At 55.5% G+C, this 69,911-nt stretch overlaps 2 protein-coding genes across 2 annotated transcripts; both read left to right on the top strand.

Moving 5' to 3' along the window:
* Positions 1 to 23,538: 23,538 nt before the first annotated feature.
* On the top strand, positions 23,539 to 51,131 carry ATOH8 (atonal bHLH transcription factor 8). The gene is given in 4 exon segments (XM_037807258.1): positions 23,539 to 24,105; positions 24,107 to 24,578; positions 31,085 to 31,276; positions 50,173 to 51,131. Coding segments are annotated over 4 exon segments (900 nt in total). The 5' UTR covers positions 23,539 to 23,875; the 3' UTR covers positions 50,179 to 51,131.
* A 392-nt stretch (positions 51,132 to 51,523) lies between these two features.
* Positions 51,524 to 53,960, top strand: LOC119512523. Its single transcript, XM_037807257.1, has 2 exons — positions 51,524 to 51,800; positions 52,342 to 53,960. The coding sequence occupies exon 2, from the start codon at positions 52,430 to 52,432 to the stop codon at positions 53,339 to 53,341; it is 912 nt and encodes a 303-aa protein (XP_037663185.1). The 5' UTR covers positions 51,524 to 51,800; positions 52,342 to 52,429; the 3' UTR covers positions 53,342 to 53,960.
* Positions 53,961 to 69,911: the final 15,951 nt, after the last annotated feature.

The raw sequence follows: 69,911 nt of genomic DNA, 5'->3' as shown, positions 1-69,911 counted from the left end.
AGGGGAGAGAGATGGTGCAGGAAAAACTTTCCTTCCCTGAATGGATTCCCAGCTCTCCCTCAGGTTGGTGTGATGGGGGACAAGAGCCGACCCCTTCCTCTGACGATGCCTTACCCCCACCTTCCCAATCTGCCAAGCTCCGGGCTTCTGGGCCCCCTAGGGGCCGACTGGGGGCTGTGGGGGAGGGCGGCTGTCCCATTTGGCATCCCCAGCTGAGTAGGGGTCCCCGGGCCAGGCTCGGTGGGTTTCCCTCACCATCAGGTTCTGGTCTTGCAGTAATGATTTCTGGGGTACAGATGCTCTGACTGCACCACGATGGGGTGGGGAGAAGGGGAGGGGGACTAACTGGTAAAGAGAGGGTCTCATGGAAAAGGAGACAGCAGAGAGGGGCTGGGGATGACATGGGGGGGTCACCAAGATTCTTTTTGTTATTAATAACAGCAACACAGCTGCTGCCTCGGGTTTTTACTAGGAGCCAGGAACACGCTAAGTAATGTTTGCGCTTTAAGTTGTACAAAACCCACGTGAGGTGGGCTCCATATGACTAGAAGCCCCATTTTGCAGACGAGAACACTGAGGCTTAGAAAAGTGACCGTCCCTGTGAGTTAAATTGCAAAGCTGAGAGTTGAATAGCAGCCGAGACCCTGCTCCTGGCTGCTCCCGATGCTCCGTGGCAAAGAGACGGTCCCAGGCAGCCGGGAGGGAGGTGGGGACCTCGGGGAACCCCTCTGTCTCCAGGCTTGAGGCCCGGAAGTTTCCCACAGAGGGAGGCGGGGGTCCTCGGAGCCGGGGCGCAGGGGGCCACAAGGGGGCGGCAGAGGCCCGCCTGGCCGGGCCCCCTGTCCCCAGCTGACTGCAGGCTGAGGACAAAACCCAAACCAAGAATAGCAAGGGGCCGTGCTCCACGTGGGTCGCCTCTTCCCAGGGTTTCGAAAGCCCCTCACGTCATCCCTGTCATTTCACAATCCTGCTCACCGAGAGCTTTTTCCATCGTCATCGGGCAGGTCCTTTCTTGGCCAGGGAGGACAAGGGCTCCGGGGACGCTGGCCTGGGCGCTGGGGTCGCAGCTAGGTAAAAACCAACCAACCAACCAGGTCTTGCCTCTGTGGGAGACTGGAGCGAAAATAAATAACCCAGGCACACGGTGTGAAGTGCAATCGCCGATGTACACAGGAGATCCGGTGGTAGTGCCAAGTCAGAGAAAGGGGTGGAATTATAAGCTGTGGGATTTAGCTTGGGGAGGCCCAAGGGGGTGTCAGCCTGCAAGGGGCATCTTTCCTGGTGCTGAAGCAGAGACAGTCTGAGAATTCTGCTCTAGATGCCGAGCAAAGGGGTCCCAGGCTGGAAAACATTAGATGGCTAAGAGAATGTCAAATGTTCTAGACTCATAAAAGTTTGCCTTGGAAGTCCTCAAGCGGGGTGTGGCTGGGATAACTGAAGCAAGCTGAAGCTGGGCGCAGGGAGCTGGTGGGAAAGGCCGGGGGTGAGGAGGCTGTTATGGGGTCCTGCACTGAGGTGGGTGGGCCCCAGGACCCAGCAAAGCTGGTGGGGATGAGGGTCAGCCCTGCCCACCACCCCTGGGCTCGGCCCCAGCAGCCACCAGCCTTTTTCTCCCAGGGTAGCAGGAGAGTGGGGATAAAAACATGCTGCCTTCCCTTCCCGATGGCTGGTGGGATTCCAGGTGTCCTCTGAGCTCCCCCACTCCCCTCCAAAATGGGTCTGGCTGGGTGACTAAGGTAGCTCCTTGACAAGCCGGGACCCATGCTTGCCCGAGAATCTGCAAACTCTCAAGCTCTGCCCATCAGTGGAGGAGCAGAGGAGCTGGAGGGCACTGGCTCCCCAGATCAGCCCAGAAGCAAGGGGTTTGGAAGGCAGCCCCCTGCCACCCAGCGGCCCTCAGCCGCACCTGGTCTCAGGACACAGGTGGGCCATCCCGCGGACAGCGAGCTGGACGTGTCACATGGGACATCTGCTTTGCCAGTCTTTACTTTTTATTCCCTGATGACTTCCCTCTGGGTAGGCTTGTTCCCGGACAGCGGCTTTAGGCAGGCAGCCTCACACTTCCCCCTGGAGCTCAGCCCGGGCCGAAGGAGAGGGAAGGGCACCCAGGCCCTGCAGCTCGGCCTGCCGAGGCCCCGCCACAAGCAAAACATTTTTTCGACCTTCCCGTGTTTGTTCTTAAAAGTTCATGTGCCTTTCACCTTCTAATTTTGAGTGCATCCAGGAGAGTTTGCGCCTGCAAACAATGTTTTCAATGACTTAGCGTTCTGCATAAAGTGAGTTCAACGGTTGGTTTATTTTCTCAGTTCTAAGATGCCATCAATTGCAAGAAGCAGCATGGATTTATAGATATTTAATTTTGCAGGGGGTGGGGGGGATGGGGGGAGAGCAAGAAATGTGCCCATGTTAAGCAAGCACATCAATGCATTCAGAAGCTAGAAATGTAATATATAGAAAAAATGCACATTTTAGAATTCAAGGCGTTCTTGTTGATAAATTTCATCCTCCCCCCAAAAACTTAGAATAAAATTGGCTCTCCCGGAAGATGTGTCTGTCCTTGGCTTGGTGTCCCTGTCACAGGAGTGAGTTGCCCAGGGTGAGGTCACGGCTGCTGGGAGCTGGCCCCTGGGTCTCCTGGAGAGAATTTTTTTGTGGCCTTCCAGAATGCTCGGGGGTCGGTGTTCCAGTTAATTGAGCCATTCTGGCTAAGTGAGAAATTCTTCTAAAATATATTCTCGTCAACAAGCATTGAATGAATACCTATTGTGGACCCACTTTCTACCTTCTGTAACTGCCCACAGAACACAATGGATTCTTACTCTAACAACTGATGATTTTATGGAGCTCCTCACAGCCTTTGTCACTGAACCCAGTTTTCTAGAACTGGAAATTAGAGAAGTGGGTGATGGGGCTGAAGAATATATTCCACCGGTGTGTTGTATTTTCTTGCCAAGCACATCGTTGTGCCATCTCATTTGTTTCTTACAACAACAAAGTCACTATTATTACTGTAGATATTCTTATAGGCGCAAGGAGGAAACTGAGGCTCTGCCTGGTTTGCCTGGCCCCACAAGGCTGGTGAGTGGTTGCACTGACCTTCCACCAGGCTCCCGGGCACCCAGCCCTCAGCCTCCCTCCTCTCCGTGCACCCTCCCGGTATGGGCAACACCCAGGCAACTTTGGTGTTGTCTGTCTGTTCTAACAAAACCAGATCTCTGAGAGCCAACCCCCAAATAACTCCAAGACATTGAATCGAGGTACCTCCTTGGATTGGGGTTGTGGTTTGTGGGTCTTCGGTAAAGACCTGTTTAAATGCATTCGATCAATAACTATTTGTGGGAGCCCCAACTATGTGCTCAGTAAGGGACAAACAGGTCGCCGAGGTGGGCTCCGTGTCACCCTCCAGCAGGCCCAGGGCGTCTGTTTGTAATCCCCTGAGGGTGGCCCCGGTGGACATGTGTCTCTGGAGGACTAGGTGGTAGTCAGCCTGACCTAGAGGGCCCCTGGCCAGGAGGGGGGATGGACAGATAGGACGTGAGGCCATCTGCTAGTGGGGCAGTGGGAGGTTGACGTGGTGAAAGAGCTTTTGGGGGCTCAGGAAGGAATCAGTGAATGTGCTGCTGGGAAGAGGGGCAGGGGCCAGTGCAGGGGCCTGTGTCACTGAGGAGTGACATTCGAGCCGCCTTCTGAAGGATGGAAGGTATTTGCCGAGTGCACACGGGGCGGTGGGTGAGGGCATTACTGGCAGAGGGGACAGCACAAGCCAAGTTCAAGGGCTCGGGCATGCATGGCACTTTGAGGATGGTGTGGCAGTGTGGATGTGTGTCAGTGTGTGTGTGTGTGTGTGAGTGTGTGTGAGAAAGAGTGACTCCTCCTTGTGCTCATCTGTCTCTCCTTGGTCTCCTGGCTCAGCCCTGGGCCTGTGGGCCTCTCCCTGCTCCCTTCTGGGCTCAGAGTTTCAGCCCCCAGCTTTTCCTCTTCGTCAGCAGCTCCCCCCACAAAAGTGCCCTTGAATTTGTTCTGAAGCCTGCCCCAAGCTTGGCCCCCACAAGGACACCTGATCCCATCCCACGGCTGGCGGTGGGCGCGGTCCTGGGGCAGCTGCAGGGATGGCGTTGACTCCAGACGGAAAGTGTCTAGAGAATTCTGACACGACGTCACAGCACCAGGACATCACGTGGGCAAGGGATCGATCTGTGTGTGGCAGGGGTCGGGGGCTGGGTCAGATGGAGGAGCTCGGCTTGGTGGGTGGGGGGTCAGAACTGAGGGGTGATGAGGGGAGAGGCCGCCTGCCTGCCCCGATTGTTTCTGAGAGAAGCTCTGGAGCACACGGACCCCTTTCCTCCCTGCCCTTGGGCGGCCCTGGGCTCCCCCAGCTCACCTGGGTGCCCAGTCTCCCCTCCCAGGCCAGGCTTCTTGCTACCCACTCCTCATGGCCCTGCTAAGCCCCACTTAGCCAGGAGAAGAGCCGGGGCTGCCCCACGCACACACCAGGATGAAAGCCGAGCACCGGCACCAGCTGACAGAAGCGCCCAGAGCCCCGACCCAGGGGGTGACTTCCAGGCACCATCTGTTGCCTGTGGGGGCCGGGTGGGGATAAAGTCTGGTACCGGGGCTCAGGGGGCAGGGAGGGGAGGGGGCAGTCCCAAGGGGCCTGCAAGCTGGTTTCCTTGAGGTCATCCCGGTGACACCTCTTGCTGCCTCTTCTGCCCCCATTGCCCAATGTGGGCAAGTTTTGGACCTGGGGCTAAAGAGGAAAAAAAGTCAGAAGTGTTCAGCACCTACTCAAGCTGGCTTCAGCTGCTCCTGACATCTGAACACATTCAGGTTTTGGGGGAGCCAGAGGGCACAGCCAGATGGTCTCCAGCCCAGGCAAACATCCAGTTCTGGGCATCACAGTGTCCCCGTGGAACCAGGAGACGGGAGTCGGGTGCTGGGTGTCAGGTCGCGGGATGGGCTGACCGGGGTTGGTGGCCTGCCTGGCTCTGTGCCCCCTCCCTGGGAGCAGGCCGTCCTGGGAGCCTAGGGCTGGCCCCAGCAGGAGGCTCCTCTGGGTGGGAACAAATTCCCAACTGGGCAGGGCCCTTGGGACAGGAACACGGTCACAGAGACTGGGGGCAGGAAAGCCCTCGGCTGTCTGCTCCCATCACCTGCCACTTTGGGAGAGGCCAATGGGTTGGAGAGAAGAGAGAAGGGGAAAGTGAGGGGATTTGAGTCTTGGGAAGGAAAGGGGTACGAGGAAGAAGGAGGAGAGGGAAAAGGAAGGAGAGGAGAAGTGAGAGGAAATGTTGGGGTTGCAGGTAACAGAGACCCCCAAATATCAGCAGCGCAAACAAGATGGAAGTTTATACGGCTTATGTAACAGTCAGAGGTGGTGGTCCAGGGCTAGTGTGGGAAAGTCTAGCTCCTTCTCTTCTTTTGCTCCATCATTCCTGAGTGTCACCCCCATCCTCATGGCACAGAATGCACCTCCTCTATTTCCAGCAACAGGGTGGAGGAAGGGGTAGACGGAGGGTGTGCTCCTCGCTCCTCACCTCAGGGACCTGACATCTCCCTGGCCAGAATGTAGCCATCTAGCTGCAAGGGAGTCTGGGAAAAGTCATCTTTGTTCTGAGATCCCCACTTCTAGAATAAAAATCTATCACAATGAGAAAGGAGGAGACAATGGATGGGGGGGGACTCATGCCCCAGAGGAAGAGGAAAATAAAGAGGAAGGGAAGCCCTCAGAGGAGGAGGTGAGAGAATGGGAAGGAAAGGAGGGAAAAGCTCTTTGGAGCAGCTGGCCTCTGCGGCCGGACCTGACCTCACAGCACCCCAGGCACCCACTCCGGGGTGACCAGGTCTGGGGGTCTGTCACAGATGAATTCCTTGGGGACTGGGTGTCTTCCCCTTCCCCAGAGATTGATGAGTCTGCTACTGGGTGTAAGACCCGATGTGGGCTGTGGATACCTTGGTAAGAGTCTTTGAAACAGTTCTGCATCTGGTACAAGGACAGAAGATGAAGTGCAGTTCTATTTAGCTAAGAAAAGAGACTCCAGAGTATACCAGGTAATTGTGATGGTACAGTAAGGGCTGAATCAGATTCTTTCAGGATGTAAGGAAAGAACTGGCCCAGGTTTCTTCATGGTACATGAAAGTACATGAAACATGTGGGACTACCTCACAGAACAGTTGGGTCATTTTGGGCTGCAAGTAATAGAAGAGCCAACCCCAATGTTCAATGGAAGCATTTATTCTCTCCCAAAGCAAGACATCCAGAGGTGGGAAGTTCCAGCTCCATGATGCTGGGACTCTGATTTCTTTTTGGCTGCAGAAGGCAGTCAGACCTCTAAGCATTTTGTCCTCCTCCAATTGCTTTCCAAGGAAGGAAGCTTTCTCTCTCCAGTGGCATTATATCTGGGAGGAAAACCTTTCCCAGAATCTCTCCATCAGGCTTCACCTTGTCTTGGCCAGGACTGGGTCACATCTCTACCCCTAAGGGAATCGCTGGCCAGGGGGGATGGGATTGTCAGGTTGGTTTAGGCCAATCGGGCTTCATCACCTGAGATGTCTTCTCAGAGCATATTACCTTGGGATCCCTGAACAAAACCAAATTCTGTTTTCAAGATAAAGGGAGCAATGGCTATTGGTTTGGCCTAGGGCAGACATCAATAATCAATCAGCACTTTTTCTCAGACAGTCATTACCAGTCAAAGAAAGTTGGCACATGAGACACACGCCAGATGTCATCTCCATCCAAGACAATGGGAAGCCGTAAGTCAGGGCTCAGCGGTAGCTTTAGTGACCTGATCATCTTGTCATTGCCTCATGTGGTGGCTTTAAAATATGTCTGCAGTTTCTTTGGCACTTCTTCAAATGGTGGCAGCTAAACCTCTTCCCCTTCAGTGCAGGCTGGACTTGATGACTCAATTCTAATGGAGAGAAAGGGGCAGAAGTGAGGGTTTGTGTTTTGAGAATAGTCATGGAAGGCATTGTGACCCTCACTCTGGGGAAAGCCAGCCCCCATGCCATGAGAAGACCCCAACAGTCTACAAAGAGGACCATGGAGCGAGGAACCGAGGTCTTCCTCCAAAAGCCATGAGGGCGCCATCTTGGAAACAGATCTTCCAGCTGCAGTTGAGTCTTCAGATGACTACAGCCTCGGCTCGTGACCTTGTGGGAGACTCAGGCTGGAACCTCCAGCTGGACCCACAGTTGAGCTTGCAGACTTTTGTTGTGTTAGGCCACCAACTTTTGGGTTAATTTGTTATGCAGCCAAGGCTGGAACTAGGGTAAGGCAAGTGACATGCCTAGAGCACACAATTTAAGGAGGCGTGCACTCTCAGGGTTGTGCAATGTGGGGTCCTTGCTCACCTCACCCTCATCCCAACCCCATGTGCTGCAGCCATTTTCCTCTGCCCAACATTCTCCAACTTCCACTTGGGGAACCCTGCAGCTCTGAAGAACTGGCTCCAAGGCTTAGAGCAGGCAACTGAGCTAGTTGGCATATTCCATTTCCCTCTGCTCACAGGGATTGGATGAGCTGTGTCATGTGACCCAGCCTTGTCCAATCAGAGTCAATGCCGGGTCTTTTGCTAGGAAGGCTGGGACAGATGAGCTCCTTGTACTGACGCAAGCAAGGCTTGCTTGTGGGGTGCAGAGGGGACTCCCGGGAGCCATTTGAGGACCTCCAAAGGGAGCCAGTTCAGGGATAAAGCTGATGGCAGGATGGAAGGAAACTGGGTCCTTGGTGAGATCATCGGGCTGCTAGATTAATGTCTCACCTGAAGCCAGCCTCATCGCTGGGCTTTTCGGCACAGTGAACTAAGAAATTCCCTTAAAAAATTCAAACCTGTTTGAGTCTGGTTTTCTGTTACAGGCCAAGGAAAGCACAAATGTGACGTTAAACATGCAGAGGAGACCCGCAGATGCTGCCAAGGACCCAGCTGTTCTACTCTGCTAAAGAGGACGGCTCCAGATGTTCTGTTCAAGTGGGCCTGTTCCAGCCAGATGCTTAGTCTCCCGTGGAGGACTCATGCATGGAAGGTTAATGTGCCTCAGTGCTTTAATACATGCACCTCTGCACTCTCTGCCTTCCCCCCCACCTACGCCATTCCAGTGCCTACCCACTCACAGCCCCTTCAGGGTGGCCATGCTCCCCCCCACCCCCCAATAGGAGCCATGCTTTGTATCCTGTGATCCCACCCCCCCACACTTGTCTCCTTTCTCTATGGCTATATGGGCCAGGGGCCGGTGTCTACCCTAGAGAGCCAGTCTGGGGCTGGACCACAACTGATGTGCGGCCTGGCCCAAAGAGAGGAGCTGAGGGATGGAGTTCTCGTCTCTCGGGGTTAAGACTTTCTGAGACAGGAGACAGTTACCATCATAGCCACGAAGCAGAGACAGGGCCAGGGGAGTGTTAAGCAAGCAAAGATTATACGGGGAGCAGAAATGAGGAGGAGCTGAGAGCTACAAGGAAAGAAAAGCCATTCCAGAGTCTAAGGAAAGAATATGCTCAATGGTAGTGAGAAGAGGATGGAGTTGAATAAGAGAAAGAAGTGGACTCAACGAGAGAGGGAGCAAACCTCTGAGAAAGAAACAGAGGGCAAGTGGTCAGGAGAGGCTAAGTTCTGTTGTGGAAATAAGCAGCCCCCAAATTTCAGTGACTTAACCCAATGAGAATTTGTTCTTGACCCCACACAACCTATCCATCACAGTTCAGCAGGGGAGGATCTGCTCACTGGATGTTCTGGTTTGCTAATGCTGCCATTATGCAAAATACCAGAAATGGATTGACTTTTATAAAGGGGATTTATTTGGTTACAAATTTACATTCTGAAGGCCATGAAAATGTCTGAATTAAGGCATCAACATGAGTATACCTTCATTGAAAGAAGGTCAATGGCGTCCAGAAAACCTCTGTTAGCTGGGAAGGCACGTGGCTGGCGTCTGTTGATCCCAGGTTGTGTCCCAGCTCCTGTCTCAGCTCCTGTGCATTCTTCAAAATGTTGCTCTTGGGACATTTGTCCTCTCTTAGCTTCTCTGGGGCAAAGTGTCAGCAAAAGTCTGCTTTCAAAGGCCATTTCCAAAATGACTCTCCAAGCAACAGCAGTACTGAGCTCCTTCTGTCTGAGCTCTTACAGGGCTCCAGTAAACTAATCAAGACCCACGCTGAATGGGCGGGGCCATTCCTCCATGGATGCAATCTAATCAAAGGTATTACATCACATCTCCATGGAAACAGCCTAATCTAATGATTCTAACCTAATCAACACTAATATGTCTGCCCCCACAAGTTTGCCTTAAACAACGTGGCATTTTGGGGGACATAATACATCAAACCAGCACCCTGGAGCATGTGAAACATAGCCCGACAGAGGTTCCACCTTGACACTTGCTTCCTGCAGAGGCAGGAGAAGCAGAGTCAGCCCATTGCACATTGGCTTTTAAGGACTTCTGTCTAGAAATGACATGTGTCCCTGCTGCTTGCAACTCATTGGTGAAAGCAAGTCTCGTGCAAAGGTGGAGTCTTTGTGCAATCTTGCCATGTGCATAGAAGGATAAGAAACAGGAATATGTGTGACCGGCGTTGACAATTGCCCAAGGAGAGGAGCTGGTCCCTTGGGCTGCCTCAGAGCTCCTCAGGTCCTGATTGCATGAGGCCCTGCCACTCTGCCCTCCTGATTTATGCTCACACGGGGTCCCTGTCATCCTTTGCACCCCACACGGGCCTTGCAGTGCCCACTTTCCTCCACACACATGTGCTGGAGTTAGTATGTGAGAGGCTCCATTTTTGCAGCTTAAAACATCCCTCCAGGGATACTTATTTCCTTTGAAAGCTTGCTCCTTTCCCGACTGGGGACTCTCTTTCTCAAAAGACCTGACGACAGCACAGATCACCTTTGCGTCTCTGTTTTATGGCAATGTGGGGTCTTATAGGCCCTCCTGCCTTGGGAATTGTGATGGGTTGAGCCATGTACCCCAAAAAAACATGTTCTTGATCTTAATCCATTCCTGAGGGTGTGAACCCATTGTAAATAGGACCTTTTATGAAGTTATTTCCGTTAAGGTGTGGCCCACCTCAATCAGGATGGGGCTTAATCCTATTATTAGGGGTGTTATGGAGAAGGTCACAGGGAGAGAAGCCTTGGGAAGCGGCCAGAAGCCAGAAGCCAATGGAACCCAGAGGAGGAAAGGAGAAAATGCCGCCATGTGCATTGTCATGTGACGGAAAAGCAAGGAACCCCCAGGATTGCTGGCCAGTCAGAAGATATCGATGCTTGGAAGAAGTAAGACTTCTAACCTCTGAAACCATGAACCAATAAATTCCTGTTCCTAAGCCAACCCCACTGTGTGGTGCTTGTTTCAGTAGCCAGGAAATCATATAGGAATATCAGAGAAAGCTGCTGGAAACACTATTTGCACACATGAAACTGTGTAAATTCCCCTGGTGTTCTAGTTTGCTAATGCTTCCGGAATGCAAAACACCAGAGATGGATTGGCTTTTATAAAAGGGGGTTTATTTGGTTGCACAGATAGAGTCTTAAGGCCATAAAGTGTCCAAGGTAACACATCAGCAATCGGGTACCTTCACCGGAGGATGGCCAATGGTGTCCGGAAAACCTCTGTTAGCTGGGAAGGCATGTGGCTGGTGTCTGCTCCAAGTTCTGGTTTTAAAATGGCTTTCTCCCAGGATGTTCCTCTCTAGGCTTCAGCTTCTCTCCAAAATGTCAGTCTCAGCTGCTCTTGGGTGTTTGTCCTCTCTTAGCTTCTCCGGAGCAAACGTCTGCTTTCAAAGGCTGTCTCCAAAATGTCTCTATAAACTGCAGTTCCTCTCTCATTTCCTGTGCATTCTTCAAAGTGTCCCTCTTGGCTGTAGCAAGCTCGCTCCTTCTGTCTGAGCTTATATAGGGCTCTAGTAAACTAATCAAGGCCCATGCTGAATGGGGGGGGGGCACAACTCCATGGAAACTATCCAGAGTCATCACCCACATTTGGGTGGGGCGCATTTCCGTGGAAACAACCTAATCCAAACATTCCAACTTAATCCCCACTATTATGTATGCCCCCACAAGATTGCATCAAAGTTAATGGCATTTTGGGGGGCATAATACATCCAAACCAGCACACCTGGCAAGTAATGATAAAAAAAATCTATGAAGTTTTCAAGTGCCTACTGTTTGCCAAGCACTATGCTAAGAAATTTGCCTAAATTATCTAATTTAAGATACTTCCAGCCTCGCTTTGGAGGTGAAGAAATGAAGGCATAGTGTGGTAAACAGCTCCCTGATTTTGGTATCTGTCTCCCCCCAGGAGTGAGGGTGAGGAGAGCTTTGGGGCTTTGGGGCTTTGTGGCCAGCCCTTGAGGACTGAGGCTAATCTTTGGGGAGGGACGGGAGGAGGCTGCTTCAGGTGTGGACGGAACTTTTCTCTAAAGAGGAGACAGCTTGGGATCTGGGAAAAACATACTTATTGGGGCAGATGTCCTGGACCCAAACCCAAGTTCTTCTTGAAGATGGAGGAATCAAACTGAAGGAAAATAAGTCGCCTTTGACTGAGCATGTCTTGTGCCCAAATTATGGTCTCTAAGCACCTTTTCCTACTTGGAGAATTGGCTGTTTCCAGGTCCGGAACAGCAAATAAACCAAATGAGCCTGGAGTATCTTCTACGAGAAAATAAGAAAGCTACCAAACACCACTGGGGTCATGTGAAAAGGACGTGCATGCCAACTCAAAGGAGTTTCCACTGGACAAACTAGATAACGAGCATCAAAAACAAAACAAAAGTCCTGAAAGGAATTGAAATGTATCAATTATTTAAAAAATCTGTGAGTTCTAAATGATATTTAAAAAAAAAAAGATTTTTGACGGATGCTTAGAAAACCAACACATTATCCTGAGAATTGATAAAGGGACAGCATTTTTTTTTTAAAGGGATTTTGGGGACTCTCCATGATGTAGTAAATTCGAGAGTTAGTTGGAAGTTCCAAAACGCTCTTTCCAGCTTTCTCCAGCATTGAATTTCCACCATTAGAGACTCATTTCTTTGGATTAAGAAATGTGCTGAGTCAAAGCCAAAATACTCCTTGGGAAGGTCTGTTGGCTACTTTCCTCATAGCTTGTGGAAAGCCCTACAGTTCTTAGAGGTACAGCTGGAGAAGAGAGATTGGGAAAACCAATGAACTTGGCTGTAATTTGCCAACTTCCACATGCCCAAGAATCGACGATGCAGCTCCTTAATAACTCAATCAGATGGAGTCGATCCAGCAGGTCAAAAGCATGGCAGACACGTGCATTTTGTTACACACTCCAGGTAATTCGGACACACGTCTCCTCCTACCATCTCCTGGGAGATACTTGACCTGGGCTCCTGGGTCTTCCCAATTGACCATGTGACTCTCTGCCCCAGCAGCCCTTGGACATCACAGCTGGACACTTATGGCTACCTGCAAACTTCACCAGGCCCCTCACCCAGGGACCTCTTTGACAAACCAAATTCCTCCAGGATTCCTTGGATGAGGGAGCTGGCACCGTGGAGAAGTGGCCTAGCTGCTTGTGTCCCAGGATGAGCTTGAGCTGTCTGCCCTCTCCCTCTTTTGCCATATCCCAAGCCCACTCACTCCTGGCTCTGATGCCTGGCAACCCTTCTTGGGCTCTGCTGGGCCAGGGACCCTGCCTCTCAGCCAGACTCCACAGTGGCTCCTGTGCCAAGTTCCCTCTCCCCTCCCAGTGCCATCTCTCAGGACCTCTTGTCTCTGGGTGAGGGGTTGTGGCCCCCTGCTGATACACTCTAGATCTGTTAACCACCCTCTCTGTCCTTTTTTCCTGAGGACAGAGGAGCCCCCACCCTACCATCCTCTGGACCCCTCCCTGCTGAGCTGAGCACCTGCGCCGCATCCTTTTTGCAGCCATGCTCTCAGGTCAGCCTATCCCCAGGGACTGGGCGTCCTGTTCAGAGCTGACCTTTGGACATCTGTCCCCACCCGAGCAGCCCTTGAGCTCCCCTGCTTTGCCACCCAGCCTCCGCCTGACCCCACAGGCAGCCTGGGCGCCGGGCTCGGCTTTCCCCAGTTGGCCCGTCCCACCACCGCCTGAGCCTCAGTGATGACATCTTTCCACTGAGCAGCCCTTCTTCTGAGAAGACAAACACAGCGGTGCCCCACGGCACACACACACACACACACACACACACACACACACACACACACACACACACACACACACACACACACACACACACACACACACACACACACACACACACACCCTCTCCATCGCCCGACGCCTCTCCCGGCCAGCCGCGTTGGTTTCCCTTCTTCTGATTTCCTCTTGAGCACAAACACCGCTCCCGTCACTTGGACCACCCTCCCCTTTCGCATCGGTGGCCTCCTGCCCCCCTGTCCCCTCGGCCTCCCCCGGCAGCTGTGAATGGGAACAGTCGGGCTTTTAGCAGGAGGCAGCCGCCTGAATGAATCCATCACAGCCCCAGAGCCGGTGGGAGAGGAGGGGCTGCGAGTGCGTGTGTTTGCTTCTCGAAAACTCTTTGCACACCCCAGAGCTTATTTAGACTTTTTCCATGTGTCTTGGAGCAAACGCCTCCCCTCCCAACTCCCGCCACCCTGTCCCCCTCCTCTGAAAATTTATTTTATTTATTTATTTTTGTTCCGTGCGTTTTGTTTTCTGTTTTCTACAGGGAGTCTCAATCAGGGCCTCAGAAAAACAAGGCTGAGCTGCCAACTGGAAATGTTTGCTCTGGGGGCGAGTGTGGAGGCTGGCGTCAGGCAGGGCAAGATCCGTGCCAGCGGAATGTGATGTGGGGAGGAAGCTGCGGGTCACTCAATCGCTGGCAGCCTGCCCGGGAGCAACTGGATCCTTTCTGGGCTGTGTGTTTGTGTGTGTAGACTTTTCCCCCTCATGCAAACAGAGCCCTGGAGACGTGGAGACAGAAGCGTTAGGAAGAAACTACACACGCGGGTGGGAAAACCAGGGGAACTGTGCAACCAGGATCTGTGCAAATGCTTTATTCTGCACCCACTGAGGTCTCCGCCCTGCTCCAGGGGCCCCTGGGAGTGAGGGGGCTGTAGGCCACCCCTGTCCCCAGTGACCCAGGGGCTCTTTGGAGAAGCAAGTCTCTTGGTACAGAACCCAGGCAGGACAGGCAGGGTGGAAGTCTCCCAGGGCAGAAGGTGTGAATGGGCTGTGGCATGCAGGGAAGACTTCCTGGAGGAGGTGTGGCAGGGCCCGGGGCCCTGAAGCCTGTGTGCTTTTGGATTGAAAGATAAGGAGACAAGACTGAGGGAGGTACTGTTAGTGGCTGACACGTGCCAAACCCAGGGCTAGTTCCTTGAATCCTTCACAAGGACCCAATGAGGGGCTGTCTTCTTTCCATCCCCATGTTGCAACATCATAAGGACACAGAAGCCCAGCGAGGTTAGGGAACTCCGCCAAGCTCCCTGCTAGTTAGGCTGCCCCTTTCCAGAACCTGAACCCTCCCCACCACCACTGAGGGTCACTTTTGCACTTAGCCAACTGCCCTGGGGAAGAGGCCTTGTTTTGTGGGGTTTTTTTTTTCTCCCCTGAAAAGAAAACTATTAGATTCAAGGTGCGGATGGAGGGACCTAAGATGCCAGGGCAGACTCCCCAGGGGGCAGTGCGACAAGCACCCAGAGACAACCTGTGCATTTTCACACCACACCAGGCTCCCCTGCGGCCCAGCCCTCCTTGCTCACAGCCCCACAGTCCCCGCCCCCCTCCTCAACCTGCCATCTTCACACTGAGCTACTCTGAGCAGGGTGGATTTAACCAGAAGTTGGAGTCAGGAGAGCCGGAGCTGCCACCATGCCTGTCTGATGCCAAACAAATCCTTCTCCTTTGTGGGCCTCAGTTTCCCGAGGTCTAAAATGAGGAGTGGCCTGGAGGGCTTCTGAGCTGTCTCACCTGGAAGCAGTGGCTCTGAGATGGGGACAGGGATGGCAGGTGTCGCAGGGGGGGGGGAGGTCATGGTCAGAGCAGGTGGGAGCAGCTTAACCCAAGCTTGCTGGGAAGGCATCCAGATGGACAGTGACCCGTCTGTCTCAGTTTGCCTGAGCCGCTATGACAAACACCACCAACCGGTTTGGGCTTAAATACCAAGAATTTATTGGCTCATGGTTTCAGAGACCACAATTCTAAATAAAGCCATGCTGGCAAGACCAGGCTCTCTCCCAGGCCGGCAGCATTCCAGCTAGCCGTCAATCCTCGGGGTTCCTTGGCTTTTCTATCACACAGCGATGTCCTCTCCTTTCTCCCTGCCCTTCCCGTTTCCACTGACTTCTGGCTCCTTCCTCTGGCTTTCTTTTTAGAAGCCCTCCAGTAATCTGGATGAAGACCCAGGCTTGTTGAGTTGGGCCACATCTTAACTAAAACAACATCTTCAAGGGGTCCTCTTTACAAAGGGTCCACACACGGAGATGTGGCTTTGGATCAAGAACACATCCAAATGGAGGCACACAATTCAACCTCCCACAGCATCTGATTAGACAACTCCCTTGACCAACCAGGGATTTTATTGTCCCAAGCACAAACGGTTAGTCTCACCTGCAGATTCTTTTTGACGGAACTGACCACTGGAGTTAAACAGACACGGGCCTGGTCCGGTCAGACCACCTGTATTGGTCAAACCCACAGGTCCCATGAAATAGTTGGTTTCACTAACTCTTCCCAGGGACCAGGCACTGGTTGAGTTAACCATAGCTGGTAGTTGTTTTGGCTTCTTGGAGGCAGTCTATGGATCAGAGACAAGCAACCTGCCTGCCCTTCACCAACAGCAGCCAGCTGCCCAGAAAGGCTGGGAAAAAAACCCCAAACAGTGGGTTTGTGGACTCAGGCTCCCCCATCCATCAAATGGGGCATTGGCTTAGATGATGAGTGCAAACACCTGATGTGAGTTCTGCCCCTGCCGGTTCTCATCTGTGGCAGACATTACTAATCGATTGCCGTGCTCGCTCCCACAGAAACCCAGATGCAGCCTCAGAATCCTTTCCAACACAGGGCTCCAGGCAGCCCCTACCAATCAATTAGATTTGGCATGCGTGATGAAAAGCATTTGTCCTCTGGCCCTAGATGGTCTTCGAGCCTCCCTCCGGCTGCACCCAATCTAGGATTGCACATGATTCAGCGTCTGGAGTACTGGTGCAGGAGACCACCAGATCTGCAGCTGTCCCTGGGGCTGCCTGGGTCTGCGGAGCCACCTTTGAGCTGGGTCGTGGCTGAGCCGATGCCTTATTAATTTTCCTCGCTGCTAATAAATGTGCATGGCGTCAGCTCCACTCTGCCTCTTATGTTCTCCGGCTGCTGCCATCAGCCGGGGCTTTTTCAGAGAGCTGTAAAAATAGTTTTCTTGAGGAGCCTGCACAGAGGAAGCAGCCAAGCCTTTTTTGTTTCTTTTCTTTCTTTCTTTTTTTTTTTTTTTTTTCTTGAGGGAATGGGGGAGATGAGTAGGGAATACTTCACAGTGAAGGAATGTGCTCCTTGGGGGGAATTTAAAGTTGTTTTCTTTAAAAAGGCAGCAGCAGCAGCAGTTATCACACTCTGGTTTCACATCTGGCCCCAGAGCAGGTTCCTGCTCCCAGGGGGTCACAGGCTCACCCCAACTTTTGTTAGGAGAGCCTAACAAAAGTGGGTTTGAACCCATTGTCCCCCTACTCTGCCTCTGGAGCTCAGGAACTGAGGCTAAACCACATGCCATGTATGCTTTTAATTCTCATATGACCACAGAACCAAACAAATCCATAAATTAAATACAAACTAAACCCCAAAGGTGCTCACATTCGGCATTAACGAGTTTTATAGGATGGACAATATCGTTTTGTCCAAACACTCTGAGGGACGTGAAGGAGGAGCCCCAGCAGCTGATGTGGGTTCCCTGCATCCCCCAGGGGTCCTGGGGGCCAGGGCAGTGTCAGGGGGAGGGAAAAGGACCAGACTTGGGAGCGAGAAGGCCAGGAGTGCCAAGACCCTTCTGCTTCCCAGCTGGGGGCCCTGGCACCCTCCTGGGGTGCCTTTGCCCCACGCAGCCTGGCTCACGGTGGGTCCTCCTTGGGCAGTGCTCCTGGAGGCTGAAGACCCCTCACTTCTTAGCAGATCTTGGATGGCCTGGGGGAGAACTCTTGGGGGGCCTGAACCCCCATCACGTGCTGCTCCTACCTGCTCTTCCTCTCCGCCTCTAGTGTAGGACACAGGCCACCGACATCATGCACCAACCACTCCTACCGCGCAATCCAAGGTGAAACAGGTAGGGAGAAAAATCCGGGGTGGCGGTCTCAGCGAGGAGGTGACATAGTGAAGTCTTGCGGGAGGTGAGGGGGCAAGCCATGGGCATCTGTCGGGCAGGTGGTCTGCCTGGCCAAATCTTACCATCCTTCCAGCGTAGTACAAAATGCTGCTTCTTCCAGGGAGCCCCCCAGGGCTGCCCCACTCAGGATCCCTGCAGCTTCTCTTGCAGCGTGCCATCGCTTTGTGCTGCACCTTGCAGCTCCCAGCAGACCTGTATCATTATTATTCCTACTGGATGTGTAGCTCCTGGAGGTGGACGCTGAGTCTCTTCTCACTAGAACATCAGCTCCATGAGGGCAGGGGGTTTTGCTCCATTCACAGCTGCGTCCCCGGCCTCAGTAGGTGTTCTCCACAAATGCATATTGAATTGTTACAGGTAGACGAAAGGAGGGATGCGGGGGATGCGGTCTAGCTTCAGTTCCTGAGCTCCAGAGGCAGAAAACTCACCCATTGCTCTTTTTGCCCCAGCCCTATCGGGGGGCCTGGCTCAGCTCTGTAGCTGTCAAATGAATGAATGACTGTGGGTTTGAACCCATTGTCCCCCTACTCAATTTATCTATCAGGGGGACTCAAAGCCAGGAAAAAGACAGTGACTCCAACACAGCCACTGGTTCTCCTTTGCCACAGTCGCCTCTTTCCCTGGGTGTGCCTGTTTCTTTTGTCAAAGTAGCTGAGCAGGCCCTGGTCCAAACCGGGCAGGGGGCTTTTATTCATTCAACAGATATTTATTGAGTGACTACTGCATGCTCGGCTCTGTTCCTGAGGCTAGGATACGACAGGGAGTGAAGCAGACAAAAGTCCCTGCCCTCAAGGAGCTGCCATTTTAGTGGGGGGACAGATAATAAATAACCCATTGATGTATATATGGAGAGAATGTCAGATAATGGTGAGGGCTGTTGAGAAAAATAAAGCAGAGAAGAGGGAAAACCCTGGAGGGGAGGGGTCCGGACTTAGATAGGGTGCTTAGGCCTCAAGAAGATGCCAGACAAACGCCTGCAGGGGGAGGGCGTGAGGCAAGAGGCTACCTGGGGAAGGAGCTGTGCAGGCAAAGGGGAGAGGCCGTGCAAAGGCCCTGAGGCAGGAGCCTGCCTGATAGGTTCAAGGAGCAGCGAGGATCCCAGCATGGTGGGAGCAGGGTGAGTGGGTTTGGAGCGTGGACAAGATGAGGAAATTGGGGACCAGATGTTAACTCGGGCTCCAACTCTAATCCAGCTCTCCATTGCCTAACAAAGAATGTCGAAATGTGGCAGCTTAACCACAGCGATTCTTCCTGCTGGCCCAGGGGCTGACAGGGCTCAGCTGGGTGCTCCTGGCTCGGGTCCCCCCACGGGGCTGCAGTCAGAGAGCGGCTGGGGCTGGAGGCGTCCGGGTGCTTCGAGTGTGTTCTTCACCCACGTGTCGGGCACCACGGTGCTCTCCGTGCATCTTCTCTCTCCCGCAGAGGGAAATAGGACTTCCCACACGACCACCAGAGGCCCCAGCTGGCGGGAAGCGGAGCAGCCAGTCCCCACGGAGGCTGGCCCGGAACTGGCTGGGTGTCCGGTTGCTTCTGCAGTACTCCGTGGGGATGTGCACACCCCAGGGAGCCGAGGGAGAAGCTCCCCCTCTCCACGCCTTCACACAGGGAGGGAATCAGTGGCAACCGTCATTTGGGGCTAGTTGTAACATCTGAGGGGACCGGGAAGACGCTGGGGGGTTTCGAGCAAAGGGATGACACGCTGTGTCCTATGTCAGCTGGGTGGAGACCTAGCACCCATGCCTGCCTGTCATGCCAGGTTTCTCTTGTTGCTTGGGGCGGACCCCCCTCCTGGCTTTCCCTCTGCCATCCACACTTCCCTCGGTGACCACAAGAGCCAGGACCAAGCCCAGCCCGGCACCCCCCATCTGCAGGGGAGCCCGTTCTGTTAAGGGCAGAGAAGCATCCTAGCAGGTGACAGAGAGGGAGCTCGGAAGTCTCACCTCCCTCCTGCGGTACCCTCCGGCAGAGCTGCCTGCCGGGCTGTCACATCACTGTCTTCTGGACCCAAAGTCTTTGTGGTTAACAGTGGAAGCAATGGCAATGTGATGGGGAGGTGGTGGCAGGGACTTTGGGGGGCACCAGGTTGACTGTACTCTACTTGCACATCTCTGCTTGCTCCCCTGGGGGAGGTGGGTCCCATCTGGGGCTGCTGGGGAGCACAACTCTGGGGCACCACTCCCGGCACACCGTTCCCACCGCGAGAGGGTTCTCCCGGAGGTCTGATTTTTCTCTCTTCCTCCCATTCTCGCATGAGTGACACTCACCCACTGTGCAATAATCTAAATAGCTGTGAGTGGGGACTCCAAATTGGAGAGTGTAGAGTGTCGTGTAGTGTTTCCAAGGTTCCAGCCCATCCTGCCGAGAAGGTGGCAGTCACTGGGCACCTTTCTCACAGAGCTTTCCAGGAGTGTGTGTGGGCCCCAAGAAACTGCTGGGCAGGGAGGGTACCGGAGCCCAGAGGCCAAGACCTGGGGCCACATGCCCAAGGCTCCCCACAGCCCAAGGTGATGTCCAGCTCCTGGAAGGAGCCAGAAGGACCCTAGGCTGGTCCAAGGGAGGCCAGCAGCTCCAGCTGAGAAGTGGACTCTAAGGCTGGCAGGGATGGCCAGGCTGCCAAAGAGGCCAGTGTGTGGACCCTGCATGCCCTTGGGGGCTGCCTGCCCACGGGGTTCTGCTACTTAACCTCCCTGATGCCAGTTGCTGGGCTCTCAAGAGGCAGGGAAGCCACGCTTGGCTTGTGGGATCAGTCAGCCCATGTTCAAATACCACTTCTGCTATTTCTCTCTATTGGAAAGTTTTCTCTGCTAGGTACCTCAGTTTTCTTCTTTATGAAATGGGCTGACCTCCTTGGGTGGTTATAAGGATTTGGTGAGATAGAGCCCACAATCACCCCATGGACTGTGGGATTGATCACTGCCTGGCTTCCTGGCTTCTATTCCCAATGGTCGGAGCCCTAAGCTCTTGCTTTCCCTCCCCTTTCCAGCTTCATTCCTGCCCCCTGAGCCAGCCTTCTAGTGGCACCATTACACTAGCCCAGGTTAACTGCAAATGGTTGCTTCAGTGGGGGACGTTTTTAAGGGAGGGCATGGGTTTTCTGGGGGTGTCTGCGTTGTGTCCTCCCAAGGCAGGGAGCACGGTCAGTGGGAGACTTGAGAGCCTTTTTTCTTGCTAACTCTATGAACCTGTGACATGTGAACCAGTGGCTTTGCAGGGCCACCGCGCCTTACCCCTAATCAGCAAGAAATTTCTCATGGGGTGCTGGCAGTGTCCACCACCAGGGGGCGCTGCCTGGCTGGGCGCTCTCTCCCCGCTGCTCCGTTGGGCAGAGGGAAGGTTGGAATGGGGGGCTCCCCAGAGGCAGGTGTTACTCTGAGGCTTGGGGGCCCTGGGCAGCTAGCCTGAGCCTTGAAGGCAGGCCGAGAATAGCAACAGACAGGACCCTTGGCATCTGTTTGCTTTCTGTTCCCTCATACACCATGCCACCTTCTGGCTAGCGAGAAAATGCCCTGATAGAGAACTGGGGCCCAGGAAGGTTTGGGGATGCTCAAGGCCACACAGCTGGTAGTTGGCTTGTGGGCTGCCAAGCCCAGCACCCCAGCTTCTGACCAGAGCACGCCCGGGTACCTGGAGCCAGGTCTGAGTCCTGCTCGACCTCCACCCTGCTAACCACTGCTACCCCCTCCCCTACCTCCTCCCCCCTTCTCCTCTATTTGGGGGGAGCTAGTGTGGGGCTCAGGGTCGGTGTGGATGAAGCCCTGAATTCTCCACTAAGACACGTGGGTTTCCTGGGGCGCAGCCTGGCCTCTTTAGGGACGATTTTCAGCCCTGCCAGAGCCCCAACCAGCCATGGCGCTGCAGACTGCAACTGTACCCCAAGTCTGGGGATAGATCCTGGATCCCAGGATGCAAGGGGCCTGGTGGCTGAACCGAGCTGGGCTGCCTGAGACCACCACTTACTCTGCTTTAGGCACCACACAGCCTCAGTCAGTCCTTACGCCAGCCTCAGGGGGCACACTGTTATCATTCCCATTTTCCAGAGGAAGACACTGAGGCAAAGAGAGTACTTGGCAGTTCTGAGAAGGGACCCTGGCTTCTTTTCCCACGGATCTGCTAGATGTACCAGGGTTGGCAGGCTGGGGCCTCAGGTTTCCAGACCGAGGGATGTAAAGGGCATGGGAGCTGGCTGTGCTTCGGCGAAGGTTTTCTGGATTCTGACTCAGAGCCAGGCTCTTAGAGACAGAGCAGAAGGAAACGGTGGCCTTTCTGGAGCTCTCAGACCTGGGGTGGGTGTGTGGGTGTGGGTGTGTGTGTGTGGCGACTAGTCTGCAGTAGAGGATAAGTTGCGGCAATACTTGGGAGTGAGTACAGCGGTCGTGAGAGTGTCACGGGAGGCTGGAGCGGGTCACCGAAGAGCGAGTAAGTGCGCTCTGCAGAGACGAGGGAGATCTGGGCAAACAGCAAGAGAATGAGGGCTTTTTCTGTAGAAAGGGGTGCCTCCGGGAGCACATGTCTTAAGATGCTGCACCCCATCTTAGTGGAAAAAATTAGGCTCAGCATTTAGTATCATCATAAAATGGCATGCCCAGTGCGTGTGTGTGTATGTGTGTCTGTGCGTGAACGTGGGCATGTGTTTGTGTGTTCTAAGGCTTATGTCAAAGTTCTTTTACATCCCAGCTGTCCTGACTGGCCGGAAAGATTATCCCCACAGCTAGAAGAGAGAAAGAGCCCTGGCGGGCCGATATGTCTTACCCACGGTCATTTGGCTGCACGGTGGGAAACGCACGGCCCAGCCCAGGGCTCGTGGCCTCCACTCCCTGCTCCCGCTCATAAACCTTCTGCTCAGACCCGCTCCCCTCTCCCGGAAGCCCGCAGGCTGCAGACCACCAAGCCCAGGGTGTTCTGCCAGGGAGGAGAGATGGCTCCAGCTTGGGCAGGGGTGCCCAGCTCCTGCCTTTTCATAGGAAAACCCCCATGGGATCCAGCAGGTCTGGGGAGAGGGGGGCTGAAACCAGGAAACTGAACATCCCAGCGGCTGCAGAGGCATGAGCCGAGGCCAGGGTCACCGGCCTGTCTTCTCCTCCCAAACTCGCCTTCTGGGCTTTCAGCCACCACCTGCCTTGAGGGGGAACTGCCACAGGGAAAGGACAGTAGGGAGTGAAGCGCTGGGCAGGTCCCCAGAGGGCAGTGGTGGGGCGGTGCGCAGTTGGGGGGTGGGGCTCCGGGGAGGATGCGTGAGGCCTGCTAGTGTGACTTCTTTCCAGAATCCTGAGCAGGATGGTCCAGGGGTTAGGCTCTGCCCAGGGAGTGCAGAGGACTCAGTTGACTTCTGCTGCCTGCCAGTCACAGAGGACACTTGCAAAGTCCCCACTTGGTATCAGGCCACCGCCTGAATGTACAAATATATACTCATCTAATCTTCCCAAGGAGTTAGGATTCTCAGGGTACAGCGATTGCCCCCATCTCACGGATGGAGAAAGGGAGGCCCACAGAGGTCAAGCGACCTGCTCAAGGTCACTGGCTTTGTGAGTGGCAGCGCTGAGATTTGAACCCAGGAAATCTGCTCCTAGGGGCTCTTCCCCAACCGCCGTCGGCTTTCTGACCAGCACTCGGCCTTCTGACCTCCTAGGCGTCCCATGCTTTCATTCTGCTTTATTCCTGTGATTTCCGGCAGAAGCTTTCTGCACTTCTCATTTTATAGGTTGAGTAAACCCGGGTGTCGGGGTGAGGCGACTCTGGAGAGGCTCCCAAATGAGAGGCCAGGTCTGCCCGCACCTGAAGCTTCCGTCCCCTCTGCCTCTCCCCACTCGCTATGTGACTTGGGGAAAGCACATCCCCTTTCGGAGCCTCAGTTTCCCCGCCGCCGAAGTCCTCTCCTGCTCCTGGTTGCCGTGCAGTGGGGGTGAGGGTCGCCGGGCAACCCCGGAGCCCTCCCCTTCCCCAACAGCCTCCCCCAGGGGAAGTCGCCGCCCCAGCCTGCCCCCCACCCCCCATCTCGTTTGGCGAGGTGAGGTATGAGGGGTGGGCTGGAAGGCGGCGATCCCGGGCAGAGCCGCAGGGCCCAGAAGCCACGTGCTCGGGGCGGCTGTGCCGGGAGCAGAGCGTCCCCCGGGGGAGAGGAGGAGCGCCGCCGCCTGCGGGAGGGGGTGGGGAGGCAGGTTCGCGGCCCGGGCGATGGGCTGGGGGAGAGGTGGGGAGGCCGCGGACAAAGGAGGCGGCCGGCCGCCCAGCTGTTTTGAAAAACGCTTCCTGTTTCTTTAAAGGCGCTCGCGGCTCGGGGCGGCCGGGGCCGGGGAGGCGGCGGCGGGGGCTGCCCGGGCTCCGGGGCGGCGGCGCTGACTGATCTGGCGAAGCGGGCTTCTGTGTAAACTGAGGCTAAACAAACACAGATGGAGCGCAGCGGGCGTGCTCCAGAAATGCTGGCCGCGCCGCCGCGACTTCAGATGACACTCTGAGCGCGCCGGGAACGCACAGCCCGCCGGCTCCGCGGAGCCCGCGCGGCGCAGCTGGCCCCGGGCGAGGGGGAGGAAGGGGAGAGCGGGAGGCGCTGCGGTCCGGCCCCGCGCCATGAAGCACCTCCCGGTCCTCGAGGACGGGCCGTGGAAGACCGTGTGCGTGAAGGAGCTCCACGGCCTCAGGAAGCTCAAGCGCAGAAGCAAGGAGCCGGCGCGGCGCGCCAACGGCTCGCAAACTTTCCGCCTGGACTTGGAAGCGCCCGAGCCCGGCGGCGCCACTGCCGCCGCCACCCCCGGGCTGCGGGAACGGACCCCGCGGCTGCAGCCCGGCCCGGCCCCGGTTGCCAGCGCGCGGGGCGCCGGCCGTTGCCCCAGCGGGGGGCGCGGACCCAGCCGGGGCGCGCGGGGCCACTCGGGCGCCTGACGTCTTGGACACGCGGCCACGGGGCTTCGCCCTGGGCGCAGCGGCTCCGAGACTCCCCACGCCGCCGCCGCCGGTGGCGCCCCAGGACCAGGCCCCCGGGGCGTCCGAGTCGCAGCCTTTCCGGGAGCCCGGCCGGCGGCCCCGCGTCTTGCTGTGCGCGCCCCCCGCGCCCGCCGCGCGCCCCGGGGAAAGTGCCTACTCGTCCATTTCACACGTCATTTACAGTCACCCCCCGGATTCCGCCGCGTCGCCTAGGAAACGGCCCGGCGAAGCCCCCGCCGGCTCCCCCGAGATCAAAGCCCTGCAGCAGACCCGGAGGCTCCTGGCCAACGCCCGCGAGCGGACGCGCGTGCACACCATCAGCGCCGCCTTCGAGGCGCTCAGAAAGCAGGTACCCGCTCCCCGCCGCGCCCCCGCGCTGTGCCGGGGAAAGGTGGGCCGGGGAGGGGGCGGCCGAGGGACCTGGGGGGCGGGGAGGATGTGTGTGTGTGTGTGTGTATGTGTGTGCGCGCGCGCGCGCGGAGCCAGCGGTCCCCGGCCGGCCTGGGTCGGCCCATGGGCCCGGACGGGTTTGGGCATCCCGGAGGCAGAAACCTTTGCCACCACGTCCGGATGCTCTCAGAAAGTGGGGTGAGCGGTCCCCGCCCTGCCGAGCATCTGAGTTCAGCCCTCGTAGTTCACTTTGAGGGCCGCGAGATTTGTCTCCCCGCGTCCCTTGGGTGCGGTGGGAGAGGGGGTACCGGGGATTCTTTCTCCGGAGAAGGGGAGGAGGAACGACCCCATTCCCTCCGGGTATTTGGTCCGGTCGTGGTCTCCGCCGCCACCGGTCGGTCCCGGAGTTGCCAAAATGTAAGGGACTGTTTGGGTCTTGGGAGCCCGCCAGCGCTTCTTCAGCGCCCCCAGCTCCTATTGAGGAAGCCGCGTTCCCTCAGGCCTTCTGGGCTGTGCACCCCTCGCCCTGGCGTCCTTAAGAACTCGGCTAGAAGCCTGCCCCACTTCCCAGGGATTCTGCCCAGGGGACCCACTGGTTGGGGGCCTGGGTTCCCTCTGGGGATTCTTCAGAGCCTAGTTCTGGGGTGGATCAGGGGGTTTCTCAGTGTGGGGCTGGTGGACACTCACCAGAGTGTCCCTCTGTGGGAGTGGGGGGAGAATACTTGCCCCCCAGTTATCCTTGGTGTGGGTGGGCAGTGCCTTCAGAGTCAGAATGGAGATTTCTCAGAGGGAAGGGAGATTTAGGGCAGAGGTGGTAAGTGCTCCCACCCCCAGCCCCCCACGGTGTGGGGAAGGGGTTAGGGATGGGTGCGGTTGGTCTGAGGACTCAGTACTTTTTTTTGCATGTTTTTTGCATGCTGTGCAGCTGACTCGCTGTGTGATTCCGGGAGAGTTACTCCGCCTCTCTGGGCTATAGCCAGCAGCAAGGCAGTTCAGAAAACATAGCTGTCTTTTTAGACCACACTTTCCTCTTCCTCCTGGGTGTGTGTGTTGGGGGGTACTTGTGTCCATCCATGGGAAAGGGAAGGGAATTGAGCCCTCGGGGGACAAGAGGTCCCATGACTTTTGAACCCGTGGTAGAACATTAGGTCAGTGAGGCTGGGTGGCAGGGTCAGGCAGCTGTCACAGACCGGGCTGGGCCACTGCTGGCAGCCACGCCAGCGGGGACCCTGGGCAGTGGGCCCAGTGGTGTGGTCAGTCCCACCCTGGGGCAACGTCTCGGTGTCTGATGCACAGGCCGCCTGCGGGGCATCCTGCCACCTGCTGCCCAGGGTGGAAGGAGGACAGAAGGGCAAAGAGATGCCCCTCCACCTGCTCACCTTGCAGCTAGGGCAGCCATTCCCAGATTGGGGAGGCCATGTGCCCAGAGCCTCATGGCTGGAGAGGGCCAGCAGCTGGGCCTGTCCACCCTTCCAGCTGCCTCTTCCAGTTCCAAGGGAGAGAGAGAATATTCACTGTCCCGAAGGCTCCACTGCATCTCGCTCATCCAATGCTTTTATTTCTTTCAAAAATAACTTCCACCTTGTTTGATCCTAACAACCACCCTGTCGGGGTGGGACTGCCCCATTTTATGGAATGTAAAACTGAGGCCCTGGGAAGGAAGAAGACTTGTCTGAGGTTACTTGGTGGGTTAGGGAAGGTGACAGCCATTTCTGGAACATTCCTTGCAGGCCAAAGTTTTCCCACAGTGCCGTCCCACTCAGCATCCTGGGTCCCCCTAACCGGTGGACATTGGCGGACGATCTGAGATAATTTCATCTGGTCTCCTTCATATCCACTCTTCCAGTGGAGAAGTCCCGTCTGAAAGGGACAAGTCTGGTGTGTCCAAGCAAAAGGCAAACCTGAGTTCTCTCGGTGTATGTGTGCACACACGCAGCTGCACACCCATGGTGCCTCAGACGTGCTCGTGGCAGGCACCTGAGCACACATGCGGACATGTAGCCAACGTAGCCACAGGACACCTGCTCCTGCTGGTTCCCTCCTTGCCCAGTGGGCACCTGCCAGCCAGCTGGGAGGGAAGGAAATGAAGCCAGGGCCCCACTGGACACAAAGCCAGGGGCTGAGGCCACCCCCACCCGAGTACCCATCCCATGGTGAAAGCCTTGTGCCCCTGGAGGAGCCCTTTCTGTGTCTGGGCCCCAGTCTCCCCACCAGTAAAATGCACACATGCCCCTGCTCTTCCCCCAAGAGAGGTGACAGCTTTCCATCCAAAATGGGGGCTCAGCTGATGTGCCCCAGTGCTCAGTTCTGGGACATGGCTTGGGGCTGGGGCCTCGTTCCCCAAGCAGCTTCCTGGGATAGTCAACAGAGCTCTGGGCCCGGTGCAGAGCCGGGCTGTGCATAGTGCCTCGGCTGCATACTTTGTGGGTGGCCGGGTCGCTGTCCCTCTCGGAGCCACAGTTGCTAATGCTACAAAACGTGGATGATGCTTATCTTGTCCATGGATTCTTTGGAAAGAGCAGATGAAGAAAGGAAAGGGGCCGTGGGAGGAATGAAAGTTGCTTGAGCATCTGCCATGGGCTCAGGATGGGGCAAGGCTCTCCATAGATGGAGAAACAAGAACTTGGCACTGTGTATCAGGTGTTTACTTTGTGCCAAGTACAGTATGTGTATTTGTTCGCTTCATGAAATGGATACCGTTATCACACACACACACACACACACACACATTTTGCAGGTGGGGAAACTGAGGTTCCGGGAGCTTGTGTAAATGGGTCTTGTGGATTTTGCCCTGCAGAGCTCTTTGATGTGGCTTTCACGAGACCCCAGTGTGATCAGGGCTGTGTGCCCGCAGCCGGGTCCGGCCCCAGTGTGGGGCTGCTGGGGTTGCTGGGAAAGGCCTCCTGGCGGGACCCCCTGGGTCAGGTCCTCTGGCTCATGGGCCACGTGTCACGTGCAATGGAGGGATGGCAGCGTGGGCAGGCAGAGGCCTGAGGCGGGGGTGGTAAGGAGCCCCAGGCCCCCTTCCCTGCTTCCCTTGGAGTCTCCTCTTCCAGGGAGTCCTCACCCAGTGGGCTCAGTCTGGTGTCCCCAGCCCAGCACCTTCCTCCCTCTCAGACCCCATAGGGCATCAGGGGGCCACAGTGCCCCACCCGGAAGTCCGGGCGCCACAGGCTTGCTTGTGCTGGGGGCTCCATCCAGGTGGGCAACAGGAGCCACTGGGGGCAGCTGCTGGTGGAGCCGCGTGGCACCGGGTGACGTGTCTTCCCTGGGTCTCTTGTTTCTGCCTGGGGAGAGGTGGCCAGTCCTACCCCTCACCACCCTGTGAAGTCCCCCCTCTCCAGACCAGGGGACGGAACCTCAAAGATGGGAAGGCACCTGCCAAGGTTACACAGCTGGCCAGTGCCTGGAATTCAGACTGGTTCTTTCCTCTCCACCCCAGCCTCCCGGAGCCGGGCTCCTAGGCCCCCGGCTGCCTCCGAGCTGGGCTCTTGGGGGTGGGTGGGAGTACACCTGGGGTGGTGAGGGACCTGGAGGGTCGGGAATTGCCCAGGTGAGCTGAGGAGCCACCCTGGGGAAGGGAGGTGGCCCTGGTGGTGGGAGCCGGGAGAGCCCAGTGGCCATGGGCCTTCCTTGGGTGCCAGACGAGCTTCTGGCTCCAGCCAGGTCTTGACTGAGTGACCTGGGGCCTGGGATGTCACCTCTCTGTTTCTTCACCTGCAGATGGGGCGATAACCTTTATTCGGGGGCAGAGTCTACAGGCTAACAGTTACCACTGTGCCAGGTGGACAGGCACTCAGCAGATGGCTTTCTAGTTGCGAGACCAGAGCAGTGGGGCAAAGTGACAAATCTGGAACAAAATGATCCCAGAACTTGGCAGTGGGAGGCTCTATGTTGACCTTGGCCTTGCCCCCAGTGACGTGGGATCCCAATGTGCAGAGATCTCCCAAGATCCCGGCTTCCCGCTGGCTGGGAGGCCCAGCTGTTAGGGAGCCAATGGCTCAAACAACTGGGGGATTGAAGGGAACCCCCCAGCCTGGGCCCTGCAGAAGACAGTGCTGGGGGCTGGTGACTCAGAGCCATGCCCGGCCCCGGAACGCCAGCAGGCAGACACTCTCTCCCTGGGGGTGTGGAGGAGACGGGTGCTGGGCTGAACCCCCGATGTCTCCTCCACTGCCCCAGGACTTCTGGGAACCTTTGGGTCCTGCCGTCCTTGTTTATTTGTTCAGACTGATAACGCGGCATGGAGCAGAGCAGGGAGGAGGGCAGGGTTCCTTGTTCTGCTAGCTTTCCTTGGATGGGTTGGGAGCTGTGGCCAGGGCTGGGAGAGGGAGGTGGGAAGGGGGAATGCACGGGCGTTGCTTTCTTCTCTGTCACCGCCCTCCTCCTCTCTCCCTGGGCTCCCTGTCCCTGGGGAGGGTGACTCCTTGGCTGCTGGAGGACTTAAAAAGGCCCCCAGGGCTGGGGGTGAGAGGCCAGCTGTCCTGGCTCCAGCTACACTTCACCTGCGTCTTCACCTCCCCGGATCCCCTCTTTGGGGGCCTTCTGCAGCCCCGACTGTAACACTTACACTGACCTGTATTGAGCCTGACTCTGGGCAGTGCAGACATCCTCTGATTTAATCCTCACCACCCCGGAGGCCGGTCCATGTGTCAATACAGTGAGGAACCCGGGGCCTTGGAGCTGGGAAGGGCTAGAGGCGGAAGTTGAAGCCAGGTGACCAGCAGGAGGTCATGCTTCCGCTCTGCCATTTGGCCCCTCTTGTGGGGTGCTAAGTTTTCATCCTTAGAGAGAGGAAAGGTTTTTGGACCCGGTTCAGAACAATCTGGCATCCACTGGTGAGTATGGAGGGAGATCATTCATCCATCCATCCATCCATCCATCCATGAAGTCACTCATTCTCCCATTCATCAAACCCATCCAGGAACTGTTCTGGGCAGGCCTGTGCTGGGCACAGCTTACAGGGGGACTGACTGTTCATGGAGACCCAGTAGCCGGTGTTAGGGACTAATGGGTGCTGTTAGGGCACTGCTAAGGGCGGGCAGCCAGCCTGGCTTAGGGAGGGAGAGGGAGGTCCGGGAAGCTCCTGGACAAAGCGAGCTGGAAAGAGAGGTCAAAGTGGACGATGCGTTTGGGGTCCCCTGTGTGAGCTTTATCCGCATGCTTTGCATGGTGTGTCTCACGTCAGCACTGTTTCTAATTTGGGTTGGGTGATCCTTTGGGGGGGACCATCCTGTGCATTGCTGGATGTTTAGCAGCACCCCTGGCCTCCACCCACCAGATGCCAGCAGCCCCTCTCGCCACCCTTTCCTCCCGGTGGTGACCACCCAGGAATGTCTCCGGACGGGGCCACCTGCCCCCTGGGAGACTGAACTGCCCCTGGAGGAGACCCACTGGCCTGCAGCCATGTCTGGCACCCAGGGGCCTGAGCAGTAAACCTTCATGAAATCGGTGTGCCCTGCGCGTTGTGCTCTCCAGCGGTGTGGGATGGATACTGCTTGCAGATCTTAGGGAGTCAGAGGGAGAAGGTAATTGGGGGCCTTGGTTGGCTGGGTGAAGGGGACCCACTCAGCCATTTAGGGGGGTGATGAGCATCACAGTGGCAGTAGCTCAGTTTTGCTATAATGTTTCTGTGTTACAACACGGACCTCTGCTCTGGGCTCATTTTTGGCTCGTGCGGCACAAACGCTGGCGGACAACGTTAAAAAATCAGAGGCACCATCGTGTCACCCTGTACCAGTCCCTGTGCTGTTAGCGAGAGTCTAGTTGGGGCTGGGTTGCTGACAAACATGTCAGATCTGGTTGGGTCTGTAAGTATTTATCATGCACCAATATGTGTAGCACCCCAGGTGCAGAGAACACATAGAAAAGAAAAGAGAAAGACAAGGACGGGGGGAGGGAGGGAAGGAAGGTGGGAGAGAAGAGAAGGAAAGAAGGAGGCAAGAAAACCGACAGCTGAGCCCGGGAACTTTGCTTCCTGCGTGTCTGAGCCCCGTGATCGCCCCTGTTAGGACAGCATGATTTCATTCCCAAGTGTAAGTCCTCCGAGGGCGGGAATTGAATTATTGTTTCTTATTGGATCCCCAAGTGCCCAGCGAAACAAGTGCTGATGAATGAAAGCATGGAAATGCAGTCTCTACTTCTATAGAAAATGCTCCTCCGGGAGGGTAGAAATTCACCGAGCTCGGATACAGACTTGCTCACTGGCACACCAAAGGGAAATGCGGGTGCTTGCCCCAGAGTCTGCAAGTGGGTGGCAGTGTGTGTGTAAACAGCGGGTGCTGAGAGCAAATGATGCAAGCAGATCAAGGCCCCTGATCGCCTTCCCTGGCTGCGCCCCCGGCTCAGGGGTCCCCTCCCCAGCGGTGCGGGTGCGGGAGACACCATGAGCCGCCCCTGCCCTGCCTGGCCAGGGCGCCGGGGACCCCGCAGCCCCTCCTGATGCCTTCTCACCCCCCTCCCCAGGTGCCCTGCTACTCGTACGGGCAGAAGCTGTCCAAGCTGGCCATCCTGAGGATCGCCTGTAACTACATCCTGTCCCTGGCGCGGCTGGCGGACCTCGACTACAGCGCCGACCGCAGCAACCTCAGCTTCTCCGAGTGCGTGCAGCGCTGCACCCGCACCCTGCAGGCCGAGGGGCGTGCCAAGAAGCGCAAGGTAGGGCCGGCCCCTCGCGCAGCAGCCCCCGGCAGGAGAACGGGGAGGCAGCGATGGGACCCCCAGGATGCCAAAGGGGCCGGAGAGACCAGCCTCTTGGAGGTGTGCTGGGGGACCCCCAGCTTCGAGGCTCCTGGAATTGCATTATGGATGTGACCTTGTGCTGGTGCTTGGGCTGCTGGGTGACCTCAGACTGGTCACTCAGGGTCTCTGGGCCCGGGTTTGCTTATTCCCCAAATGAGGGGGAGGGTTTATTGCTGAAGCCACTTCTGGCCTTACGTGGTTTGCAGCCAAACTCCCCACCTGGCCCCTGACTGTTAGATGTCATGTCAGGAGGAGACCCCCTGGGCGAGTGACAGCCCACAAGGGCCCAGGGCCAGGTTTTGGGAATTCGACTCATCCTGAGGGTTTTCTGCGTGTCCGAGCAGGTGATACTCACACATTTGTTCATGGATTCTGGAGGGTTTTATCAAGCCCCCGACATATGCCCAGTGTCCTGGGCAGGGGTCCACGGATGACAAACAGAGGGTCCCAGTGGTCCTCAGACAGCTCATAGCATGGCTGGAGAGACCCTCCCGCAGGACATAAGGGTGGGGCAGCGTGACAGGGGGGTCCCGCAGGCCTGGGTCAGGGCACTGGGCCACCTGCCAGGGCCGGGGTGGGGACTGACCGTGCCTGCCCGGGGGAGTTTGAACGGGCATCTTGGGTAACTGGTGCCAGGGCCGGACCAGCAGGGCCACTGGGAGGCCACCAGGCAGGTGGAGCAGGACGACTGGCTTCCGAGAAAGCAGGAACAGCTGTTCAGAGCCGGGTGTGCTTGGGGAAGTACATGATGGTGACGGGGAAGGTGTGGGGCCCACCTGTGGTTCTGCAGATGGCAGGTGCCTGGCAGTGCTGAGACGTTTATCCCCAGCCTCGGGACCTCTGTTTACACGAGCCTGGAGGGAGAGGGATGGAGGGCGGGAGCTGGGCTACCTCGGTGAGGTGGACGGAGGCGGTGGGAGATGCCAGTTCCCCTGGGCATGCAGGGTGGTTTGCTGGGGGAAGCTGGCATGACTCTGGGTGTCCTCCAGCCATCCCTTCCTGGGCTCCCCAGCTTTCCCGGAGGCCCCTGGGGCGAGCTGGGGAGGCCTCCGTGGATTCCCGGGTCCTGCGTCACTACCAGCCACGCCGCAGCTGCCGTGGCCGCACGGTGCATTCCTGGGAGTGATTTAACGTGGACCGATCAGATGAGTGCGCGAGGGAGGATGCGCCCCTGGTGCTCTGGGGCAGCTTTCCTCTGGAAAGTGACGTGCACAAATTTAGGGATGATGGATGGCTCCATGCGGCTGTTTGTAAACTCGCAGTGAACTCCCTTCCCCTGCCTCCGCCGGCTGCGGAGTTGTGGACGGGCAGGGTGGACCTGGGCGCCACTTTCTGCATCTCAACCCCGTCCCTCTCCCCCCCTGCCCCCATGGAAGGCAGCAGGGCTGAAGCCCTCTCCTTTGCCCAGTTCCTTAACTGGAGCAGACGGTGTCCTGGGCTGGGGAGGGGCGTGGAGGCCTGGGGAACGAAGAGAGAAAGGGGAGTGGGGTGAAGGCACACAGCAGAGACAAGCTTTCCGCTGCCCCTAAGATCACTTCCAATTTTCTGCATCAGAAGATGTCTTAGAGGCCAGCGGGCAGGTTGTGGTGGAAAGTGTCACCTCCAGGTTCCAGCCACCAGCTGTGTCATCTTGCACCACTCTCGTAATCTCTCTGAGCCTCCCTCCATTTTCCCATCTGTACAATGGGCATGGCGGAAACACCTGTCTCCTGGGAATGGAACCCAGTGTCTGGCCTAAGAGACGTATGTCCCCAGTGCCCCTCTGTCGTCCTCCTTGCCTGGCCCACCATCAGGGTAATGAGTCCTAAATGCCAGCACTCGGACCTTGAGGCCTGGGGGACGTGGGGTCTCATCTGTCAGTGCCCCGTGTCCTTCGTGGATTCACGGACTCATACCACACCTGCAGTGATGTGTTGCCCCTGTCAAGAAGCTTGGGACATGCCAGCTGACACTGGGGACCCGAGGGTGTCAGTTGAGCCCTTCTCAGCCCTCATTTGCTCACTGACCCCCCCTTTCTGTCTGTGTGCCCCCCTCTGGCCCCTCGGACACCCCGAGTTAGTCTGGGGGATGTCCTGCTCTGCACATTGGAGGGGCTGGGCCCCAAAAGGGTGGGGACCTGGAGCCCCAGGGAGAGCGCTTCCCCACCCCACCCCCCTGGGGGCCCCTTGCCCTTCCCTTCTGCTTGGGAGCTTGAGGTGCCCCGCACGGGGGACACAGCTTTAGGCCTTGTAGTGGGAACCTCACCAGCTTTATTTTCCTCCTCTCGTGGCCTCCCTGCCTGGGACTCTGGGGATGCACCTCCATTTACCGAGATTCTATTTGGGGAGCCAAACCCCAGAAAAATTAGACGCACAAATAGGATCTCCTCGTTTACAGGGCCATGTCTATGAAAAGGCTTATGGAGCTGTAACGGTGAATCACACCTTCTTGTGCGTTTGTGGCAAGAAGTGACTGAGGACATTCCCTGCCCCTAGGGCTCGGCCTGGCCACCCCACAGCCTGGCACCCAGGCAGGGCCCTGGGGGAGCCTCGGAACTCAGGGCAGATGCTGGGGGGAAGAGCCCCTCCCAACGCAAGCCCCCGGCCATCAGGTGCCACCAGGACGCGGTGGGCGGGAGGGCTGGTTCTCGGGCAGCTCAGGGCCAGGGGTGGGAGGAGGGAGAGATCTAGAACCTTCCCTCCCCGAGGTCTGCTCTGCCCTTCCTGGGCCAAGAGGCCCCGCCCCGGGGGTCTCGGTTACCTGGTCTGGCACGGCCACCCCACTGATGTCCTGTTTGGAATGCCCCGGGAGGGGACACCTGGGCCCGGCTGGGCCTGGATGACATCGTGACTGGCAGCTTCTCGGCGGCACCCCATCCGCCTGACTTCAGGCACTTGGGGGTGGCTGGGGGTCCCTCGCCGTTCTCCCCTGCACGTGAGGTGGGCCCCTCAGGCCTGCTGGCTTCCCAGCCCCCTCCTCCCTCTGCCCCACCGCAGTGGTGGAAGCCAGTTCATCACCAGGGGCGTGGGGGAGGGGGATGGCGTCATGTCCCTCCTCCTGGCAGCTCGGGTGCGTTTGACGGGGGCTCTGGGGGCTCCGGGCTTGAGGCTGAAGGAGTAACTGATGTGTGTCTGGGCTGCAGGTGGAGGGACAATAGTCTGGGGGCTGTGAGGACCATGGGCAGTTGTCTGCTCCAGCCACTCCAGTGCCCCCCGGGGCTCTGGGCCGGGGCGTAAGGGACCCGAGGCCAAACCTCCAAGGTGACCAGCGGCGACTGGAGCTGCCCGTCGGGGAAGGTGCCCCAGAGTTACCGTGTCCCCAAGGTCGGGCACCCCCCTCTCAGGATGCCTGCTCGGGCAGTTGAACTCCGGGCCCTTTGAGACCTTTCCCAGCTCTGAGGAGCCTCGCTGTTCTAGGGGACAAGGGTGGGGACTGGGGACCCCCATCCCCTCCACCAGCGAGTCTTCTCCCCCGGGCCTCACGGGATTTTGAGGGTTCAGAGCCCCAGTACTGCAGGGAATCCCGAGTGAGGCCACCAGCCGAGACAGGCGGGGAGTGGAAGGGCCCTGGGGGGTCAGTCCTGGTGGAGATGATGCAAGTCAAGGCCCTGGCTGGGGGCTGCCTCCGCAGCTCCTGTTAGAGCAGCAGCTTCTGGAAGCTTCCGAGGAAGAGGAGGGGGAGCAGGGGGAGGTGGTGGCAGAGTCATCCTTCAACTCCTGGGCAGGGCCAGCCTGGGGGACCCCTTTCCCGCCATCCGGGACCCCCCGTCAGTGAGTTGAGCCGTCGTGTGATAATAATAACATAGTCGCCACCGGCATCAGTGGTGTACTTGAACCCTCGGTGATGAAGCGGCCAGCGTGGCGGAGCCCTGGAGCTGTCGATGGAGCTGGAGGAGTTGTTTGAGCTGCGGCAGCTCAGGCACATCTGTGTTCCCCCTTTTCTCTGCTGCTTTGGGGGAGGTGTGGCTTTTCTTGGGCCTGGCTCGTCTGAGGGGGGCCTGAGCCCTCTCGGGAAGAGCGTCTGGGGTGCAGACTTCTGTAGCTTCGGTGCTGGGGGCAAGCAAGGGGGCACATTTGGTTTGGGGTGAGGGTAGGGGCCGGTGGGAGCAGACGGTGTCCCCAGGGGCCCCTTTCTGTCTGGGTGGCTGAGCCCAGCCTCGGGGAGAACCCGGGGACACTGGGTGTTCCCGTGGACCGTCCCCCGAGCCCCAGGGCATGTGAGACGGGGTCCCCAGACGTCCCACCATCCCAGCCCTGTCTCCCACCTGCCGGGTCATCCACGGGGCCTCGGCCACCACTTTGCCAAGGCGGGTTGTCGGAGGTTTCCAGGGTCTGGCTCTCCGGGTCTGCCCCACCATGGGCCCTCTTTCCACCCACACAACCGACCCCTGGGTTACACTGACATCCCCCTGCCCATCTCGGGCACAGATTGGGAAGTTCAGGCTCTTCTCATGTGCTCGCGGAGGTGTCGGGACCCAGTGCAGGCGCCAAGGACACCGGTGATCCCTGGTCACTCACGGAGCGAGTGTCACACCCTCTGATGGCACTTTCGGGGGGTCTCCTTGTCAGTCCTCATGCCCTCGGACGGATGAAGGAGCTGGGGCCCCGGGGGCTCGAGGGACTTGCCCGGAGTCCCCAAGCCAGACAGAGGGGTGCCGGGGCCGCTGCCGCCTCCCAGAGGGAAGTGGGGCCCGTGGGGGTGTCCGTCCCGTCCAGATCCCCCGGGCCAGGCTTCCGCAGCCCACAGCCACCTCTGCTGGGAAGAAGGGGGAGGGCGAGTGGGAAACCACCGCCCAAGCCCCTGCGAGTCATAAAAGTGGAGGCAGTTTATTTTTCCAGGCGTTCCAGTTCTATAGACGCTTGTCGCCAGCTGTTTGCTCTGACACAGAGCGTTCTCTCAGCTGCTGTTTCTCCTCTTGCATTTGGCACCGACGGCCCACGAGTCTGGCAGGGGCTGGGGCCTCACAGGTGACGGCAGAGCCGCTGGCCCCGGGTGCCGAACGCCGTCCTCGGATGTTCCACGGGGGGTCCCGAGGCCGGGCGGGTGCTGCGTCCCCTTCTCCCTCACACCCTCTCCACCTCCTTCTCCCCACGCTCTTTCGGATTGCTCCCCAACCTGCACGCACTCACAAACACTCGCCCCTGTCCTCGCCCTCCCTGTGCAGATGGGCACTCAGGGTCTCAGGCCACGTGAGAAAGAGCTGACCATTCATGCCCGGAAAGTCAGAGAGACCCTTCGGAGAGGTCTCGAGCCCCTCTTTGAGCCAGGATTCCCCTCTGGAAACCCCCGCCAGAGGCTCTGTGACCCTTGGCCTGGGACGCTGGGGAAGGGGGTCGTGTCATTCTGTTAAGTCGAGAGAACCCTTCAGTTGTTTTCATTTTTCCGAGGTGCTGTCATTTAATTTTAAGGCACACGAAAGCATGCCAGGGACACCCTTGGCAAAACCGTGAACTGAGTGAGGTATAGAGCTTTGGAGCCAGGGACCTGGGTTTAAGTCCTGTGCTGGCACTTCCAGCTGTGTGACCTTGGGTGTGTTGGTCAACCTCTCTGATCCTGGTTTTCCCATCTGTGAAGTGAGAGCACATATACCTTCCTTGCCTGGGTGGATTAAACAAAGATTAATCAAGAAAGGATTAAACAAGAGCCTGTGTAAGAAAGGGCTGGCATTTTCTCATTCTCTTAGTGAGCGCCAGAAAATAAATCTCATGGATTTACAGCTTGAAAGGTAACAAATCAATATGGAAGCCCAGGAAGGAGCGTCTTGGGAAAGAGCAGTGTCCGGGAGAGAGGCAGGGCTGGCTGCAGGGCGGATGACGAGCAGTACTGAGGGGTCTCCTCTCTCTCCAGCCCTGTGCCCCCCCACCTCATCCTGCACCCTTAAAATGGGGCCTGCCTGCCGCCCACCCAGAAATCCATATCGTGCATAGTGTTTGGTTGTCTCCGGTTGTTGTGCTAATAAAACAGACTGTTATTACCCCTACCCCTTGTTCCACTAGCCCCACAGGTCATTATCAGGCCCCCCATTCTGCAGGAGGGGAAACTGAGGCCAGGAGAAGGGCAGCGACTTGCCCGAGGCCACATGGCTAGGAAGCGGCGGTGCTCAGTTTTGAGCCCAGGTCTCTCTGGTTCCAAACTCTGGGCTCTCCTACCCCGGCAGATGGCCAGGGTCCGAGCTGCCCGCTCCCCAAAGCTGGCGCCCTGCCAGGGGGGCGGTGAGGGGGTGCTGCCGTGCCCGGAGCGTGCGGTCTTATGTAAGCAGCCCGGCAGCCACACGCGGGGACTGCAGCGAGCCCGCTGCCCGCTGGTGGTGGCAAGGGCTGGGGAGGCCCGGGAGGGTGGTCGCCAGCCCCGGGCACCCCCCGGCACCGCGCTGCCACCGAGGCCTGACACCGGGTCGAGCCGCTTGGCCGCAGCTGGCTGCAGCTGGGAGCCCGCCTGGTTCCCATTCAGAAGCTGTGGTTTTGATTAGCTGCTCCGCCAGGCGGGCCTGGGGTGGGGGTGGGTCCCTGGGAGCTCCACGGGAACACAGGGTCCCCCGCCCGGCCGCCGCCACCCCCCGCCCCCTCCCGGCAGTCCCAGACTCCAGATGTTCTGGGCGCTCGCTGGGAAGGCCTGCTGGCGCCACGGAGGGCAGAGGGCAGGGAGAGCACGCGCGCTGGAAGCCCAGGCACTCAGCCACCGCGGGCTTGGCAGCCCGCCCAGCCCTCCGCTGGCACATTCCCCAGCTCTCCCCGGCCATCTGTTCCCAGAAAGCCCTTGCAGGACTCAGGAGCCAACAGCGCGAGCAGCTGGTTTGGAGGCAGCGGGGAAAACCGTGCAAAAGGTCCTTTGTGAGAGAGGAAGCTTGCTGATGAAAATCTCAGGGCTGGATGCCGTAAAAAAGTTGGCGGCTGGAATTCTGGTTTTCTCTCCACTTTTTGTCTGTGGTTTGCATCCCCCCGTCACCCTCCCGGCACACACACCCCCATGCTTGTTTTCTTGCAGTGTTGTTTCTTCCTCCTAACACTCATCCTGATTTTTCTTCCCCCTTCGAGGTGCCTGAGGCCACCTAATTATTCTCCCTGACGCCGCTGAACTTTCTTTTTTATTTATTTTTAAAGCTGTTAAAAATTGGGGGTGGTTGGAAATGAATTTTTTGCAGGAAACCTTGGCTGGGAGAGGGCGTGGGGTGGCTGGGGCTCAGGACACATGTCATTTATGCCCCGCACCCCAAAGAAACCCCGGGCTAAGGGAGTGGGAGGCTAAGCGGTAACGGGGAGACCCCATCAGCCCCCACAAGAGCCACGCGGAGACAGTTTGGGAGCCCACGCAACGTCAGTCAACACCCCCGCGCCGGGGCCTGCAGCTGACAGCAGTGTGACCGGTGGCCTTTTTTAAGAACCAGCCACTGCCGCCCAAGCCTTCTGGGCCTGGAATTTGGGCACCTCCTGGGAGTGGTCATGGGGAGGCTGGTTCCAGGCCTGGGGCCATGGGGGCAGGGCTGGGGGCCCCCCACGTGCCAGGTGGTGGGATGTGACAGAGGTGGGGTGGGGGTACAAGTCAGGGGCAGGGAACAGGGCTTGCCCCTTCCTTCCTCGAGCCCCCGTGCCCCTTTCCTGCAGCCGCCTCCCCCATTTCCATCAGACCCAGAAGCCCCGGCAGCCCCTCCGCCCCAGCAGTGGGAAAGGCCTGTCACCAGCCTGCCATGGGTGACCAGCTTTCCCCAGCCCCATGGGCCCAGCACTCTGGGGGGGCGTTTTTGTCTTTTGTCTGCCCTTCGTTCCTCTCCCCCCGCCTTGCCTGTTCTCTTCCCACGTGGGGCTGGAGAGACAGCAGTTCAGCTGGGAGGACTAAATATTTATGTTTATCTCCACAAGAGGGTTGCGCAGGTCACCATCTGCAGGGACTTTGGGAGCAGGTGTGTGGATCTGGGCTCCCGACAGCCCAGGGTGGCCTCAGCTCTGCCCACAAGGGCTGCGTGGCCTTGGCCAGGTGTCCGGACCTCCCCAGGCCTGTTCAGTTACCTGCAAACGGCCCAGCCTGCACTGGGCTGTCCGGGGGCTCCCAGGACTAAAGGCTGTGAAATTGTTTTGCAGACTCCACCTGCCCCTCATGTCTCCTGCCTGGGAAGTGGGTCTTTGGGGGAGAGGGGGTGAAGGTGAGGAGGCCCTGGGGAGGGAGGCTGGCCCCAGGTGAGGCTGCAGCTTGGGGCCTAGGACCCCTGGACCAGAACTGCTTCCTCGGCCCGAGTGCTCCAGAGGACAAGGTGGGGGGCGGACAGGGCTGTCTCCCAACCAGGGTGGCCAGGCCTCACTTTCCAGCTTCCCAGCCGTGAGCCCCGGCATCCACGTGCATGCAAGGCTGCAGACAGGCCCCAGTGCCCCACATGCCCCCAGTGCGTCAGCCCTTTCTGGAGAGCTGGCACTAGGGGAAAGAGCAAACCCCTGACTTCCTTGAGCTCCTCGGCACAGACGTTTCTCGGGGGCACAGTAGGTGGCCATTCCCCCTTTCCAGGCCCTCTTGCTCTTTGCCCAGGACCCAGTTCCCCCAGCCACCTGGGGCCCGGTCCAGCTGCCCAGCTGCCCCCCGGCTCAGACACCCCCACCCCCACCCCACCCCGAGCTCCTTCCAGCAGCTCTGCTGTAAGCCGGCTCTGCCTGCCTCGCTGCCTTGCTCAGCACACCACCGGGCCCCCACAGGGCATCTGCCGTCACCCCCCACCACTCCCCCCCAGTGATCTGGCCCCAGCTGGTCACTCCTAGACCAAAGGGGCTATTTTTGGCCTCTGTGCTCACGCTGTCCCACCTGCCCGGAGTGCCCTTCTCTCCAGTCAGCCTGGCCAGCTCCTGCTCCCTCTGGAAGGCTTGATTCCTCCTGGAAGCCCTCCATGACTGCCACCCTATAGCCTCCTTTTCATGGCCCCCCTAGCACAGCAGCTTCCTGGCCCTTACACACTGTGATGTGTATCATCTCCTTCAAGAACGCGTTGTACGCTGTAAACAAAGATATCAAGGGTTGTATTGTGTGATACGCCATTATGTGATATGCTTCATTTTATTGTGCTGCATTATATTATATTTTTAGGTGATATATTACATGACATTGCATTGCATTTGTTACATTATGCAGTGTTTGCTTAGTTCCCAGCTCTCTAGCTAGATTGTGAGCCTTTTCATCTTTGTGTCCCAGCTCTGGCATGGAGTAGATCCTCAAATGATGACATGCCATCCCTTCAACACAAATCCACACAACCGGGCTGAATATTCCTGTGCTGAAGGCGAGGACTCTGGGGAGGGACAAATGAGGGGCCCCAGGAACCAGCTGGGAAAATGGCCCCAGGGCTCCCCCAGGTCCCTGTGTGAGGACACTTGTGCCCTTGTTCCCTTCAATCAGCAGAGAAAGCTCTGAGTTTCAAATAACTGAAAACACTTGGGCCATGGCTTAAACTAACAGGGGCTCATGTTTCTCACAGCTAAGAAGGCTGAAGGGAGGTGGCTGTGCCCTTGGCTCCAGAGCTCAGTGAGCTCAGGGCTCCAGGCTGCGTCTGGTCTTTGCCTCATGGTTGCATAGTGGCTGCTGTGGAGCCAGCACCTCATCTTCACTCTGCATCCAAGAGCAGGTTGGGGGGCCATGCTGGAAAGAGCATTTTTTCCCATCAGGGCAGTCAATCAGGCCCAGACACCCCTCCCTTCCCTGAAAGAAGGGCAATCCATTTCAGCCTGAGAAAAAATCCCAGGAGGTTGATCCTGATTTGCGGTAATCTGGTTTTCTCCCTTCAGGCCATACAAGGGGACTAGCCAGCGTCATAACGTTAAACACAGGCTCAGATCCCTGCTTGTACGAGTCTGTCCACCCCATGAAGTGGGTGCCAGGAGTCCCATTTTCACTTGATGCCACCAGGGTTCAGAGGACTAGGTGACGGGGCCAGGCCACTAGTGACTTCAGACCTCTGCCCAGCACTCTACAGTTTACAGCGCCTGCTCACGTCCACTGTTCACTCGAATCCTACGCCAGCCTCACAGGTTTCCACTGTTGACCATGCGGGCTTGGTGGGGAGGCCGGGACCCAGAGGGAGGTCACCTCAAGTGGCTCAGTGGGCCAGGGGGCCCAGCCCCGTGGTGCGTGTGCCCCCGAATGCACACCTTCGCTGTGGTTCCCCTTCGCTCCCCAAAGAGGAGGTGTGTGCTTCCAGGGTTGATGGGGCCGCTTGGGGCCTGGGGGCGGGAGACACAGGTCCAAGTCCCCGCCTGCCCACTCCAGGGCTTTGTAACCTCCGGCATTTGCCTTCTCCGTGCTTTGCTTTCATCTTGAAGGGCTGAAGATGTCCATAATTGAGGAAACAATGGCTGTGAAGGGGCTTTGCTCACTGTAAGTGCTGCAGAGTGGATGGCAGTTACAGGTGCACCCTGCTGGCCCAGGGAGGTGGGCAGAGGGTCCCACAAGTCTCCTGTATCTCCAGGTGACCAGACAATGGGTACCAGACTGGGGCAGCCCATCCAGGACTGGGTCCCAGTGTCGGGAAGACTTTGCCTGCTTGTGTGCACGGGTGCATGTGTGCACGTGTGCATGCCTGGCCAGGTGTCAGAATCAGATGGAGGCCTCCCGCACGATGGGCCGATTTCCTGACTTGGTAGGAAAGGGGTGCACCCTGGGAGGTGGCTGGTGGCCTTTGAGGGTCTCCAAACTTGCTCCCCACCACAGGGTCAGGAGCCCTTAGAGATGGCCCTCCACCAGCAGGGTGGGACGGGCACGGTGTGGGGACGAGTGATCGGCCCCGGAGAGCGAGTGGCTTGCAGCCCCCCTGGAAGACCAAGATGAGGCTTTGTGGAGAAAGCAGGGAGGGCCCTGCACATTGATTCAAGGATCCATATTTCTGAGGGTTTACTGCATGCCACCCACTGCTCTGGGTGCCGGGGTCCCATCGGAGAACGAGACAAAGGGTCGCCTACTTGGAGCGTAGAGCTAAATTGTGTTTCATGAAGGCCACGTGGAAAAACTCACGGGAGAGCCCCGTTGGGACTTTCTGCAGGGCTTGCTCTTGACTTTCAAGCTTGGCTCTCTGGAGTTGCAGATCAGAGCAGCCGAGCAGAAATGACGCGTTAGAACGAGGAGGCTGGCACCCAGAATAAGGTGCAGCTCCCGGAATCTCAGCCAGCGCCCAAGCAGTGTGGGAAGGAACAGCAGAACAAGCCAGAGCAAAGCCAGAGGCACACACACACAAAAAGCCGAGAGGTATGGGGGCTGGTTAGCGAAGGGTCCCGGGTCCTCCAAGTCTGAGGGGCCTCAGCATGTCACTTAGACTCGTGGGTCAGCCTTGAGTTGTCAAGACCATGACATCCGGCTGAGGATGCAGGGAGGGCCATGAATTGCCGCAAAATGACCTGTCAACGCTGTTTTGGCAGGGAAGCCACGAGGCTTCCTTTTTCTAAGGAAGTTCGCTTCTGCCCAGAGCTCGTTCTTCCGGGATGTAAGCCTCATCTGCTTTATTTATGGCTGTGAACCCGAGTGGAGCTGGGCAGGGACTAAACCCTCAGTATTTGTCAAATGAATGAATGAATGAATGACAGCATGAGAAAACACAGTGTTTTCACTTGTCCTCGAATCGCCAACTGGCATGTCTTCTGTGCCTAGTGCCACGCAAAGAGCTGGAGATGCAGTTCCTGTCTGGAGGAGCTGGTGGGTGACTGGGAGATCCACCCACACTCAGAGGTGCCCTGAAACGTGGCTGCCCAGCACCCAGGGCTTGGTGTTGCAGCTGCCTTGTTCTTTAATCCTCACGATCACCTGATACAGCAGATTGCTGCTGTTAACCATTTTATAGGTGGAAAAATGAAGGCACAGAGAGGCCAAGTAACTTTCTCAAGGTCACAAAGCAGAGTGGGGAAGTCAGGATCCAAATGGAGGCTGTCTGATGCTGCAGCCAGGCCCATTGAAGCACTGGGCTGTACTGGCCACTGGTGGGGCGTGAGTGTGCACGGTGTGTGTGTGTGTAATGTGGTGTGAAAAAACTCGCTTTTCTTACCAGTCTTGATCTCTCCCTTGTTTAGTGGACGCCACTTCCATGGTGTCATGGGCAGGCAGGGAGTAAAGGGCCCTGGGAAGAGATGTCCCCAGCCCTGCCTGGGTCCCAGAGTCTCCAGCGAGGAGGGGCTTAGGAACGATGGGAAGAGCTGGCTCAAGTGCTTTGCATGGGACACGTGCTGTTTTTGCTGAAATGGTTTGGTTATTATTTGGGCTGCTTGGTGGGTGGGTGCAGGGGCTCCTGGCTTCTCTTGGCCACCCCCTTGTGGCCCCCACTGAAATCTCCACCCTGGACCCTCTCTGGGGCGTAAACTGGCTTGTCTGGGGGATGCCCTGTTGCCCCCCGCCATCACTGCGCAGTATGGAGTGGGGAGGGTCTGCGAGACGCAGCCGAGCGATGGCTGGCAGTGACCAGCTCAGAGGAGGCCGGTCTGACCCGATGGGGGTCCCTCGACCCCATGGATGGAGGTGGGGGTGGGGGTCCCAAGACAGGGCCCACTAGGCAGCTCCCAGGTGGCAGGGCCCTCCTCACCTGGCTGGCCCCGGTCTGTTCCCACCCCAGCCTGGGTGCCCCGTGCAGCCAGGGGGGGAGGTCTCAGGCTCCTTGAGCTGCTGGGAACGGTGAGCAGCAAAGGAGAGTCGCAGGCTGGCGTCAGGGGCAGGGAAGCGGGTGGGAAACTGCAGGCAGCCGGGCCTCAGGCCTGGGCCAGCTCCAGCTCGCAGTGACTCTGAGCCCTGGGTCGGGATGGGGGCAGGGGTTAGCGAGACAGATAGACTGGTGGGTGTGGAGAGACAAACAGAGAGGGGAGGCCAAGGGAGAGTTGGCTCAGAGACACCCAGACAGAGCTCGCAGAGAGACACGGAGGGAGCGGCCGCCAGAGAGCCCGGCGCCAAGAAGGCGTCAGCACGGCGGGGGCCTCAGTCTCCCTGGCGGTCCCCTGCGGGCCTGGTGGGCTGCCCGGCCTCCCGCGGCCAGCTGCTCTGCCTCGGGCTCCAGGGGACACAGGCGGAATTTCCTTAGAAGCAGGGAAGCTGGTGGCTGGACGGACGGACGATGTGGGGACCTGCTGGCCCTGTTTGGCCAGTGAAATCTCCAAGGACTCCGGGGTGTGAGGGGTCTGGCCCACTCCAACAGTCTAGCCCACTCTGCAAAACAGAAGCAATGGTGCCATCTCATAGGGACCAAGGAGCGCGGCATGATGCTGGGGTGGCAGTGGTGGCCAGCACGGATTTAGGAGCTCCTGCTGCCAGGCCCTGGAGAGACAGGAATGCCGAAGACGACGTGGTGCCTTCCCCCAGAAACTCGTGGTGGGGGTGGATGTCTGAGGTGGGCGAGGGGCCGACGGCTGCCACACGACAACAAACTTGGGGCACAGAGAGAGGTGGAAGGAGTCGGAATTTCCCCCAGCATGGCAGAGGCGAGAGCTGGATGGGGGGCAGGAGTGACCCCCAGGTGAGGACAGTGCGGGCCACGTGGTCAGCCCGGTGTCCCCGAGTGCCAGCTCTGCCAGGGGCACCCGACCTTGGGAGGGGTCCCCAAGTGACCTGCTGGCCACCTCACAGGGGTCATTGCTCACCAGCAGGAAAGTTCTGGATGTCATTAACCGACTTGGAGGTTTGGACGCATCCAGCTGCCTCTGTAAAAGAAGGACTTGACCTCCCGGACCCCCCGTGCCCCCGACAGACCCTGCCCTGAGAGAGCTTGGTGAGCTGGGGGCTGGCGAGGCAGGGTGCCCCCCGTCCATCTCATTTGTCATCCTCACTGCCGAGCAGCTCCTATCACCCCAGAAAAGAGTGGAGGGAACTGGCAGCGTTTGCCAGCAGGACTGGTTTTCAGCTCTTCCTGGGGATTGACAGAAAGCCGCCCTAGCGCAAGGAGGGGGTAACGCCAGTGCCCGTCGCAGAGCTGGTGCTTTGTCGGAGCTCAGAAGCTCTCTGTGGAATAAACGGATCTTTCTCCCAGTTTGTGCCGCTCCCTGTCTCCCCGCAGCAGCTCAGGCCAGAGCCCTGGGATCTCAAGGACTTTCCTGGCCTGGACACACTGATGCTTGGTTCACGCCACGTCCCCGCCCTCGGACAAACGGCAGCCAGCACCGACGGCTCATAAATTTCCTGCCTGTCACCCGTGGCGCCCGGGCAGGCGGGGCCGCTCGGTACCTGCGTCCAGTTCCCTGGGATGTTTGGAGGCCGGAAGCTGGGCCTGTGCTGGTGCCAGAATAACCTCAGCAGAGTCCGGGCCTTGGAGAAGATGCTGCAAAAACAGGTCTGTCCAAGGCAGACAGACCGGCCCGCGGGCTCCAAGGGAAAGTAGCAGCCGGCTTCCCAGGCAGTTCCCACCCCATCTTCTTTGTCAGATGCTGTATATGAACATACATGCCGAGGAAAAGCATAGAGAAAATAGTCACCGAAATGTTATCAGTGGCTTTCTTTGATGCTCTCTCTTCTGTACTTTCTGATTTTTCTATAATTAGGTAATTTTTTAAATTATGCATTTTTTTTTTTTTTAAGAACTGGTTGAAAGCAAATCGGTCAAATTGACAGCTGGTTCAGAAATGCCTGTGTCTGGCTACTTGTTTTTTTGCATTTTCAAGCACCTGTTAGTCCAGCTGCGGACCCTGCTCTTTGTGGGGATGTGATCTAGCCCTCCCCACGTCTGTCCCTACCGGGAGCCAGCTCGATTGATTCTTTGCAGCTGACCTGCAAGGGGAGTTACTATTCCTGCACTCATTTTAGAGATGGTGTGGCAGTTTGAATGTATTATGTCCCCCAGAAAAAGCCGTATTCTGTGATGTAGTCTTGTGGGGCAGACATTTTGGTGCTGATTAGATTTGCTTGGAATGTGCCCCACCCAGCTGTGGGTGATGACTCTGATGAGATGTTCCCATGGAGGCATGGCCCCACCCATTCAGGGTGGGCCTTGGTCGGTGGAGCCATATAAATGAGCTGACTCAAAGAGAAGGAACTCGGTGCAGCTGTGAGTGACATTTTGAAGAGGAGCAAGCTTGCTAGAAAGGAACATCTTGGGAGAAAGCCATTTTGAAACCAGAACTTTGGAGCAGACGCCAGCCACGTGCCTTCCCAGCTAACAGAGGTTTTCCGGACGCCATTGGCCATCCACCAGTGAAGGTACCCGATTACTGATGTGTTACTTGGACACTTTATGGCCTTAAGACTGTAACTGTGTAGCCAAATAAACCCCCTTTTTTATAAAAGCCAATCCGTCTCTGGTGTTTTGCATTCCGCAGCATTAGCAAACTAGAACAGATGGGGAAACTGAGGCTTAGAGAGGGGACAGCCTGTCCAGGGCCCCAGTGTGACCCGAGAGCAGCACTTGGCTGCCAAACCCGGAACCCCTTTCTAACCAGTGCGCCGATGGGCTTAAAAGTGAACGATAAAGTCATGCCTGGTAACGCAGTTCTTGAAAAATGCTTCTCCTATACCACCCCCACCACTTTTCTTTCATATTTTATTTTTAAAATAACATTTGAAATCTGACTGCTCTTTTTAGGACAAACCAATTTTTAAAAAACTCACCAGGCTTTCAACCCCATTGGATGTCTTTTGTCTTCATGTGGAAGGCTGTATCAAAAGTGTTCAAATCCAGAAAGATGTACAATTTTTAAATAGTGAAAAATGGTTAAAAGGATAAAGTGGGCACCATTGACTGAAAATACATTTAAAAGGTAAAATAACTTAGGAGGCACGTATAATTGTTTTTTAAGTGTCCCCAAAGTGATAAAGTTACCCTGCAAACACAGGTGATTGAAAGAGGAAAAAATTGGTTTAACACCAGGCACAAGCTTAGGAAGCAGAGCAGGCATAATTGAATATCAATTAGAAATCAATTAGATCAGTGAGAAATTTTAAAAAACCCAGGAAATGCAGGAAGTGAACAAAAAACCAAAAAGATGCAAGATTGTTCCAGTTCACAAATATGACCAAAAAGGCTGAGCGGTACATTTGAAACAGGAAAAATCTCCCATAGGATTAAAAATATACAGTAAGAGAAAATACCTGTGACTGAAAATCCCTATTGATTTGTTTGGCAAACATTTGTTGAGGCTCTCCCGTGGGTTGGGTGTTGGGCTACAGCAGCGAAAGAAAACAGACCAGGTCCCTGCCCGCAGGGAGCTGACATTCTGACTGCAAACAAGTAGAGAGATTAAAAAGGTGATTGCTGGTTTGCCACACTGACCAAATCACCCCAGGACTCACGTCCCACCGGAGGCCAGAGCTGGTGTGGGGGGTTCTCTCAAGCTGAGTTGCTCACGTGTGACAAGCCCAGTGTGTCACCAGGCATTGCATGAGCAGAGGTTCTGTCGGGGGGCTGTCAGCCCTCGCCCCCATTTGCAATGATGCACTCACAGCCCCTTGTCTCCCATCCCTCAGCCATGGCTGATGGGTCTGGGGGCAGCACCATTTGGCTTCCCCTGCTGTGAGTTTGGGGTTGGGGTGCTGGAAGAAGAGTGGGGGGGATCCGACAGGAAGGCAGCAGGCCCCTGGAAGTGGCTGATGGCTGCTTTTGGCCGGTGCCCAGGGAGAAGGGCCCTGAGTTGTTCCTGCTGAGACTTGCAAGGCCCTGCCTGGCTTTCCCGAGGCCTTTCTCTGGGCCGCTGTGAAATGCCCTTTTGTAGCCTTAAACTAGCGCCCCTTTACTTTAGAGTTGGACTGAGTTTCTATTCCTCACAGGGCAGCCACAATCACATGGGCAAATATGTTTGGAAAACACAGAGTAAATAAAACTGCACGTGTCTCTTTACTGCAGGACTTTTCAGAGCCTTTAACATGCTAATATACTTTCCAGGAGGGGTCCAAGGCTGTGGACCATGGGACACCTCACTTGGCTGGTGGCCTTTTGCCCCTCTGGGGAATTGCTAATCCGCTCACACCCTTTTCTTTGTATAAGAGACAGAATTAAAGCACAGAGAGGGTGGTTGAGTTGCCCAAGGTCACACAGCTGGTTAGTTTCAGAGATGACCCTCTGCTTCCCAGGGTCCTTCCCACCAAGGTGGATGTAAGTCTTCCTTGGAAAGATGGTGCATGAGCTGGGATTCCTGGGCTGAGGTGGGTAGCGGGAAGGCAAGTCCAGCACAGACACCAGGGAAAAAGTGAGGTCAAGCATCCGTGATTCTGAAGGTCAGGCCTTGGCCGGAAACACCCCTCACCCTTGCTCCTGGGTGGGAGCAGTGGCCCCAGCAGGGGGCTTGGGGCTGGGCCCGGGCTGTCTGGCCACCCTCGTGGCGTGTCCGGTGGAGGGTCTCCAGCCGGCCCGGCTTCCACTCCTCTCCCCAAACCGCAGGGCAGATGAAGGAGAAAGGAGCCGACGCAGGCCGTAAAGCACCCCACGGACCACAGCCCCAGTGCCATCCCCCCCGGGTTTCCTTCCCGCCCCTTAATCCTCATCCTCAGACTCGCTAACAAAAAGCAGATTCGTGCCGGGCCGGGCCCGCACGGGGGGCTCCGGGCAGGCGAGCCAGGGCTTCACCACATCAAGGGCTTCGCTCCTCTCACTTTTCCTCCTTCCCCTCCCCAGCCACTGTTCGCTGCAGAAAACGCCCTCCTTGGCCCCCTTGATCCCACTCACACGCCTCGGCCCGGCCTCACACCTTGGCTGCCAGCCACAGGCCGGGGGCTCCCAGGGACTGTGGTTTCCCGGCCCTCCACCCTCGCGGTTTGGCTGCCTCCGGACCCCCAAGCCTCCATGTCAGCGAGGGCCGCCTCCATGTGGCACAACAAACCGGGCTGGTCCAGGTCCCAGGCCCAGGGCTGCCAACTTCTAGCGCTTTCTGCTCTGGGCCTGGGCCCGCTGTCCTGGGAGATGGGAGTACAAGAAAGCATCCCGGCCTGCGGTGGGTGCCGGACACATGTTTTGCTTTGAAGCCGGACATTTAGCTGTTTGTTTGGGGTTGTTGCAAGAATCGCAGAGAACAAGCCTTTGGAAGTGCCCTGGGCGGGACGGGCTGCACAGGGTGAAGGGATGCTTGTTACCCTTTTGTGTGTTCTGGGTGCGCTCGGAGCCCCCTCGCTGGGGCTGCCCTCCCTGGCTCTGACCTCCCTGGCACCCCTCACGACCTTTCTCCATCTGCTGTCCCTTCCTGATAGCGAGTCACACCCTCGGGTCGGTTTTCCCAAGAGCAGCGCCAAGTTCTGCCACAGCGAAGATTGCAGAGGTCAGAGCTGCGAGGCTAAACGTGGTTTCCAAGCTGTAATCCGGAGCACCCTGGGGTATGTCCCCAGCTCCACGTCGGAGGGAACGCAGTGGAGCACTGGGTCTCCCATCTCTGGGTGCCCGCATGGCTCTGAACAGTCCAGAACCATGTATATCTGTTCTCTGAGTCAGGGTTCCACCACTCAGATTTCATTCCTGTTGCTTAAAAGAGAGCCCGAGAGTTACTGGCTGGCATCAGCCATGTCATTTTACCGAAGGGGAAACTGAGGCTCAGGGACTTTAAGTGACTGGCCGTGGCTCCCCCAGCTGGTGACGGACTTGTGCCAGTGAGGGTCAGCCTGTGGCGTTCCGGTGTAGGGCCACTGTCCGAAAAGCACAGGGAGAAGAGCCACGATCCCATGGGGCCGAGCGGCCTGCCAAGGAGCCCCATTTAGCATGGGGTGGCTTAGGTCTGGGGGACGGTGCTGCCATCCCCAGGGGTCCCTGCTATCCACTCCTTTCCCCCAGACCAACAGAAACAAATAGCAGTAGCTCCGAAACACCGGGCTAGACATCTGGGGGCACCTGGGAGGACTAAATGAGGGGATGGGCTGGGGCGCTGGCCCAGGGCCCTGGGAGCTGGGATGAGCAGGGGCTGCCTCTAACCATCGGTCATCTCTTCCAGGAGTGACTGGCCATGGATGACGCCATGCACGCCGCTTCCCCCTTCAGCCTGAGAAGTGAGCTCGCCCAGCCCGGCCCTGCCTCCTTCTCCAGAGTGCCCCCGGACGCTCGGACCACCGCCTCCCAGGGTCGGACACCAGCTCGCCCGCTTCTCCTCCACCCTCCTGCCCTCACCCAGCCTCTCGGCGGCCACTTTACACTTTTCTCTCTGCCTGCTGGTGAGGGGAGGGCAAGCCTTTGCCCGGCTCAGGCCTGGCGTCCACAGTCCGGCTGCAGGAATCCATTGCCAAAGATTCAGCAGATACTGCAGAATGTGGTGATAAATCCCAGTGCCGAAAACTGCACCATCACTTCTTCGGAGGCCCAAGTCCCAACTCCAGCCAAAGACTCATCATGGTTCCATTAGGGACACGTGGAAGGGACGGACGCTTGGTGACGCTTGGAGGCTCCTGAGCCCCTGACTTGGAACTCTCCCTTTCTCTGGGCCCCTGAGCCTTCAGGGGGCTGGGGATGGGAGGCTGGGGGGTCCGGGGCGGAAAGGGGGTGGGGGCCTGAAATCCCTGCCCCCTTCTCTCCCATCCACAGGCTGTCCAGGCCTTCCAGCCACACTTCTCCTTCTCGGGCCCTGAGCACCATGGGAAGGGGGTGTTGGAGGGGGAGAGGAGGTTTTGCCCACCACATCCCCCACGCCAGGGACTTGCTCCCCAGGAAACCTGCCCGAGGACCTCTGCTTCCCCCGCCGGCCCGGCCCCCCACTCCTCGCCAGCGGCCTCCTGGCTGGCAAACAAGATGACGCCCTGCTCGGGGCCGGGGGACGGCGGGAAGGAAGGGGCCAAGATGTGTGTGTGTGTGTGTGGAGGGGCCGCTCCTTCCGAGTGCTTGGAAGGCCAGAGCTTCTCACATCTGTGCTCCACCATCTGCTTCAAATTGAAGTAAAAGCCCCAACGTGTAAAGAAAATACCTGCTTGTGTCGAGTGGACTGTGTGGGTCAGCAGGACTCGGGCAGGTCAGAGGTGCTGGAAGGGATGTGCGGAGGGGACTGGTCTTTGCCTAGAGGTCAGGAGCCCTCGCGAGAAGCGACAAGTGTGTGAGTGTGTGTGATGGCGGGGGGAAGGGAGCAGGGCCAGGGCTGAAGGTCTGCAGGGGGAGCTGGTGGTAGGAAGCCCCTTCCCCTTGCACTGGGGGGGCTCTGGGCCCCAAGGAAGCCCAGGAGCAGCCCTTTGCCATGGACCAAAGGATCCCTGGGTGGGATAGAAACGGGCCCCAGATTCCACAGAGTTCTCCAAGCAGAGGTTCTCTGAAAGTAGGCCAGACAGGGTGGACTCGGGGTGGGGGCTCAGGGGGCAGTTAGGAAGGGTGGGGACATGGCTAATGCTCAACTCCAGTGTCCCTCTGAACCACAGTCACTGTGGTGGCCTTTCCTAGGGAAGCAGGAACTCAGGACCAACCAGCCTCGGACTTGTTGACGTCAGAGGACTGTGTCTGTACCAAAGGCCTCACTGCCCAGAAACAACCGAGCTCCACTCCCACCCTTCCTGCTCACGGCCTCCGTTACAACTTTCCTTTCGTTCTGAGGCATCTATGGATCACCAGCCGCTTATCAGGCTCTACACTAGCCTGAGAAGAGAGGTGAGCCCTACGAAGAGCCAGCCTTCCCGGAGTTTGTGGTTGTGTGCAGGAGGTGGGGCAGACAGATAAGCTCATAATTATGATACAGGGGTGGGGGCTTCAGGAATGAAGGAACAAGCTCTCCCCGGAGGGTATCAGGAAAGACTTTCCTGGAAATGTGCCATGTCCATTGGGTTTTGAAGGATGAGTAGGAGTTTTCTGAGCAAAGGAATGGGAGAAAGTTGTTCTATGCAGAAGCATACTCAGCCTTGGCCAGACATCAGAATCACCTACAGAGATTATTAAATATTGATAAAAAAAAAAAAGTTAATGCCAAAAAACCATTTCCAGAAATTCTGATGTATTATTTGGGGGGGCTGGCCAAGGCACTTTGTAAAAGCTCCCCAAGTGATTGTAATGTGCAGGCAAAGTTGAGGAACCCTGGCTGAAGTGGGCTCAGGTCTCTGACAGAAAGGACAGGCTGTGCCAAAAATGGGTGTGTGGGTGTGTGTGTGTGTGGTGTGAATGATTAAAAATACATGCTTTTCCTTTCCTTTTCCAGCTTTCTCCAGCAGAGCAGCTTATACTCTTTCACATGTGCACACACACATACTCCTTGTGTCACAGGTGCACACACTTCATGTGCACACATGCACTTCTGCACACACACACTCATGCCACATCCTCGTGTCACGCAATGCACAGAATCCTGTGCATGCACATTCCTTGTGTGCACACGTACTCATGTCACACACATGCCTCGTGTGCACACACCCTCCTCGTGTCACACACATGTGCTTCTCATTTTGCACATGCACTTGCAGACACACACACGTCTGTGTACGTTTCCAGTTAAGAGAAATAGGTTTTGGATAGCCTCATTTCACGGGCAGTGTTCTGAACAGCTTCATGTTGACAGTGGTGTAAGAAAACCCTCATGTAGTAGGAATTGTGATGCTCCCTGGCGGGGCCCTGCGCTGAGGGCTTGGGGGGGCTCAGAGCCGCCCGCAGATCCGTTTGCCCCCCTGCTCTCCCTGCTCCGCCACTGGCTTTGGGTCCTGGCCCCACACATCGGCTTACCAGGCTCTGCCACGGGGAACTCAGGGTACCTGCCTGCGTGTGTCCACACGGGAGGCCCACGAGCATCCCTGCATGTCCGCGTGTGTCTCCGTATGTGGACCTGCTTCCTGCAGTGCAGACTGAGATGGCCCCAGCTCCAGGCCAAGCTTTACCAGAGCCTCCAAAACTTCTGTGTGGGCTGCGCACTGCTTCCTGGCGCTGGCCTCAGGCCGCCCTGGGAAACAGGCCTCAGTGCTGGGGAGGGGACTCCGTGCATCCCCGGGACCCCTTCTGGGCTCTCATCTACCCACACCCCACCTTCTCTACTGCTCCCGTCCCCGCCACCCCCCACTCTGCCCTTGGACCCCCTCCCCGTGTCCCTCTACCTCACTGCACCCTTCATATCCCAGCTGCTTGTCTCCAGGCCCCCCCTGGGGAGGCAGCACAAGCCTGTGTGCCAGGGGCACAGACAGAGCCCTGTCTCCCCAGGTGCGTGCCCATGATCAGGGAGAGAGAATGGGTACAGCGAGTTAGGTTTACCCCAGGCACTGTGCTGTGGAAGGGTGTGGATCGGCCGCCAAGGGGTTCCAGATCAGGGTCCCCCACGTCTCCCTCTTTCCGTGCCTCTTCCCGACCTGCGGACCGGGTGGTCACTGCCAGCAGCCCAGGCGACCAGCAAGCCTGGCCTTCTCCAAGCAAGACCCAGACACCTGCAAGTGTTTCCTTCAAGAGGACTCAGCACCACCATTCTCACCCCAACCCCTTGTGCCACCCTGGCCTGCACAGCTGCTTCCATTCCCAGGCTCGGAGGGGGCCCTGCTGGAGGGGCTGCACCCTTGGCCCACGGGGTGTCCCTTCCTACATCCCTTCAGGTCCCCTCCACCCCAGACGGGCCATGTCTGCCCTCCCCGAGGCCAGGCCACTGCCCAAGGAACTCCGATGTGTAACCACAGCCTCAGTTTACAGATGCTTGGTCTCATGTCTAACATCTGGACAGTGCTCTGACTTCCTCGAGGGCAAAGATGGAGTCTAATTCATCTCCAACTCCTCACCGGGGCCTTGCAAAATGTATATATTGGTTTCTTTGTCGAGTGAATGAATAAAAAATGAAAACTGTGGTAATTCACTCATTTTTTTTCCTGCCACAATAACCACCTGGCATCTAATTTGTTAGGGACCCTGAGATGATGGGATCCAGGCCACGTGGCCTTTTCCTGGGGTTTGGGGTGGCCGCAGGGCTCTCTACTCTTTCTGTGGCAGAGTCTTTAGGACCTGGGACCTTGCAAAGAGGACCCACCTCACTGCATGTGTGCTCACTCCAGTGGGTGCTGTCTGTGTGGACGCAGGAACGAACGTTGTCACACCCTTCTCCAGCCCCACCTCAGACGTCCCCCATACACGGTGACTTTTCCTGATGGTTTCCCGGGCAGGTACAGCTGATCCTGGGGAAAGAGGAGCCCTGCTTGCCATGTGGCCTCGGTGGTAGACAGGGACACGCTCTGGCCAGCCTCCTTGGGGCACCGCAGAAGGGGGCAATCGGCCTGCATGGTATGTTGCCCACCAGGGCTCCCCGCCTCCGGCCTGGCCCCTTCCCAGCAGCCCCCACCGTGGCTGGCAGAGGCTGATTTCCAAAGCCCCTTCATGTTTTGAATCCCCGCTGGCACCTCCAGGCGACAAGCCCAGGCTCTTTAGCCGTTCCTCAGACCTGCCCTGACTGTCTCCCACGTCGCCAACGTCCCCCCAAGGACTCGGCCAAGTCTGGCTGTCTGGGGGCCTAGGCCAGAACCTGCCCCCTTTCTTGAGCCGTCATGGGCCAGTTCTTTCCGGACGCTCACGTTTGCTGGAATCGACATAGTTCGTCTCTCGGCATCTTCCCCACCCAGGCCTCTGCTCCCCTGGGAACTCAAGTTATTCTATGCCACAGCCCAGGGTGGACGGACAGGCCCCACTCAACCCAAAGGCTGTGGCCTCAGAGCTAGGCCTGCCGTCCTCACGGCCGAGGACAGACGTTCTCCCATCCCCAGCTTGCGCTCGGTGGGAAGCCCAGCACCGCCCCAGCTCTCCATGGACTCCTGGGGTGCTCACATCCCTGGGTGCCTCTGGCTGGGAGCTCCTGGCTCTGCTGAACTTCATGCCCCTCTCAGTCACCGCCCACAATGGGTCTCCCCTTGCCACCCCACTTCAGCTCAAGTGGACGGGTCCACTTTCCTCGATTTCCCTGCAGCTTCGCCTGCACGAGGCTGTTGCGTGTGGAGGAATTGTTTTTCTGGATGAATTTTTAAAAATGTTTGCACTGACAACAAACACACAGAGCCTTGCCTCTTGCTTCCTAATTTATGTTGCTACTTGCATGTATTTTCGGTAAAGCCATCATGTTCCCATCACTTAGAGATTTTTCCCCTCTGGCTTCTCTCTCTGACACTTGTTTCTTGGCTGTCAGTCACTGACTCTCCTGGTCACTACCAAATCCTGAAAGCATGAGAGCATAAAGTAGGGTGCCCAGTGGAAAAGTGGGGAGCAAACACGGCAGCTGGTCAGAGAGCTGGATAACTGCACGCCCTCCATTGAGTGGACATCTGGGGTCTGGTGTCTGGGAGGGGAGACACATGGCCCCTGAGCTCTGACGTGGTCTTGTCACCAAGGATTGTCCAAAGGCAGGGACAGGTGCTGTGCAGAGGCTGGGGGAGGATGAAGTCCACCAGTCCCTGAGAGCCGAGTCCAGACCCCATATGCCATCAGCACCATCTGGCCCGCAGACGACCGCTTCTGTCCTCTGGGATTTCATCTCCAGCTCCACCACCAGAAGTTTCTGGAAAATCCTCCTCTCACATGCACACACATGTGCGCAACACATACACACACACACACACACACTTGTGCACACATTTTTTTTCTGTTCCTGCTGTGATTTTTTTTAATTTAATTCAGTTTTATTGAAATATATTCACATACCATACAATCATCCATGGTGTATAATCAACTGTTCACAGTACCATCATATAGTTGTGCATTCATCACCCCAATCTATTTTTGAACATTTTCCTTACATTAGAAAGGATCAGAATAAGAATAAAAGATAAAAGTGAAAAAGAACACCCAAATCATCCCCCCCCATACTACCCTATTTTTCATTCAGTTTTTGTCCGCATTTTTCTACACATCCATCCATACACTGGACAAAGGGAGTGTGATCCACAAGGTTTACACAATCACACTGTCACCCCCTGTAAACTACATTGTTATACAATCGTCTTCAAGAGTCCAGACTTCTGGGTTTGAGTTTGATAGTTTCAGTTATTTACTTCTAGCTATTCCAATACATTAAAACCTAAAAGGTGTTATCTACATATTGCAAAATAATGTCCACCAGAGTGAACTCTTGACTCCATTTGAAATCTCTCAGCCACTGAAACTTTATTTCGTTTCATTTTGCATCCCCCTTTTGGTCAAGAAGATATTCTCAATCCCACGATACCAGGTCCAGGTTCATCTCCGGGAGTCATATCCTGCATTGTCAGGGAGATCTGCACCCCTGGGAGTCAGGTCCCACATGGGGAGGGTGGTGGGCAGTGAGTTCACCTACTGAGGTGGCTTAGCTAGAGAGAGAGGGCCACATCTGAGCAACAAAGAGACACTCAGAGGGAGACTCTTAGGCACAATTATGTTCAAGTCTAGCCTCTCCCTTGCAGTAATGAGCTTCATAAGGGCAAGTCCCATGATGGAGGGCTCAGCACATCAAACTGCCAGTCCTCACTGTCTGTGACAACATCAGCATCAGTCCAGGTGAGGAAGTCCAACACTTCTGTATTTCCCCCCAGCTCCTCAGGAGGGCCCTGCAAAAATATTTTTATTCTCTGCCCAAATTACTTTGGGATGTGTAACTGTTTCGCTCTAACCTATACAAACCTACCATATCTCACTTCCTATTCAAAGTTCCATGTAATTGAGGTGTTTGAACAGACTGTAGAGTTGTACTGTTTAGAAAATACAGATCCTGCACCAAATAGACATCTCTTCCCTTGATCTCACATGGAAGTTGAAGTTTTAAAACACAGTCAGTTTTGACCTTTACCCTTTGGCCCGGTTTGCCCTAGTCTTAACAAGATTGGCTTCATTCATATCACTAATTGAAGTCTGAGCTCTTTTTTATTTTTTTTATTTTTTAACATTTGCTGTATGTGTTAATACTGACATCCATATCTGCCGAGCTCTAGCTCTGAGTTTCAGGTGTCACACAGATACCCAATGTTCCAGAGACCAATCAGGTTATACACTAAGGGATCAGCATCTCAGAGTTTGCAGATAGCCATTACAGTTCAGGAATAGATGTGACTGCTGCAAGAGCTTACAATCTAGGGACCATTACAATAACCATTTCCCTGTTAGGCTGTGCTCTGAGATTCAATTCTGAGTTTACACATTGTAGTTAGTCCACATCAGTGAGGCATTATAGTGTTTGCCTTTATTTCTCATGTAGTTCACTCAAAATGCTGTCTACAGGATCCATTCACTTCTTTGAGTGTTTCATAAGCTTCACTCCTCATAGTTGCCCAATATTCCATCGTGCACGTACATCACAGTTCACCGTTCTGTTCCTCAGTGTACCCTTAGGCCACCTCCACCCACTGCAACTCATGAACACTGTCTCCATGAGCACCAGTGTGCAAATGTCCATCCATGTCTCTGCTCTCAGATCTTCCAATCACATACCCCATAGTGAGGGTACAGGACCTTATGGCCCCCACATACTTAGCTTTTTGCTGCACATGCATTTTCAAAAAAAATAAATAATTCAGAATGCTTCCAAGTCCTAGGAAATAAATTTCCATTTTTGGAGAAGAAAATAGCACAAAAAAGTGGGTTTTTTTTTTGATGCATTTTGGGACAGCTATACTGACCTTTATTTTCTAAATAAAAATCAGGGCAAGGGGTTGGATGAAGGGTTTTAGTGCCTCTTCCAGATATGAGAGGCAGCCCAGGGAGCCAACATATTGTAATTTGGAACAGCTATAAGGTTGGTAGGTCTAGACCTTCTAAGAGCAAAGGGTTTGTGGTCCTTTCCACTGGGTGCCACAGCAGAATAGGGCCCCCTCTTAATGCACGTTAGTACGTTAAAGGCTCTGAGAAGTTCTGCACAAAGAACGCTTGTTTAACTTTCACTCAGTACCTCCCAAACTTATTTGAGACCTTGATCATCGTTTCATGCTGTGACCTCTTGTGGAACCCCAGGAGGGATCCCTGGAACACAGTTTGGGGAATGCTGGTTTATGGGGCTCCTAGAATGTTTGGCTTTAGGATGGGCCAGGGCTTTCTTGCCCACGTTTGCCCCCGGCACTGCTGGCAGGGCTTTGGTCACCCCCATCTCCAAACTCAGGCAGAGGCTGAAGCCTCCAGCGGAGCCCTGGGGGGCCATGGGTGGCCAGTGCTGGGGGAGAGCAAGAGTGAACCTCGTCCCCTAAAGCCAGCAGGACGCTTGGCCATGGTGTGCTGGGGTGACCGCCAGGGCGGCTGACAGCTCAGTGCTGCATGACAGCTGCCAGGCTGCCTCCCCCTTCTCTGCCGACAGGGCTGGCCCGGAGCCCAGCCTGAGGTGAGCAGCTGTCCGGAGGTCCCTGTCCCCCACTGGCAGCCCCCCTCCTACAGCCAGCTGGACGGGCTGTTCCGAACTGCCCTGTCAGCCCCTCCCTCAGAGACCCCTTTGCAGCCAGCAGGCAAGCTGACGACTAACAGGCTAAAGGGGACCCCATTCAGTGATGGGGGTCCCCCCTAGAGAACCTTCCGCAGTGGCTCTGTCCTCCCCAGGGCAGAGAGAAGGCCTGGACGAGTTGAGTGAGGGATGGGGGTGAGGTAAATGCCCTGAGTGGTGACTCCATGACACACAGACAGCAGGGCTCCTCTGGGAAGCCAAAGCCTGAGGTCCAGTGTGGCCAGCCCTCCAGCTCCGTCTGGGACCAGGGCCACGTCCTGGCCTCCTCGGGAACACCTCCTGAGCACAGGGAGGCTGTGGTCCGAGACCCCCAAAGTCCCCTCCTGTCTGGGCAATCTCCCAACGGGGCCCCAAAGCTGCCCTGTCCCACCTGATGCTGGAGGATTGGACTCAGCTTAAAACTTTCCACGTGAAGCCGGAGGGCCAACCTCGTTCTCGCTAGCACAGCCTTATTTTTCATCCAAAAAATCTTATAGTAATTGTTCAAGGGAACAGCATTGTTAAAATAATAAACAAAAACCAGTATATCATCTTTGGGGAAAACTACAAACAAACGGACCCCAACCTTCCGTCTACATAAAGGTCACCTCCCCCAAACATCCTCTAACATTTGCCAAGGACAAATGTATGGAATGAAGATTTATATGGAATACCAAGGGCCTACATCATGCTGCATAATATTTCCTTCAGAATTTACTTTCAGTTTTATTGCAAAAATTATGCCATGGGGCTACTAAAACTTATCACTAAACTAGTCATATTTTTTCCTCTTCCACTTCTCAGATAAACATCTACAATGTCCTTTCTAGTTTTCATCTTTTTGGTTTGAATGTTGTTCTTTTCCTGCTTTGGGTATTTGGTGACTGTCTCCTCAGTGACACACTGCTTAGTGCTCTGGGTTGGTTGTGTCTTTAGGTCCTTTAGGTGGAGTTTCAACTTTGGAGACTGTTCTGGTTTGCTAATGCTGCCATTCTGCAAAATACCAGAAATGGATTGGCTTTATTAAGGGGATTTATTAGGTTACAAGTTTACAGTTCTAAGGCCATAAAAGTGTCCAAACTAAGGAATCAACAAGTGGAACCTTCACTGAAGAATGGCCAATGGCATCTGGAACACCTCTGTCAGCTGGGAAGGCACGTGACTGGTGTCTGCTGGTCCTTTGCTCCTGGGTTGTGTTTCAAAATGGCTTTCTCTGAAATGTCTCTGGGCTTCTGTCTCTCTTAGCCTCTTTCTTCAGCAACTGTGCATCCTTGCTTGTTCTCCCAGGGTGTTTCTCTCTAAGCATCTCAGGGTCCTCTCTTAGTTTCTCTGGGGCAAACTCTGGGCTTCATCTCTTAGCTTAGCATCTCCAAACATCATTCTGTCTGCATCTCCCAGCGTCTGGGTCTGTGTGGGCTCTTAGCTTCTCCCAGGGACAAACTCTGGATTACATATCTTAGCTTCTCTCTAAAACATCTCTCTTAGCTTCTCTGAGCTCCTTGTCTTCCTGAGCTCTTAAGGACTCCAGTAAACTAATCAGGACCCACCTTGAATGGGCAGGTTCACACCTCCATGGAAATAATCTAATCAAAATGTGTCCCCCACAGTTGGGTGGGTCACATCTGCATGGAAACAACCTAATCAAAAGATCCCACCATAATTAGTCTGCCCGCACAAGATTACATTAAAGAACATAGTCTTTCCTGGGGTACATAACAGTTTCAAACCTCACAGAGACCATGGCATTTTTAAAAGCAATTCCTTTGTTTGCTGTCTCTGTGACAAGGATTTTGAGTCCCTAGAGGTTCAGGTGAGGGAGAAAAGTGTCCATTAGGGTGAGTGTCCTCTCTCTGAAAGGAGCACACTGGGAGGCGAAGCTGGGAAGATGGAGCGTCTCCAGCTCGAAGCTGTTCAGAGGGACAGAAGTCATCTCACCGATCAGACAAGTGGGGGCATGTGGGACCCTCCCAGGACCAGCCTACACCCTCTCCGGGGTCCTGAGCCCACCGTGGAGGCCTGGCTTCTTACAGAACCCCATCCCCCTCTCCCATCTGGCCAGTGTCTGTTCTCAGGACCCCTTCCTCCTCTTTAGAGAGGACCCCCCACATATACGCAGCCTCTGCTCGCCTTCCTTTCTCCAAACTCTTTTGGTTTCTCCCAGGTCCTGTTCTCCCCTCCCCTGCCAGGCATCCTCCGTTTGTGGATTCAGGTGGCAATGACACCTCCCAGGCACCACCCAGCATGCAAGGTGTCCCGGGGTGCCAGGGCCCTGCCACCCTGGCTGTGTGACCGACAGCACATCATGCCCCTCTCTGAGCCTCAGCTTCTCCGTTTGTAAAATATGCAGCTGAACGAGATGATGACTGAAAGCCCCTTCCAGATGCGCAGTCCTTTCTCTCCAGAAAATACCCACTCGCCCAACACCAGATTGCATCCAAATTGTAAGTGGTTTCTGCCCTAAATTCACCATGTCAGGCCTGCTCTGTCCCACCCGGCATCACCCCAGAGTGGAAGGAAGAGGCATTGCATCCCATCTGCTTTCCTTGCTCAGCACTGGCCTCAGCCGGCCCGTCCTCTTCCCGGCCCCGGCGGCCCCTCCCAGGGCTGCGGCCTTCCGCTGGCCGGGCGCCTTGGCCAGGACTCATTTCCTCCTCCAGGCCCCAGTGCTTTCCCAAGGAACCAGCGCCTGTCCCAGCTGCCCAGGTCCTTCCTTGGAGGCAGGGCTCGGGGTCCAGGCCCGGCCAGCGGCTTGGCAAGTGCCCGCGTGCTGCTGATGAGACTGAATGAATGCAGCCACCCACTTTCCTTCCGGCCCTGGGCGCGAGGCGCTCCCCCCGGGAGTTCAAGGACACAGGGTACCCCATTGTTCTCGGGACAAACGCAGCGGGGCCAGCTGCTGCCCTCTCTTCCTCGCCGCCTGCAAATCTTTCCCCTTCCCTCTCCGAGGGGCTTACGCAAGTGTCCACCCTCCCTGAGCAGGGCCTGTCCCCAGTGCTGTCACCTTCCAGCCATTCTCCTTTGGGTCAGTGGTCAGCGCTTTGTCCTCATCAGGCTCCACCTACGGGCCCAGCTGAAGCAGTCCCGTCCCCCTCCCCGAAATACTTTCTTCCCGTGGCCTCTGGGAACGCAGACTCTGGTTTTCCTCCTGCCCCCCGGCTGCTCCTTCCCAGCCTCCTTTGCTTGTTCCTCCTTTGAAATGTTGGCCTGCCCTGGGCTCGGCCCCCCTCACTCACTAGGGGTGTCTCCGTCCAGTCCCGTGGCTTTACGTGCCCTTTGCAGGCTGTAGACTTCCACCTCTGTACCCCAGAGATGTCCAGGTCTCACTGGGGGTAAAGCCAAGGCATCACAGAGACCTGCCCCAGGTATGGCTCTGACCTCACCCCCTTGTTATTATTATTATTATTTGCCTTATTATCCTCCGTGCTCTTCTTTGACATAGCAGGCCCCCCACCTCTAGGCCTCCGTGTGGACTGTTCCCTCTGCCTGGGACACTCTTCCCCCAGACGTCCCCGTGGCCTATTCTCTCACCTTCTTCAGCTTTTTGATCAAATGCCACCTTCCAGCGAGGCTGTCTCCGATCACTCTATTTTAAATTGCAACCCATCCCCCTTCCGGCTGTTCTCCCCCCTTCTCTTTCCCGCTTTATTTTTCTCCATAGCATTCATCATTTAAATACATGCATCAGCGTATTGACCATCTCCTCCTTCTAGTATGTGAGTTGCACACCAGCAGGGATTTTGGGTTGGTTGCTTCACCTCTGTAACCCTAGGACAGATTCTGGCACATAGTACTTGATCAACAAACCTGCTTGTACAGGTATCTCCGTGTTCTGGCATAAGAGTATTCTTAATTTTAATAAACAACTCCAGATTACATTCCCAAGAGGTTGTAGCCATTCGTGCCCCTTTTCCTGCCTGTGCTGGATGTTATCATGCTTGAATTTTTGCCAATCTGTTAGGGGTGGGGCGTTGGGGGGAGACAGTTCATTGTTTTAATTTTCATTTTCCTGAATAATAGGAAGGAACCTTTTTTCACGTTTATTGGCCTCTTGAATTTCTATTTCTGTGAATTATCTTGTTCATAGCCTCTGCCTGTTTTGGAGGTTGTTTTCTGGAGCAAGGGGGCTGAACTTTTCTAAAGAGTTGGTAGGAGGAAAGCTGCATTTTATTAAAAAAAAAAGCATGCCAGATAACTCTGATACTTGGGCAGATTTAGGAGTTCCTGGTTTGCTAATTCCTGATGAGCTCTGGGGTCCTCTACGGATTTTGGAATTTAAAGACTTTTTTCTTATTTCTTCTCTGTATTTTCTACAATGAACTTGTGTCATTTTTAAAAAAAAAGGATACAAAAAATCATAGGAAAATTCTCGTGCTGTAATGCCAAGTGGAAAAAACATTTACAACTAGGATGTACTTACTTTTTTATTGCAACTCGATGAAAAGGCTCTCTGTATATAGATACTCTAGCAGTGAAACAGCCAAAAGGAAAAGGGCTGGATTATGGGTAATTTTTCCTTCTTATCAGAAGTAGGCAAGTAGGGGCTGGGGGAAGGAGGTGAGGGTGAGCCCCTAGTGGAAAAGAATGAGCTGTTGGAGTGAATGGCACCTGGACACACTCCTGTGCCTTGGCAGACATCACCAATCAATCGCCGCAGTACTTTCTACTAAGTCCAGATTCAGCCTCAGAGTCTTTCTCAACCCAGAACTTTAGGTGGCAACTACTCACAGATCAATTAAACTTGTTCCCCATCCTTGTCTGAGCAGGAGGCAGTGCAGTTGAGGCTGGCAACTGCAGAGTCCTCTCTTGCTTGGGACATGTTCTAGTTTGCTAATGCTGCCAGAATGCAAAACACCAGAAATGGACTGGCTTTTATAAAAGGGGGCTTATTTGGTTACACAGTTACAGTATCAAGGCCATAAAGTGTCCAAGTTAACACATCAACAATTGGGTACCTTCACTGGAGGATGGCCAATGGCGTCCAGAAAACCTCTGTTAGCTGGGAAAGCACGTAGCTGGCATCTGCTCCAGAGTTCTGGTTTCAAAATGGCTTTCTCCCAGGCCGTTCCTCTCTAGGCTGCAGTTCCTCAAAAATGTCATTCTCAGCTGCTCTTGGGGCATTTGTCCTCTCTTAGCTTTTCTGGAGCAAAAGTCTGCTTTCAAAGGCCGTCTCCAAAATGTCTCTGTAAACTGCAGTTCCTCTCAGCTCCTGTGCATTCTTCAGAGTGTCCCTCTTGGCTGTAGCAAGCCCACTCCTTCTGTCTGAGCTTGTATACTGCTCCAGTAAACTAATCAGGACCCAGGCTGAATGGGCAGGGCCACACCTCCATGGAAACTATCCAATCAGAGCCATCACCCACAGTTGGGTGGGTCGCATCTCCATGGAAATACTCAAAGAATTACAATCTAATCAACACTGATAAATCTGCCCACACAAGAGTACATCAAAGATAATGGCATTTTGGGGGACATAATACATTCAAACTGGCACAGGCAGCACCATCTCTCACTGCAGACAGGACTTTTCAATCTGCACTGGCTCCTATCACTGATACTGAGCATCCCCTGCTGGAATCTTCTCCTTCTGGACCGTGGGGCTTGTCAGAAGCAGGAGCAGCCGGGAGGCACATGCCCTGGGGCATCACTCTTTGGTTCCTCTCTCTGGCCTGATTCTCCAGCCTTTGTCCTCTGTTCTCACGATTCTGGAGACAGCCCCTTCCCACCGCCCGTGGTCCCAGCTCGGACTTCACACCCTGATGCTGGGTCTTGGCACATCCCGACAGTTGAGCCAGGCCCCTAGCCCTGCCCGTTCTAGCCCTCCTGCGCAGCTTGGCATGCCTCAAAGCCGACTGAAAACACACGGGCAGAAAACACCCAGGAATTCCTCCTCAACCCTCCTCTTCTGGACCGGCTTGGGGGTGGCACATTGATTAGAAAGGATGGGAAGAAATATTTTTGGTAGCTCCTCCTGATTTTGGAAAATGGTTGAAGAAACAAATGTTCAATAAAAAAAAATCAAATTACGTATAAATATATCGGAAAAATCACCACTCATCAACCACCTGGAGATAACCTCAGTTACTCGTTGGCAGATGTCCTTCCAGTCACCGTTCGGACTCCACATCCATGGAAACACACATGTAATGAATTGTCATAAGTGGGTCATGCTGTGACTTAACCTGCATTTTTCACTCAACCATATGTCATGAGCATCTTCAAGAATGCCAGTGATGGAAAACAAGTTTTCCCTTTCCTAGAATGTAAATTATATTCCACAGGATTCTTTCCTTTTTTTTTAATCTTAGCATATCTATGTTTTGCTTCTTCTCTGAGGCAGAAACATTACTCATTTCCCATTTTTCTCCCATAGCACCAGACCACCAATTTTTCATTGGGTATCATTCCGGTTTGCTAACGCTGCCATTAAGCAACACACCAGAAATTGATTGGCTTTTATAAAAGGGAGTTTATTTGGTTACAAAGTTACAATCTTAAGGCATGAAGTGCCCAAGGTAAGGCATCAACAATTGGGTCCCTTCATTGAAGGATGGCCACTGGTATCCAGAAAACCTCTGTTAGCTGGAAGGCACGTGGCTGGCGTCCACTTGCCCCCAAGTTGCATTTCAAAATGGCATTCTCAAAAATGTTGCTCTTAGGGCGTTTTGTCTTCTCTTAGCGGCAGCTGCTCTTCAAAATGTCACTCTCATTTGCTCTCTGCTCCCTCTGTCTGTGAAATCCTTTATAGGACTCCAGGGGGCCAATTAATACCCACCCTAAATGGGCAGGGTAACACCTCCATGGAAATTATCCAATCAAACATTTCACTCACAGCTGATTGAGTCACATCTCCATGGAAACACTCAAAGGATTCCAATCTAATCAACACTAATATGACTGGCCCCACAAGATTGCATCAAAGAACATGGCCATTTGGGGTATATAATACATCCAAACCAGCCACTGCAATATGTTGCAGCTACAATATGTTGCAGCTCCCCTTGGAGCTAAGTGTGGCTATGTGACCGGGTTCTATCTGGTGAGATGTGAGCAGAGAGATATGTGTACAACTTCCTGGATGTACCCTGTGATAGTTTTAATATAGGTCCACAAATTCTTGATACTCTTGTTTTTATAAGCTGGAGCCTAATCACCTGCCCCTTAAGTATAGGCTGGATTTAGTGACTTGCCCCTAACAAAGAGAATGTGGCAGAAGTAATAGTGTGTGACATCTGAGATGAGGACAGAAAAAAGCAGTTGGCTTCCTCCTTGCCTTCTCTCTCGGATCATCTGCCCTGGGGTAAGCCATGTCCCTCAAGCAGCCCCACAGAGAGGCCCATGAGGAAGCAAATGCCCAAGCCCCGGTCGAGCCTTCAGATGAAAACTTCACGGCAACCTCTGAATCCCTGACCCACAGAAACTATGAGATGATAAATGTTTACTGCTTTAAGCAGCCAAGTTTTGGAGTTATTTGTTGTGCAGCAACAGACAACGAAGCCATGCCCTAAAAAGGGTGGGCGGGCTTTCCTTCCCGTCCCCTCTCTGGAGGGAAGGGGGACACGGGACTGTACCGTCTTGGATCTGGGGGCTTTTCCTGATTTGGCCCTGGTAGAACAGCAGAACCTCAATTTTAGCAGTTGGATAAGGTTCGCCCAGCCCAGGGAGCCAACAAAGGGTTTTGCTTTAGTATGAATGAACTTGTATAGTGACATGAGATCCATATACATTTTACTATATTGCTTCTGCAAACAGGGACTCAAATATATAAGGTCATAAATACCTCACAGTGGGACTCTGGTGTCACAAATCAATGGGTAGGGACTCCAAGCCATGTGGCCTGGAGACAGAGGCCCTGCCGACCTCCATGGGCAATTCTGCTCCCTGCTGCTCTCCTCACCATGCTGTCCCCACGCTGCTGGCCTTGGGGCTGGGATGTTTTTTGGTATTTCAAGTTTTTTAACTTGTTTCAGGGCCCTTATTCTCAAATTATTCTCAGCATCTACTTAGGTGCTTGCCCAAGGTTTGCACTGAGCAGTACATTTTTAGTGGATTGTTCCGGTTTGCTAATGCTGTCATTAAGCAAAACACCAGAAATGGATAGGCTTTTACAAAAGGGGGTTTATTTGGTTACACGGTTAGAGTCCTAAGGCCATAAAGTGTCCAAGGTAAGGCATCAACAATCAGGTACCTTCACTGGAGGATGGCCACTGGTGTCCGGAAAACCTCTGTTAGCTGGGAAGGCACATGGCTGGCATCTGCTTGCTCCCAGGTGGCATTTCAAAATGACGTTCTCCAAAATGTTGCTCTTGGGGAGTTTTGTCCTCTCTTAGCTGCAGCTTCTCTTCAAAGTGTCACTCTCAGTTGACCTTTTGGCTGTGTCAATCTTGCTCCTTCTGTCTGAGCTTCTATAGTGCTCTAGTAAACTAATCAAGGCCCACGCTGAATGGGCAGGGCCACACCTCCATGGAAATTATCTAATGAGAGTTATCACTTACAGTTGAGTGGGTCGCATATCCATGGAAAACCTCAATCAAAGAATTGCAATCTAATCAACACTAATACGTGTGCCCACACAAGACTGCGTCAAAGATAATGGCATTTTGGGGGACATAATACATTCAAACTGGCACATGGATGAATTTCCACCAAAGGCTGATGTTTCCAATGAGTCTGCAAAATTCTCACAGACACTTTATAAAGCCAAGAACCAGGTTCTCTCTTTCCTGCATCTTCGTTTTCGTCTTCCTTACCAACGGAGTAAATGTGGACCGTTATTTTATCTCTCCATATCTACGGTTTTCTCATCTGCAAAATGGGAGTTGTAGTAACACCCACCCCCAGCTAACCCCCAGACAAGTGAGAAAGAACTGCTCAGGGCTATATGCCACTGGGATTTTTGTGGATATTTGTTTCACAGCATTTTCATGGTGACAACCAACTGATACAAACTCATAGTAGGCACTCAGTAGATATTGCTTAAAAGGCAACTGAGCAAACCCTTTCCTGACAGTGGGAAACTTCACAGGGCTCCACAGAGAGCCCAAGGAGGAAGCTTCAGGTTAATATCCAAAGAACAAGGCGGCACTGGAGTTTTATTTATTCAACAGTTTGTGTGTGTGTGTGTGTGTGTGTGTGTGTGTGTGTGTGTGTGTGTGTGTGTTTGAGTACTGGCTGTGCTGGATGCTGAAGCAATACAAATAGAATCAGAACTGGCCGTTGTCCCCAGAGCTCACCATCTCTGGAGGGAAAGGCTGGTAAACAAGTAATTACTAGATGTTGTGTCACTTGCTGAAACAAAGGGGTACAGTTGAGCATGAAGGAGGGGAGAAGCACTTCACCCCAGGGCAATCGCTGGGCAGTGGAGGGGGACTGGGTCATAGCAGGGGGGGTTGCCTGGTGGGGTAGCTGAACGCAGGCTGGGAAGGGCCTAGAAGGATCCGGAAAGGAGTCTGCACACCACTCCTGGGGTCTCAGGGCAGCTTGTAGAAATTCTTGGCAGAGGAGTGCCACGTTCAGGTTTGCACTTCAGGGAGATAACTTTGGAGGGGATGGAGACAACGCAGGGGACTGCCGCAGAGTCCGGAATGTGGGGCTGCCCATGTGGCCACCTCCTGCTGCAGCTCAGAACTGACACAAGGATGGCCTCCAGGGACCACGAGGCCCCGGGTGAGGAAAGAGGAGGGTACAGGGGTGGATAGGCAGCTCCCCTGCTAGGAAGGCATTTGGCTGGAAGTCACAGAAAACCTGGCTACCCAGGGGATTATTTTTCTCATAGTAAGAAATCAGGAGGCCGTGGTTGCTGATCCTGGCTTGGTGAGGGTAACACAACGTGAGGGTAACAGCTCCGAGATTCTTTTGGCCCTTTCCTTATGGTCTCAAGGTCATGCTACAACTCTAGGGATCATGGCCACGTTCAAGAGAAAACAGACAGACAGAACGGCGGGAGGAGAAGGGCTCTGCTAACTGCATCTGTTCTATCAGGAAAGCAGAAGTACCACCTGAAACTTTGACCCCGTTCCCAGTCGGCAGAACTCCACTTGTATTTATGTTCTAACCCTAGATGCAAAGGAAGCTGGGAAGTTGGGAAGCAGACTTGTCGTGCTTGGTTTAAACTTGTCACAGCTCCTCTGCTCAGGGTGGACCCATTTCCACCCCAGCAAATCGGCTTTGTCGACAAGAAAGGAGGGGAGTGGGTATTGGGTAGACAAAAGTAGCAACTGCTATGGGGTCTCCTGCTGCAGACACAGCCTGAAATGGTATTTTCTCTGCTGTAGGGGTACTGGGTGCCACATCGAGAACTCAGGCCACCTGCCTTCTGGCTTGATGCTGTGAAGCTCATTTTTCTCCCCATTCCCATTCCCAGCCCTTGCCTCAGTGGATCCATTGGTCCCTGTCCCTGTTGGAGGGGCACTTAGAAGTAGACCCAGTCACTTGGGTGGGATGGGGCAGAGCAGGACAGCCCCCCACCCTGGGTTACTGGGCATAAGCACCATCACTGAATTCCCTGTCGTACTTCCTTTTCAAGCTGAGCTGGTGAGGGTGAGGGGCCTTGGGGACCTCTGCTGCTTGCTGGAGTCTGGGGTGCTGTGGAGCAGGAGGGCTCCAGACTCTCTCACTGGTCCCCTCTTTTGGCAAGTGTCCTGGGCCATGAGGGCTCTTGGAAACAGACAGGAAAAGCACACGAAGTGCCCAGCATGGCACCTGTCCCAGGAGTGAGGGCACCCAAATTATTCCAAACACCAGCGCGGTAGCTGTATTAGTCAGGACAGGCTGGGTCATGCTGTGGTAACAAATGGCCCCAAACATGCAACAGTGTAAATGCAAAGGTTTCTGCTCATGCTACATGTTCACTATAAGTGCACTGGGACATCTGCTCAATTCTCCTTCTGGGACCCAGACAGATGGAGCAGTTGCAAGTTGCTGTGAGAAGGAAAGAAAAGATCTGGGGGGACTTGCAATGGCAGTTAAATGCTCCAATGTGTAAGAAATTCACAACTCACTGGCCAGAGCCAGCCATAGGGTCTCACCCAACCAGGGGCCCCTGCCATGTACCTGGAAGACAGAGTGGGAACTATTTAGTAAACAGCACTGAATGGGTGTGGTCAAAAGGGCTCTTAAAAATCTCTTCAGCCCTTAGATAGCCACAGGCAAAAAAAGGAAACTCAACCTAAACCTCACACCTTATACAACGGCTAAGCCCAAATGGCTTAAATGTCAAGCATGAAACTACAAAACTTCTAGAAAAAAAGAATATGAGAAAATCTTTGGGATCTGGGACTAGACAAAGAGTCCTTATACTTGACACAAAAACACGATCCACAAAAGGAAAAATGTGTAAATTGGGACTCATCAAAATTAAAAACTCTTGCTCTGCAAAAGCCTGTTAAGCAGTT

Source organism: Choloepus didactylus, chromosome 17 (genome assembly GCF_015220235.1).
Source record: "Choloepus didactylus isolate mChoDid1 chromosome 17, mChoDid1.pri, whole genome shotgun sequence".
Classification (NCBI taxonomy): Eukaryota; Metazoa; Chordata; class Mammalia; order Pilosa; family Megalonychidae; genus Choloepus; species Choloepus didactylus.
Note: the sequence above shows the minus strand (reverse complement) of the source record. Positions and strands in the feature narration are given on the sequence as shown.

Coding starts and splice junctions, on each gene's coding strand:
- LOC119512523 (XM_037807257.1), top strand. CDS start 52,430: ATGCACTTCTGCACACACACACTCATGCCACATCCTCGTGTCACGCAA.